Source organism: Carassius gibelio, chromosome A25 (assembly GCF_023724105.1).
Source record: "Carassius gibelio isolate Cgi1373 ecotype wild population from Czech Republic chromosome A25, carGib1.2-hapl.c, whole genome shotgun sequence".
Lineage (NCBI taxonomy): Eukaryota > Metazoa > Chordata > Actinopteri > Cypriniformes > Cyprinidae > Carassius > Carassius gibelio.
This window is the reverse complement of record NC_068395.1, coordinates 4,956,726-5,018,406: the sequence shown is the minus strand read 5'-3', so window position 1 is coordinate 5,018,406 and position 61,681 is coordinate 4,956,726. Positions and strand designations below refer to the sequence as shown.

The 61,681-nt window shown below is 35.8% G+C and overlaps 4 protein-coding genes across 5 annotated transcripts; 1 reads left to right on the top strand and 3 right to left on the bottom strand.

The window, feature by feature from the left end:
• Window positions 1-4,340: 4,340 nt before the first annotated feature.
• LOC127947369 (cytochrome c oxidase subunit 8B, mitochondrial) lies at window positions 4,341-5,551 on the top strand. Its single transcript, XM_052544452.1, has 2 exons — window positions 4,341-4,565; window positions 5,354-5,551. Exons 1-2 carry the CDS (start codon window positions 4,455-4,457, stop codon window positions 5,459-5,461), a joined length of 219 nt encoding a protein of 72 aa, XP_052400412.1. The 5' UTR covers window positions 4,341-4,454; the 3' UTR covers window positions 5,462-5,551.
• A 1,320-nt stretch (window positions 5,552-6,871) lies between these two features.
• Window positions 6,872-11,073, bottom strand: LOC127947368 (26S proteasome non-ATPase regulatory subunit 13). Its single transcript, XM_052544451.1, has 13 exons — window positions 10,876-11,073; window positions 10,292-10,370; window positions 10,173-10,207; window positions 9,585-9,640; window positions 9,421-9,464; window positions 9,253-9,339; window positions 8,885-9,056; window positions 8,644-8,723; window positions 8,185-8,310; window positions 8,016-8,078; window positions 7,792-7,872; window positions 7,178-7,294; window positions 6,872-7,092 (listed from the first exon to the last, which is right to left on the bottom strand). Exons 1-13 carry the CDS (start codon window positions 10,974-10,976, stop codon window positions 6,997-6,999), a joined length of 1,137 nt encoding a protein of 378 aa, XP_052400411.1. The 5' UTR covers window positions 10,977-11,073; the 3' UTR covers window positions 6,872-6,996.
• Window positions 11,074-12,413: 1,340 nt separating this feature from the next.
• LOC127946698 (synembryn-A-like) lies at window positions 12,414-23,527 on the bottom strand. The gene is made up of 10 exons (XM_052543412.1): window positions 23,338-23,527; window positions 21,227-21,274; window positions 20,980-21,000; window positions 17,387-18,013; window positions 16,530-16,624; window positions 16,119-16,269; window positions 14,725-14,820; window positions 14,503-14,647; window positions 13,396-13,738; window positions 12,414-13,290 (listed from the first exon to the last, which is right to left on the bottom strand). Exons 1-9 carry the CDS (start codon window positions 23,446-23,448, stop codon window positions 13,545-13,547), a joined length of 1,488 nt encoding a protein of 495 aa, XP_052399372.1. The 5' UTR covers window positions 23,449-23,527; the 3' UTR covers window positions 12,414-13,290; window positions 13,396-13,544.
• An 8,826-nt stretch (window positions 23,528-32,353) lies between these two features.
• On the bottom strand, window positions 32,354-39,800 carry LOC127947264 (ETS homologous factor-like). 2 transcript variants are annotated; one of them, XM_052544268.1, is made up of 9 exons: window positions 39,631-39,800; window positions 37,189-37,297; window positions 35,975-36,223; window positions 34,853-34,909; window positions 34,605-34,661; window positions 34,401-34,469; window positions 33,669-33,698; window positions 33,286-33,481; window positions 32,354-33,208 (listed from the first exon to the last, which is right to left on the bottom strand). In XM_052544268.1, exons 2-9 carry the CDS (start codon window positions 37,286-37,288, stop codon window positions 33,109-33,111), a joined length of 858 nt encoding a protein of 285 aa, XP_052400228.1. In that variant the 5' UTR covers window positions 37,289-37,297; window positions 39,631-39,800; the 3' UTR covers window positions 32,354-33,108. The 2 variants fall into 2 exon arrangements, with proteins under 2 accessions (XP_052400228.1, XP_052400226.1); XM_052544266.1 differs by having other exon boundaries at window positions 34,605-34,658.
• Between the last annotated feature and the right edge of the window lie 21,881 nt (window positions 39,801-61,681).

Sequence of the window (61,681 nt, the reverse complement as noted above, 5' to 3'; positions counted from 1 at the left end):
TGTTGGTTGTTTTTCAAATGGTAGTAAATGAGAGCAGTAGGGTTTTGTTCTTCTGTTGGTCACTGAGGGTGTCTTTTGATAGGAGTCCTCTGGAGTGCATCACGCCTGATGTAGTGGAAGCCGCATGCGGCTGTGTCCTCGTCCAGACTAAAGAGGCTGAGAAGGAAGGGGACACTTCGGCTCATGCTGAGAGAATGATTTTGGAGGAGTTTGGTCAGTGCCTGACGCAGATTGTTCGATCAAAATTCAAATCCACCAGCGTGCAATTAAATGAGTGGCTGGGGAACAGATGCTCAGTGTTACAATTGATCCAGATGTGCTTTGGTTACCAACAAGTGTTTATTTACTTTAATGTTAAGAGCTAAAAATTCACATCCGCATGACTTTAATAGCACATTTTATTTATATTTATTTATATATATTTGACTATTATTTATTGTTTGTTTTTGTTCATTCCCACCACCTCACATCTACAGGATTTTAATTGAACATTATATATTTAAATATATTATCTAAATAAATATTTGAATGATTTTATTTAAATTATTCTATCCACTTTTTTTATTTGTAGTTTGTTGACAGTCTTATTTATATCTTTCATAGTCAGGAAAAGCAAAATCTTTGACAAAACCTTGCTATTTAACTGTTCGAACAGGAACAGTGTTAACATGTTTTTTTTTTTTTTTTTTTTTTCTGGAATGTTTTATCCTGTTTGGAAACTTGTTCTCATTTCATACATTGCAAATTTAGTATGGCATTATGTTTCTCTGTAATGGAGCAGTCACTGTGTTTATGCATTAATGACTTTTTTTTTCTGTGTCAGTATTTATTTATTTATTTAAAATATAAATGGTACGTGATACATATAAATCAATCAACTTCCTGCTCTTTTTTTAAATCGTTCCATTTCTTATATTTTTATCTTACACCTACCAAATCCTACTTATTAAATAAAAGTGTTAACTTTACATCACCATTTATGCAGCCAACTCGATTCAAGCCATTTTGGCTTCAAGGTTACGACACTCTTACGAAAAAAATGAGATGTAGAATTTTAGAGAGACAGCTGTAGGGTAAATCTCACTGTATTGATTTCATAATGGGCGATGCTCTTGACGTCAGGCTTTTGTGCAGGTTAATGTAGAGAGTGTTCCCATTATAGGACAAGGTGCAAAGCAAGTGATGTCTCTCGCAGGGGGCTGTATCGAACCTTGGGTCCTGTTGTTAAAGAAGGACATAAATAGAGCAGTAGAGAACTGGACCGTTCAGATCGGTTTAGTTCTTCTGATCAAAAACGATTCTTGATCCGACAAAAATGGTAAATATGCATATCCGTATTTTTCTGTGCAGACATCAGCATAGAACACCAAATGATTTTTCATCTGTTTTCTCTTCATAGATATCAAGAATGTGGATTTTATGGACGTGCACAGTGATATTTTTACTGATGAGGGAGTGTCATTGCATTCAGAAGGTACCTTTATATATATATATATATATATAATTCCTTTAATTGTTTATTACAAATATTTTTTTGCTGTTTCTTTTACTCATGTACTGTTCATGTCTTTTAATAGACCACATTATCAAAGAACTGGGGACCACAGTCAATGCTTTACTTAAAAGGAAAACGTGAGTGTTGTCTGGTCTCCCCAAAACTCAAATCGATCGCCTGGTAGGCTAATGATAATCCTGAGTGTTTGTTTTAGCTAATATTCTGTTTGAAACAGTGATATGAATATAAGTGCCCAGATTTAGATTTCTTGCAGTATTCGTATTGAATTTCCCTTTTCCCCCCAGATGGAAGACGATTTGTTCCTGACATTGATGACATTATTCCAAGCTCAGGGTTAAATAGCTGGTATGCAGTTCTCAAAGGTACGGATCAATAATTTGTTAACGTGTGAAATGGTTGCAGATACTACAGGTAAATTAAGTTCTTGAGTTGCTTTACCTTCCATAATGCTGAGTGGTGTGTTTTCTTTAAGGGTTTCAGAAACTGAAGTCGCTGAATGCAAGAAAACAGTCAGGATTGTTCAAAACGCAGAACTTTGTTAACCGCTAACTGAAGTACAAACAGTTTACACAGTTAACCTCGGAACATTCTCAGAAGGTTCTTGCAAAGTTCTCTCAAAGTTATTGACAAACATTCTTCCAGTTGCATTAATATGACATTTGTTCAAAGTCATCTGGTCTTTTATAATGTTATCAAAACATTCGCACAAAAATGTTGTTTATACATTGTTTGTAAAACAATTCTCTCAAACATTTTAGTTGGACGTTAGTCTGTTTTTTTAAACATACCAACTATAACTTGTTGCAGAACATTCAAAGATAACATTCCCATAATGTTTGCAAGCTAAATTAGCATGTACATATAAAACATTCTTTTAATGTTTCTCTGATTTCAAGAAAAAAAAAACGTTTTGAAAACATTTAAAGAACTAGACATTTTGAAAACATTTATAAATAATGTTTTCATAACTTAAGGTGAATGTCAGCAACACTTAGAACGTATTTTTGTTAGCTGGGTCTGTACAGTGTGCCATATTTTGTAATGTTTAAGATTCAGAATAAATCCATTTATGTCAAATATAACTTTTTTTTTTGCCTTCTGTTAAGTTGTATTGTTCTGACATTAAACTGTTTAGCTTTATAATCTTTAGAAATTCACAATTAAGATGGAATATCCCAATGTTTTAACAGTGCTGTAAGTCATGTTTTATAAATAAAAGTACTTTGGTTTGATGTGTTAACAGATAACATTCACAGTGATGATGGATTATATCCTAAATTGTCATATATGGTTATTTTATGCATCCACATGACAAACAGAGATCAATGTATGTACTGTACATAAACGTAAATACATGCGAGGCAACTGAGGTACTTCAGATGACCTTAAATGCCTCCGACTCACAGCCAAAGTCCAACAGCTGCAAAGAGACAGATCAGGTCATGTGAGCCAGACGTGTTGTCTGATTAGAGAGCAATGGCTCCTTTCACTGCCATGTGCTTCAGTGTGTTCAATGAAAACACTGGGAGATATTCTCTTACAATATGTGTCTGTTTAACAGTGACAATTGCAAAGTTAATATTTCTCTCTGTCACCTTGCCATTAGCCAGTTTTACTTTCTCAGGGTCACATAACTTTGAAGCAAGCCATTCTGAATATGTTTGTGTTGTAATTTGAGGAAGTATTTGTATGAAAGGACAGTAAGGCTCTTGTAAAGCTCAAGCATTTTAACATGATCAGTTATTGCTTGATTGTTTACACAGTGGCAGGAAAATTAACTTACAAGGTGCAAATAAATGGTTATGATCACAAATTAATGCATGAAAACATCCAAAAATTTGTCGAATCCATTACTAATATTTGCTCATCTTTGTACTGTTTTCAAACTAAATATGATGTAACTTCCTAGATAATAATGCAATTAAAGGATTCGATCAAAATTCACACCGACAGTTGTTTAATTAAAAACGATGTTTTTCATCTTTAATTGTTTGAGTATATTTATCCTATTTGCTAGACACACTACTGTACAAAAGTTTGACGTTTTAAAAAATATATATATTATTCTCACCAAGACTACATTTAAAAATAGTAATACTGTGAAATAGTATTGCAATTTAAAATGCCAATTTAACGATAAAAAAGCATCCCCTATTAATATCAATGGTGAAGAGAGTTCTGCTGCTATTATTTTTCAGGATTCTTTGCTGAATAGAAAGATTTTTTATTTCCTTCCTGCTCAATAAAAGCATTAATTTCTTTCAAAACGGGTAATGTATATGATGGCGACATTTCTTATATATCAATAGCTCCATCTTCTGGTACATTACTGGTGGGGCAGAAATAACTCATCTAGTGGTTGTGGTTTAACAAGGTTCAAGTTCAAGTTCAACATACACTTTCAACAGTACATATTTCAAGTCTGCGTGCATTTTGAAATACAGGCTTGAAAAGCATCCATTTAACACTTAAACACTAAAATATAAGAAAATAACCCAAACAAAGTGTGAAAATGTAAAAGAAAAAATGCAGAAAATAAATCAAGGTAAAACTAGAGGCACTCGAAAAAAAAATGTATGAACATACAGATTCGGATTTTTGTGTTTCAGTGCTTCCGTTTATACATTTTAAGAGGTCTTGCAGGCTGCAGGCATCCTCTGACTGCAGGCACAAACACACTCTCCATCTTGGTGCGTCTTAATTTACGCAAACCGAGCCGGATAGCCAATTAAACAGAGCGAGCTTATCACACGCGCAGCGGATTGGCAAACACGCACATTTCCTTTTGTTTTTTCCTCTCCCTGACCTTAAATAGGACTTGGCAGGTGGACAAGATATTGCAGCTCTCGCTTTCCCTGTAGGGCGCATTTCGAGACCACTCGAGCCGCGCGCGACTGGAGCGTCTACTTTAGCGTTTGGATATATCCGAAAACAGACGATGTCAGGCTTGAATCGTTCTTTCAACCTGCTGAGGAGTGTGATGAGACATCAAATCACACCTAAAGCTAATATTTCAGCCAAACCAGCCAAGCATGTCCTGTCCGCTGGGGTGAGTATGAGCTGACTTTCACGCGACTAGTACATACTTGCGCACTTTGACCGGACTGACTGAGCGCGCAACAGTGCGACGGCCCATGGAAAAAGTGTTTACATTTAATACCCGAATAAGCGAATCTACAAAAGAATGAAATGAATACCTGTAGCCTATATAAATAATATCTGACCTGGTATAATTAAAGTGAGACGGGACAAATTCGAAAACGCCATTAGTCGTATTTGCGCGCTCACGTACAGTGTGGAAATGGCGCGCGAGTCTGTCATATCAACATTTTCGAAGCCGTTAAACGAAGAAAATAGTTTTAGAGTCTTTAATTAATGGCACTGAACTCCTTCGAGGCCTTCTGGAAACCAGCCAATTTTATGACCTTCTCGAACAAATAAAGGCGTCCTGTTGGGAAGTTCGCTTTGTTTCATTCGATACAGCTAAAAGGTTTTAAACCCTTGTTTACTGCTGGACTATGCTTGTTTACTAGTCTGGTCCAGCGAAAAAACAGTTTAGACCAGCTAATCCAGCTACTATGTTCCAAAACACAAATACCTCAGTTGTAGTTTATTTTCCATCTGGGGTAACTTAGTTGTGCACTGCTATATTTTGCCCAACGCATAATAGTCTCTAAGGGAAAAGGCAACAAAAATATAGCCAGCTTGAGTTAAATGCATGGGAAAATAGCTTGGCTAGTTTATATATATATATATATATATATATATATATAAAAAAAAAAATTCTAGACTAATATATTTCAGCATCTGATGACCGTCCCTGTGTTCTCAATGCAGGAGCAAACCTTTGTCATGGTGGTTATGTTCGCGACCATCCTGGGCCCCTCTGGCTGGATCCTGACAAATTTGGAGGAGTACAAGAAACGTCCTGGAGCAGCTAAATAAGAACCGTCTGCCTCTGAGCATTCCTCCTTACGAAGACTATTTAACCTTGTTAAGAATGTTTTAATAAACGATTGTCCTTGAACGCCTCAACTGGTGGCACTGGTCTGTATCGAATAAAATACTTAATCATTTTAAGTTGCATTCTGCATACAACACATGCTCTACAGTTGCTGTTAAATGATCAAAAGTCAACCAAACTGACCTTAAAACTGAAACTAAGATTCGCTAAATTAAAGTTAAAATATTGCAATAAGCACACTGATTCACACACTAGTTGTGTCCATTTTCCAATAAGCAGGAAATATCTTATAGGTAGATTAACAATTCTGATATATATATATATATATATATATATATATATATATATATATATATATATATTTGTTTCCATTATTAACAACAACAGAAAAAAGTACATTTATAAGATTTTGTGTTATGTAACCTTAAATTACAGAATTAATTTAAATGACAGAAAATTTTCATTTTAAAATTTAATTTAAATGAGTGTTTCTAACACTCTCTCTCTTCTATCCTTTTTTTCCTCTTTTTTCCCCTCTTTTGTAGTCATATAAACACCATGTTTTTTTCCTTTACAACTGAAGCAAATAGGAACACAAATACATTGTTTTTGATCATCACCACTATAGAAGTTACCCAACTACGATGATTTCCACTTCTGAGGCCCAGAAACATGAAAAGAGTCCATTATAAAAAAGATGACCTTAAAGTTACTGTAGAATGCAGATGAATGATGCAATATTTGAAATGGTTTTATATGTAGATATGTATAAAGATGAATCAAAATGTGCAAAGCTGCAAAAATATCTGCTTAAACCAAGATCAGATATTGTAAATAAAGTCACAAAACTTACTAACTTTTCTTTTTTTAATACAAGGTCGAAGGAAATCATCTCGTCTATTCTCTATTATGATTTTGCACTGTTTTTTTTTTTTTTATGCCATTGCTCCATTGTTTCAGTGCAGGATGTGGCCAGTGTAGGAGTGGGAGTAACTGCATTTCAAATTAGATTTTGGAGTTCACTTGAGGTCACACATTCCAAATGTTAAGCAGCAAACTACTGTATTTTCAGGGTTTCACTTTAACAGTGCTGTTCTCAACAGTCAATACAGATCTATAATGAACAGACCTATTAATGACAAAATGAGTGTGATTGTGGTTCAGATGAGTTGAGAAAAAAAAAACCTTCCTAATCCTACTCAAAATGATAAAGGGATAGTTCAACCAAAAAGTAAGATCTGTTATTATATACTCAACCCTCATGTGTGATATTCTTCTGCGGAACACAAAAGAAGATATTTTAAGGAACATTTTTAGCCTACGGCATATAATTATTTTGAGGGAGAGAACTATACCTTTACATTTTGTATTGCATATAAAAATCGAAAGAATGATTTTGAAAACAAGTTGCTTTAATAACATAATGAAGATACATGTATCACATAAAGAACAGACATTCGGGGAGAATGCAACGCAAGGGAACATTTGGATGGGACAGACAGTGTGAAGGACATTTCTAAGTGAGGATGTCCTGAGCCTGGTGTTCCACCAGCATGGCCATGTTGTTAACATCCCCACACCACAAGTCCAGACGATCCTTCATGCCCTTAATCTGTGGAGATGGGGAAAAACAATTTGTGTTGGCCGTAGAAAAAGCATATGTATGTGTATATAATGTCTCGTTGAGTTGGGCGTACCTGCTGCACATCCAGTACTCTGGGCTGAACCCAAGTCATGTGAACTTTCTGTTCCACCTCGTCGATGCTTCCCTTGATCAGTCCAACAGACAGAGCTTTCATCACCAACAGCTCCACCTAAGGGAAAGGATAAGGATAAAACCATCTCGCAGACACAGATTAAGTCTGGTCCTGGATTAAAAACACTTCTGATGACTGAAAACACCTCATTATTACTAGCTTTAACCTGAGTCTGGCAATGTGTCTGTTTGAAGAGATCTTGGCCAGTAACATGAAAAAATTAAATAATAAAAAAAAAATGTCTTACCAGAATACTGTATCTACATATAAATATTGTTATATATTAAATGTAAAAAAAATATATATATACATTTTTATTCTTTCTTTTCCTAGAAAGAAAACAAACCTCATTCGCTTGGCCTTTGCACATCAAATTTTTATTTAATGTCTTTCCATAATACTGTATCTATTCATATATTAATAAATACTGTTATATATAAAAATTATCTATAATTTTTATATATAACAAATATATATATATATAATTATATTTTTTTCCTATAATATATATAAAATTATTATAATTTTTTTTTGTCTAGAGAGATAAAACAAACCTCATTCTCTTGGATTTTTGCACTATGTGCAATTTCCTGGAACGTCAGCTGTCTGTGATTGGCTGGCCGTGTGAAAGTCATCTATGAAGACAATCAATCATTGTCTGTTTTAGCTTTGTTACTCAATAATGACTCGTCCTGTGAAACTTACTTAGCAATTTAACAATATACAGGTTTGAAGTCAATTACCAGCTTATTACATTTTTAATAAATAGCATTTATACCTCCATGACACAGAGTAACTGGATCTTCTGCATGAGTTTTGCCTCATGAGCTGCAAGATCAGGCTTTGAGGAGAGAAAAAAAAGTCAGGTTCACAGCAACAATACTGATGAACTTGATTTTTGAATTTTGAGTTTTACTACTACTAATAATAATAATTAATTTGCTCACCTGTTGACCCCATGCTGTCTTCAGGGCTTGGAATTTCTCCACGTTGCCTGCATTAAATGCATAGAGTGTATCTATGAGCCACTGTTTATCTGTGTTCCTCAGTGATTCAAGGACTGGGTGCATCAGCTGGAAACATCACAATAATGTGGTTTGTGCACACAATCTATCAGGACAAGCAGTTGCCAATGAAGTAGACAGAGCAGAAAAATGAACTTAAAATGTAAAATAAAATAAAAAAATGTCAATTCAAGTTTATTTGTATAGCGCTTTTTACGATACAAATCATTGCAAAGCAAAATTACGTTTCTACAATATTATTAGTAGCTTATAAGCGGTGACCGTCAGTTTATGTGCATATGGGAGGATTTTTCTGAAGAATTAAGACGTAGTAAACCAGACAATGAACACTATTGCAATCACACTTGTAGCAATATTTGTTAGTTCTGTACAGGCACTTACCAGTTCTCCAAAGTTGTACACTCCCTCTCCGAGCAGGCCGGCCAGACCTAATGTGAAAGCTCTTTCTTGTTGCTCTGCCTCTGTTGTGAGATAAATGTGCATTAACCTGCTGAATCACCGTTTTTTAATATTTTCACCTGAAATGATGCATGTATGATTTCTGTAGGGTCAACACTAGAGGGTGCTGTTTCCCTACGTATCTTGTCAAATGGAAACCTCATCCAGCAATCAGAATATTTACCAGGCACGTCTTTTGCTTCCACACATCCCAAGTACCGCAGGGCATCCTTGTAGTACAAAGCATGGTTCCCAACGATGCGGTAATATTTGCTCGACAGATCGTAAAACCGCCCGTGCACTGATGTCACACCCGGGAGATTGTTCAGCATCTCTTCCACTTCCTCTACTAATTTCTGCAAAAATATTATACAAAAGACTACATCAATAAAAGTGGTGTGGTCACATTAGCAAAATATCCACGTATTTCGGAAAATTCCAGATCATGTAGAATCCTATAGGAATGACTGGATTTCATTCATAAAAAAATCACTATGCGGAATGGAAAATGTGACTGCAACTTAAGAACAGAAAAATATGCAAATAAATGACCTTTGTCGCTGGGAGGTCATTGATGTCGAGCTGGAGGCTGCCAATTGTTGTTTTGCAGAGGATGACGGCCTCTTCACTGACCTTGACCTGATTGAGTAAAATAACAAACAGTGATTTCAACGCCGTCAGACACGTTACAAACTCAAACACAGGAGAACAACTCGCTACCTTCTCCTTTGTTTTCTCAAGAAAAGTGATGGCTGTAGTTGGCTCTGTTGAAAAACAAGAGATGGTATTAATATTACAACATAAAGTAGTATTTTTTTTAGTTTACACTTTACAGCCCTTGTGTTGGGAATCACCGAACACTAATGGGAAACACAAAGCTGTACCTGGCATTTGTCTTGCAACATGAAGGATGATTTCTACTAAGGACAATGGGTTGATTCTGTCAAAAAAAAAAAATCCATTAAATTGCAATTAATAGTTTTCCAGAAGCAGAAGATCATCACAGCTAACGAGTTGCTAATTACGCATTTTACTGCATTCAGAGTTGTCTCTTTTCTGTATGAACGGTGGGAGAAAGTACGAGGAACAAAGTACATTTTGACTCAGTGTTGCCACGTCTTGCTAAAAACAACAACAACAACAACCGGCTAATAAGAACAAGCCCACTTTAATACAATCCAGATGAACATAAAATATTGCCAAAAGCGAAATAAGATCAAAAACGCTTAATAAACAATGCTTATAATAAGTGGTCATGCCAACACTTCAGAAGTGTGCTTCTTACAAATGAGTCACTGTTTTGTCACTGTCAAAATATTACTTATTAATCACATATTTAAATGTGGCGGTCACTTCTGAAACCTTACAGTGTTTACATGCTCAATGAACCGAGGCTCTAAAACGACAGACTGAACTATTATTATTACAAGTTTTCAGACACATGAGTGAATCTCATCAGAACTGCATCTTACCTGTGTTCGAAATCACTGAGGAAGTTTTCATACAGCTGTGGAAAGCAAATACAAACTCTTCAAAGGTTTCACAACACATTTCTAAAGAGTGTAAATGCAGCTGAATCCTGATACTGTACCTGAATGAGACCGTCCCCTTTGGAGAAATAGGGGTCCTGCACGAAGACGGTCAACTTCAGAGTCAACTGATGCCACAATCTGTCAAAAGAGAAAGACATATATACATGTAAATAAATCTGTTTATCTGTCTATCAACCCATTTATATATGAACCTACCTATTTTTCTATCTAAACATCTAACTATCTATCTATAAACTGATGGGCTGATATTTTAAGTCAAGCAAGCAGCTCAGGAACTGATTTAACAGCTTACAAAGTGTAACTTAAATGAATAATGCATGATTTAAAGCAGTATATTACATTAGAAAAAAATATTTAGATGAAAAACCTGAAAACAGCAACACCAGTAACGTTACAGACTAACATCTCTCCTCAGCAATGACTTGCTAGCCACATAAACACGCCAGAGCTCATTTTACAATAACTGCAACAACACATATAAAAGCACAGGCAAATTAAGGGCCAACACTGTCTTTAAACACATTCCAAGTGGACCTGGTAGAGTATATGCATTTTTATAACTAATATAAGTAGCCTTTAGCTTAGCATGCTAAATGACTCAGCTAGCCCACATCATTCATACTTTCTGTTGTACAGATCCTCCATTGAGTGCCACACTGAGGCCATCTCAGGCGTCGGGCTCTTGCTCTGCTGTTGTTTGAGGTAACCGATGACATCTTTCATCTTGGGTGAATGTTTGAGGCAGAAAAGTGATGCTCTCGCTGCTGTCACGAATCAAACTACACCAATAAATTAAATGGACGCAGTGCAAAACAGCACGCTACCGCCACATAGTGGATTGGAGGCAGGGTTGCCAAGTTCCAGGAAAATATCAACCTTAAGCTGATTCACAAGTTTTGAGTCACGTGTGAGCAGACTTGCCAAAATGGGCTACTTTAACACTGTTGGTTTTCATGTACGCTGGTTGTAGCTACCTCCATAACGTGACACTTAGCTTCTGGAATGTGAATTGTACCAGGGGAACCCCGCCAAAAACGTGTAATTTACTCCCTCCGTTTGTCGAGAAAACCTGGCAACCCAGTGTCTCCATCAAGAGCATAATTAAGCTCGCGCGCGCACACACGCATTCCATTTTGCTTTTCTTCTCTTCACGTGAACTCTTTTGTTTTGTCTACACACAGGCATAATCAATTTAAAAAGTAATTTACAGTGCTGATGTGGGCAAAACTCACATAATCTCTAGTTTCTGACATGACATTATAAAGAGGCCCTATAAAATTTTAGCAGTCCTTCCTTAGTAGGCCTGTTCATTCTGAGGAACAATGCATATTAGTAAAAAGATCCATTTCTTTCAAAGGCCGTGGTACATTAAATCCATGCTTTCATGTTGTTCACCCCAAATTCTGTTCCTACCATCAGAATGTCTCTGAAGAAATCAGACCAGACAACTTTTTTAGTGAGCCTGTGTGAATCGTAACCTCAGTTTGCTGTTCTTAGCAGACAAGAGTGCTGGTGTGGTCTTCTGATGCTGCTTCAATGTTCGACTTGTTGTGCGTTCAGAGATGCTCTTCTGCATATCTTGGTTGTTATGAGTGGTTATTTGAGTCACTGTTGCCTTTCTATCAGCTCAAATCAGGCTGGCTATTCTCATCTGACCTCTGGCATCAACAAGGTTTTTTCTGTCCTCAGAACTGTCTCTCAATGGACATTTCTCCGAACCATTCTCTGTTAACCCTAGAGATAGTTGTGTGTGAAAATCCCAGCAGATCATCAGTTCCCGAAGCACTCAGACCAGCCCGTCTGGCACCAGCAACAAGGCCATGTTCAAAGTCACATAAAACCCCTTTCTTCCTCATTCTGATACTCAGTTTGAACGTCTTGACCATGTCTACATTCCTAAATGCATCGAGGTGCCATGTGATTGGCTAATTAATTAGATACTTGTGTAAACAAGCAGTTGAACATGCATAAATACAGGCATACTTTTATGAATATATATACTTTTTCATTTTTACACACGCACACACACACACACACACACACACACACACACACACACACACACACACACACACACACACACACACACAGACAAATAAATAAACAGCATTATATGAAAATATCAATAACAAAAGGTAGGTATATAAAACATCTCAAATGAGAAATTCAGCTCTTTTATTATCATCTCACAATAAATCTCTTTAAACATAAAGTGATATAAATTATTCAACATTCCCTTCAGTTATTCGCACATAACTACACGGGCCACCAACAACAATATACAGTAATTCATCCTTTTACCACAAAGAAAAAATTTAAAGTTGATCACAGGAGGTTTTATATGCTCCTGGGTAAAACAAAAAAATGTCATAATCTCATAAACTAGATAATTACTGTAACTTAAAATTCTCCTTGCTCAGCTCAACTCAGCTCATCATAAAACCAAATGAATGAATGAATGAATGAATGAATAAATAAATAAATAAATAAATATCAGGGCTCCACCATCACTGTCATCACCCAGTGTCACTTTTGTTTTCTTCTTAGACATCATTCTAGATGAAAAATAAAGTCTGTGATGTATAACTCGGAGTTCCATTCAATGAATCCTGTTATATTAATAAACTAGCACTGTGCAACCAAACCTTGTTTTCATTGTCATTGTACAGAAAATATTACCATTGTCACTGTACAGAAAAGACAAGCCAATACAATAAACCTCAACTGAAACGAAATAACAATCACCAGGTGTTTTCCTTTGCAAACAAAACAAAGCATTTAAATCTTTGTGTGTCAAACGATTCAATTATTTTATAGGATTCACAATACACTTCCGTTTTTGATTAGAATTAAACCATCTTATCCTTCCTGTTAAAAGCCTCGAGACTCATTTCAGGAGAATCAGTTTGTGTCACTGTCGCTGTCAGAATTATTGGGCTCTCCGAACTGTTGGCTGGCTAAATAATGAAGCTCTTGTGGCTCCAATGAAGTCATTTTACCATCAGCTCCGATTTTCATTGGCTGGATCAGCTGCTCCCTGAAAGAAAAGCAGGTTAGCGGTTACTTACAGTTGACGTCATGCTATATTGAAAGCACAATGGCAGCATCACTGCTTGTAAGCTTCCTGAAGTCACTTTATTACCTGGAGAGTTTATCGAACATTTTGACAAGTTTCATGGCTTCGTATTCTTTTTGTTCTTCAGTCATTCCCTCCATAGGGTTAGGCTGCTCCTCCTCCACACGGCCGGTCACTCTGGATTGATGCTGTACAAGCCAAAATAATAAAGATAATCATATTTTTTTTCTAACTAAGATTTTATGGTTTCTGACAATGACGTACTGAGGTTTAGCCTCTCTGTACTCCTCGGTATCACTGTCCTCATCTTCTGAGTAATGTCCAGGGTCTCGGCCGCCTCTCAACAGTCCCCGAGCGGCCAGCAGCCCTGCTGCGTTACCATAACCTGTGTACTTGATAAACCTGGAAACTGATAGACAGAAGAGAATCAATTATTTTATTACAAAAGATCGTCTTTCCAACTTTTGGCTAAATCTATATATACACTACTGATCAAAAGTGAGATTTAAAAAAATCATTATATTAAGCAAGGACACATTAAATTAATCAAAAATGACAGCAGAGAGATTTATAATGTTACAAAGAACTGGTTTCAAATAAATGCCGTTCATCCAAACTTGCTATTCATCAAATAATCCTGAAACAGAATGTTTCCACAAAAAATATGAACAACTGTTTTCAACATCAATAAATAATAAGAAATGCTTTTTGAACACCAAATCAGCATATTACAATGATTTCTGAAGGATATATATATATATATATATATATATATATATATATATATATATATATATATATATATATATATATATATATATGAAGTGTTTTTATTCTTTTAGGAATTAAACAAATATAACCAGTCCTAAACATTTGAAAGTTTATGTAGCTTAATCAACTTTTTTTTAATAAGATGTTAATGTGTGGGGGATAATCTTTGCAGTCCCCACTAGAATACATCATTTATTCTTAATTTCAAATGGCATTAAATTCACATAAAATTGCATTTTCCAAACTATAGTGAAGCAATATATTAAAGAAATGTACTGGTGTTGCTAAAACATTTTAACAAAAAAAAAAAAAAAAAAAAAAAAAACATGTTTAAAATACACTTTTTTTTCAATGTGTGATCTCAATATTCCAGTGATTTTTTTTTGTGATAATGTAACGTACCACTCTCCTTGCACAGCACAAACAGGAACTCAGCCGCGCAGTGCTTCACGTCCGTGTCTATGTGTGTCATTAGACGCACTAGCTTGTTTCGTAGAGCGTTCCCGACCTCAGGTCTGTTTTTGACATCTCGTAATGGTGGAAGCACCTGTGTAGAACGGCAACACATACACTTTCATTACCAAAAAGCAAACATCTCTCAAGTTCACAATCAAGAAATCTCACCTTCATCCTTAAAAACTTCCTGGTCTCTCTGTGGATGCGAGCGCTCTCCGTTAGTAGATTTAGCGAGGGCAGCAGTGTTTCTTTCAGCTTGTTTCCCTGGAAACAATGTCAACAAGTTGAGCAGTTAAAGTGTTGTACATTGGATCTCCAGCTGTGTCCTGGTGTAGAAATCCCTCAAAGCGTTCCCTTCATACCCAGCACAAAAACAATAACAACACAACCGGCACAAACAGGTGTAGAGCAGCTCCCAGAAAAAATACTTTCATCGCAGACGTTTCACATCAACCCATCACAGCCAAATTCAAGTTCTAATTTATTTGTATTCATAATACACATTTTTTTGAAGCAGCTTTACAGAAAATCATGTTTATAATATCTTAACATCGCCATGTTTTCTAGTCACATTTAGCAGATTCGAGCAATGATATAAATAAGTCATAATGAAGCAGTTTAGATTTGTTATATAGTACATATCACATGAGAGGATAAAGTTGGACATACTGTAACTATATATTAAATTTTATATAAAGAGCTGGCCAATAATACAGTTAGCATTTTGTGACAATATAAATAAACATGCAGCTGAGATTTGCTACACACACACACACATATACATATACAAAAGTTGCATAAACTGTAAATTAATTAAAAAATGAATGTAAAGTAATTTAATTTTTTTGTACTTTTCACTTTTTTATAGATAAAAAAAATAATGTAAATACCATCTCACAAAATGTGTAATTCTATATATAATTTGCATATTTGCAAAGACGAACAAAAATGATGTTTAGTGTGATTGTAAAGTGTGATTTCGGACCAATGAGATTTCACTGTGGGCGGGGCCTCCCACCACTGGAAGAAATGTGAACGTTTTAAGTGGCAACCTTTCAGTCATTTTCTTGAAACCAACATGGAAGTGACTTTAACTGCAATTCATCGACTGGCCACTAGAGACTGGCTCCAAAAAGGAGTCAATCCCATAGTTGCCTCATGTTAAAATACCCAACTTTACAGCAGAAAAAAAAATCTGTTTGCAGCCTGGTAATGTGTTTTTGGTCTGTATAGCTAATGACAGGTAGACTGCCACTGCTGTCACAACAGTCAAGCTAGGTAGGTGTGGTTTCAGCAACTAGCTCCACCCACATCCCCGCCTCTTTGCCCATTTTCAATTATCCAGGAGTGATGCATGGTGACGCGCTACCAAGTTGGGGATGGCCAGCTCTGCCCAATTTGGGCTTCAAAAATGTTCTTCAGAAACTTATGGATGATGTCATGGACACTATGTACTACTTTATACAGTCTATGGAATGTTTTATTGTGTTTTAACCTTTTTAAATTATGTTTTGAAATATTAACAGTACACTTTTGCATAACAGAAGTATTCCGTTGCTCACCCGGTCGAGTCTTTTCTCCAAAAACTCCACCAGCACCTTAACGGCATCCATGTTGACGCCCATGTACTCGATAGAGCCCTGCTGGACTTTAGGCATCAGCAGAACGTCAAGACACGGAAGCGGCAGGTTCCCCAGAAGGTTCACCGTGTGGCTGTAAAACAAATTCACATCAAATTTGCTTTCCTTTTACAAATCAGCTAATTAATTGGGATTGAGATCCCTGTGGATCTGCTCTACAAATCAGAGCAAGACACATGGTGGAAATCTGTGCCAGTGTCTCACTGTCTCAAACGATTTTACATAATTTGGTTGTGAGATTTAATGCATTATTGAGAAACTGTATCCTTGCCTTAATAAAACTTCTGTTCATCTATATATCTTCTGCCCCTCTGTGAGTGTGTGTGTGTGTACCTATGCATCTCCTCCGTGCGCTCCTCTCCCTCTGAAGTGCTCATGATGCAGTGCCTCAGTATGGCACCCAGGTGTCTGTAAGTGGCTGCTTCCTCCTGCAACACACACACACCAGCACAATGCACGTCCCACGAAACCACATTAGATCCGCATCGCTAATTAAATACTGTTATTTACACTGAGAGAACAGATCTAATTTCTGCAGGTGTGTATTCAGCAAAATGCGGGAATAAACTGACACACTTCTGTGGGATTAAGGGAAAATTAGAAAATGAAAAATTACTTAATATCACAATATTAAGAAACAAACAACAAAATTACAATCTACAGTAAGGAATGCACAATCCCCAAATATCAGTATTGGTTTATTTTCTTAATTTTTAAGAAATTTAATTAATTTTATTTATTTATTAAAATTATCGCAAGTCTTAATAGACAGATAATGGCATTAATGTTTTTTGTTTTTAATGAAAAAAATCTGTATTTATTTATAAAACTGGCCATCATATTTGTTAGCATTGAACATGAATAATAAATGAAATATATCTTGATTACCAAGTCAGCATAATAACATTTTTTGTTTTTGGTTTGTTTTATATTTATACTTTATAATATTCCATTATAGAACTTTTTGCACTGTTGCACTATTTTCATGAGAATTAAGCACATCTTACTCCTCAGTGTATTTTTTGTAATTATATCACAATGCAATAATTTCTTTTAGAATACAATAACTTTTATTGTTTTGCCATAAAATATCTTATATATATATATATAGACACACACACACACAGCACTGTCACTGTTTGCCCACAAAATATTTCCTGACACAACTGAATGTGGTTGCATTGTCTCACCTCATCCACTTTACGGCGGTTGGAATCAAAGGTGACGTTAAAGAGGATCTTCAGGATCTCCATGGCTCTCTCCGTCTCCTGCCTCCCCAGCGGGGGCAGCTCTGAGCAGCCGTCAAAGCCTGCACGTGCCACCTCGTACGTGTCGGGCCAGCAGAGGCCGAGCGTGGCATCCAGAGCCTCCGACAGCAGACTAACACCCCGCAGCTCTCGTGCCAGCTGGGCTCTTATGTCCACACGCAGGGCGGTGATCAGGAACGTGAGACGCAGGTCGAAGAATCGCACATCGTGGTTCCACTGTGGCTCACGGCACTGTTTCAGCCTCTTTGCCAATCCCACGATCAGTTGGAGCTCCGCCCCCGCCTCCTGAGCCGCCTCGCTGTTGAACACGATGTTGCACAAGCACTTCAGGGCTTCCACGATCACTTCCAGGTCTGGGATCTCGGGTGTGATGCCCTCACCCTGACCAAGGCCAGCATGTCGGATCAGGATCTGCATGGCATGGCGGGTGGCAAAGGGGGCCAGGCTTTTCTTGTCACGGGACAGGATGCGGATGGTTTCCAAGCAGGCCAGCTGACAGGACGGCTGGAGGTCTCTCTCCAGGAAGCCCATCACTAATTTGCCGAGACGCTGAAAGGCAAGAGAGAGATAAGTTGTCAGATTTGTGTCAGATTTTACAATGGACATTATCAAATTTGTGCACCAATGTTTTTTCTTTTTAGTACTTAAAAATTACTTTACATTTTTTTTTTTATTAATTTACATTTTTTATTATATAAATACATACATGTGTGTGTCTGTGTAGAAATTATAAATACATAAAATAATTAAAAGTGCTTCCGTGCTGAATTAAAAAAGTATTTCTTTCTTTCTTTCTTTCTTTCTTTCTTTCAAAAAAAGACTGAAGTCACACATTTGAAGGGTGGTGTATATATTTTAGATACTAAATATAAGATAAATACAGAGATATAAAAAGATATAGAAATACATAAAAATTACAAATATACAACATATTTAAAGGGGTCATAAGACACTGCAAAAAATAACATTATTTTGTGTAATGCAATGTGTTTATGGAGTTTAAGGTAAAAAAAATATATATATTTTCCACATACTGTACATATTGTTTCTCATCTATGCCACGGCTTACTGAAATGCATTAATTTTTACAAAGCTCATGGTTCTGAAAAGCGAGGCGTGCTCTGATTGGCCAGCTATCCAGCATGTTGTGATTGGCCAAATGCCTCAAGCGTGTGATGGAAAGGTTAGGCCCCTTAACATACTGTGATGCCGTGTGCCTGCGCAATGAGACAAAAACAATAAGACCCATACAAACGAGGCATTAGCTGCATCCAATGGGGACATAATTACTGATTACAATGACTTATACTCTTTTTACGCGTTGCATTGCGATGCATTGTATTGTGCTGGGTAAACATCGGAGAAACGACAAACAACAAGTGCTACTGCTCAAAACTCGCCTTTGAATCATCAGCGACAAACTCTTAAAATAGGAAAATGTTCTTACAGTCTGTGAGTCAGAACTCAAAGATTTCAGCTTTGAATCGCGCTTGCGACTTGTTTATGCTAGAGTAGCGACATAACAACATCATGTCCATTTTCCCCATTCTTCCCAAGGTAATTTAATGAATCACACTGGGTGTTGTAGAAATAGACACCTGGAGTTTCTGAGAGGGATAATTCATAGACAGCTCGTATACACGCACGGGTGGAAGAGTGACAACTCCTCGAATTCTCCCTGACTGTGTTTCACGGCCGAGACCTTCAACTGTCTCGCTCTAGAATTTACAGTTACCAAATTGGAGTCCAACTGTGATACGTCCTTACATAACCCAGGCAAGCAATGAACAAAATGAGATCTGTTTGAAACCTATCTGTGACAGCACATGGTGATAACCAAATATAGCAGCATTAAGGTTAGAGCTTTTACCAGGGGTTTCCAAAGTGGGGCTCGCAGTTTTATTGTAAAATGCTATGGAAATAATTATGTACTAATAATTATTTAGAATTTATACACATATTTACCACATAACACATTAATAATTGATTACGCCTTTAGTATTAATGACATGATAATTATTAAATTAGCAAAAATAGCAGCATTATAGTGTTATAGTCTATACCAGGGGTTTTCAAACCCTGGAGAGAAACATTGCAAAGTATTTGGGAGAGAAAAAAGGTGTAAATAAATCTGCTTATACATACAAGCTAATCTGTTATTACTCATGCATATAAATTACATGAGCTAACAACAACAGTTTATCATAAAAACGTTATGCAAAACTTTAGACATGTAGATAATTTTTGTCTTTTGTGACTAGTCCCACAATGTTCTGGAATGCTCCAGAAAGTACTAGAATTTTACAAAATGTTATAAAAACTTCTAGAATGTTCCCATCCTTGCAAAAGCAAAAATTAGTACAAAAACGTATCTGTACTAAACCAAATTTTCACAATTAATGACAGAAATTCTAAAATTTGCCTGACTACATATTTACCAAAATATTGACGCTATGTGAAAATACATTTTACAATAATAGTTAGCACCAAGGAAATACAGATGAACCATAAAAAGTTTTACATTTTGTAATTATTTTTAATTTAATGGTTTCTTTTGGCTTTAGTATGAATTTAAATATTATTTAGTTTTTAAATTGCAACAAAAATTGTCTTTATAATATCACAATTACTATTTTCCTCACACAGTATAAAGAGAAAGAGAGTTCTTTGCAAGGCGGTCATTATTTTGGGGGGTCCTTGGCATCAAAAAAGGTCTATACATCTCAGTGCAAATGTGATTTACTGTAGTAGTGCTTTTGGTAAAGTGGTATATTGCTGTTGAAGCTGAAAGTCGAGTATTTTAAGCAACTCTGATGACCAGAGTGGCCATAGAACTGAACACTGAAATAAACAAAAAATAAATAAAAAAATAAAAAAGAATAACAGGATGATAGTGAAAAGTGGTAAAAGTCTGCAACAAAAATCTTGCATTCTCTCCTCCTTTTTAAAAGATATCCTATTTTTAAATGAATTTATGAATAATATTTTATTGTTTGCATGAAGCATTGATTTTTCTCTGCTTTCCTCAACCCACCAGAAAAGACCACGAGCCATTTTCTGGTCGTGACCCATTAGATTTGAGAACCACTGGTCTAGATATTAGCATTGGCCATTTAAAGACTTGTATTGATCGACCACAAGTTTCAGCGTCACCAATGTACTCAAATGGGAAAATATTACTGGTGTAAACAATGCAAATGGAATGAGACAGCACACAGATAAAGATCTCATTTGTTTCACTGCCAAAGAAATCATTTTTGACATGTTTCTGAACCACGTTGATTCCCATTAAACATTCTCCAGCCATCTCAGCACAGTGTCATCTTACAAAGCCCTAAAGCAATTTCTTTATATTTCTGTAATGTTCCCATCATGTGATACTATAAAACCTTCTTGTTATACAGTAAAGTCAAAATACCAGATTTGTCTAGCCTTAGACAATTAGGAATGAGAAATAGGCTTTGGGTTCTATGCTAATGCTACGCTACATCTAAAACATCTAGCTACCCATATACCTCTTCTTGCAAATGTCCATCCTACCGAAATGGCGAGCACCAAAAGTAAAGCAAGGACACATTACAATAGTGCTAAATATGATTCAATAGATATCACCTGATAATTGAAGATATTTGGCAATTAAATATTAATTTCTAATGAATACGTAAAGTATTGTTTCTAAAATGGCTAGACAAAGCATTAAAAAGCTTGTTGTTCAGGGCTGAATTGCTGACTGCTTGCATTTTAAAATTGAGTTAGGCTTACCTCTCTGTCTTCCTCCTCCCCAGAGGTAAATGAAAAACACTGTGATTTCTAAAAGAGAAAAAGACAACAGAATGTGAAATACAAACACATACATTTATGAATAAATACAAAAAAATACTTTCAAGGAAAAGTCCACCCAAGAATGTATTCACCATCAGGTCATCCAAGATGTAGATGAGTTTGTTCCCTAATCAGCCGAGATTTGGAGACATGTCGCATTACATCGCTTGCTCATCAGTGGTTTTTTTTGCAGTTGAATGGGTGCCGTCAGAATGAGAGTCCAAACAAAAAGATCACAATAATCCACACCACTCCAGTCCAACAATTAACATCTTGTGAAGCAAAAAGCTGCATGTTTGTATTATAAAAATTCATCAAGGCAATTTAAACCACCGCTTCAGATCAAAATACAAGTCTATAATCCATAACAATGCATCCTCAAGCTAATAAATCCATGCCCTGTTGTCCTCTCACATCAAAACCCACCAACATATTTTATTAAGAACTGTTTTGTTTGTAAAAGGTGCTTGATCTGTGCATATTTCTCTTCTGATTCAGACAAGACTACTTTTTCATTAGAGAAAGTGATATTATGGACAGAGAACTCGTATTTTAGATGGAAGCAATGGTTTGGAGTTCAAAAATGCAGCTTGTCGATTCACAAGTCATTATTTATTGAGCTGGATTGGTGTGGATTATTGTGATGTTTTTATCAGCTGTTTGCACTCTCATTCTGACGGCACCCATTCACTGCAAAGGATCTATTGGCTGAGTAAGTGACGTAATGCTAAATTCCCAAAATCAGTTCTGATGAAGAAACAAAGTCATCTAGATCTTGGGTGGCCTGTGGGTGAGTACATCTTCTGCAAATGTTAATTTTTGGGGTTTTGGGTTTTAGGTTGGATCTAAAAATGTAAATCAAAAGCAAAACATCAACCTAAGCGTCATTTATTTGAATTTATTTTAATGTTTATTATTATAAACATTATTAAACTTTTTTTTTTTATTCAAACATACAGCATATGTAATGCAGTGGGAAAAAACTGACAAAATATATCTTCATGAGCAATAACAAAACATTTTTATATTTCTGTACAGGCTTGTAAATTCAATGGAAATTTTAATTTATAATCTCTTGATATGTATCAGTGACACATCAGTTCTGTCCTAAATCATGATTAGAGCGCTTAACCCCATGAACCTCTGTGATACCGGCTCACAGAGTATCAGGATCAGCCTAAGAAATCTATTTATGTAGCTTGAGTCCTAATCTAACCAACGTCACACAAAGTTCTTTAACTCATATGACTTTGCCTTTTTTTTTTTTTTTTTTGGTTTCTAGGCGGATTTAAATTTACCACTAACCTATTTATCAATTGTTAAGATTTTAAAGGCCTCTCTGGTTTTTAGGATTTTAGGCATACAATCTAAAAAGGAAGGCCCCAGTAGCAGTACACAAAGGGCCTAATATCAGAGAATACAGTACTTAAAATTATGAAAACTGCTTGAAAGGATTATTTATTTTAAGAGGAGTCGAGTAAAGCTCTGCACTGCTGTTGACATCAGAGCATGTCAGCTTCGTTTCAAGCTATTTTGCCGTTGTAAAGAATTATGTAATGGCTTGTCATTATGACAAAATAAAAATGACAACATGAACAAACCCTTAGGCTATACTTATTCTATTCTGTTCTTCATTTGAATATGATATTTCTCTTTTTTTTTCAATATTCTATTCTATTCTATTTTTATTTATTTGTTTATAATATTATGTAAAAACATAACGTTCCTGATAAACATCCACGTCTATACGGGTAAATGTCCTTTACTAGTGTAATTTCTTTATATGCATTTGCATAATTTGAAACGCCTTATTCCGATCATGGTGGAAGCTCCGCATCGAAGGTTTTTTTTCATGCAATATTTACAAAACAGAGGACCATTGTAACAACCAAATGTCACAGTGCAGTAAACTCTAAAATAGCCTATGCAATATTTACAAAAATATATGACTCTTATGGGATCAAAAAAGAAACACTTTCCATATGCACAAAACAGTCACTTCCTCCCAGAATATTTACATCCATCGTCTTATAACCTAACATAATATGTACCTCTTTATTAAAGGTCTGTAGAGCTGTCAGTGCGGCGTCCTGATCGCCTGTTTCCATCTTCTGTATGATGACATTTAAGTCCATTTTCATCGCTGTTCCACCCTTCTGCATTCAGGAAGAGCCAAATATCATGTAAACACAATCAGCTTCAATCCTCCAGCTTTCCCAGAGCGATCCACTAGCTCCTGGGTGATGCGATTAAAGAAACTTTGGAATACTGGGATTTGTAGTGAAGACCATAGGTGAAGACTACAATAAAGTCCCATCTCAGGCCTGCGCATTGTTTGTTGTGATTGGCGCGGCTGCGATCCAATCATAGACTGCGAGAAGGAGTGACGCTGGCCAATCATGTTACAGGAGGCGGGACGTTTTGGTATACAAGCTGTGGAGGATGAGGAGATAGGCTACTCAATTCTTGATAATGCTTGTTAATTTTGGCGTCTCCTTTATTTGGTAATATCTACTGGGACAAAGCATGGAAAAGGCAAAATAGTAGGCTACAGGGTTCTGTATCAATAACACATTGAAATAAATAAGTGTGAATTTTGATGAAGAATAAATCTAACTGGCTGTGAATTTTGTAGACAGGAAAAAGAAGGAATTTTTAATTTGTTCACTGTTTGTTTGCAACACTGCAGCCCTTTTAATTTAAAGGAAGGATATAAAACCTATTTTAATAGAAATCTGGGGTGGATGACAGAATGTGTATTTGTTTATTTGATTCACTTTTTCATAATGGCATTTTAGAATATATATAACAAGAAATGGGCTTTTTGCAAACCAAATTTCTCATGTTTTTCCAAACAAACAAACAAACATACATAAAATGTATGTAAATGGAATGTTTTAACTTGTTAATAATGTCATTATATAATACCTCTAGTTATTGTGACTTTGAATTAAAAAAACTGTTCCACTATGAGTATATATATATATATATATATATATATATATATATATATATATATATATATATATATATTTACTTGCCTATATACACACACACACGCACACACACAACATAATATAATTAAAATATGAATAAAATAGACCATATTTGATGACACTTAAAGACAATAGTTGCTAAACACATTAAAAAGTGTTTGCCAGGTTACCTGAAAAATGCACTTCATGAGGAACATGAAACAAAACATATTACAACAGTTTCCTGATTTATTTGAATTCCAGTTGCATGTTTCCATTCATATTTAAAGTAGTTACATAAAAAACTTCATATTTTAAGGAAATGTTTTGTTGAAACATTGGCAAATAAATCACAACAACTCACCTATGTCTTTGTTCTCTTTGAGACTTGAATAGATTGAATCTATGGGGGTTCTGAGGATACATTTAGATATATTAAAAAGCTCCTGCAAAGCTTGTTGGGACATTTTTATATTCTACACAACATAAAACTACAAGGAATTGTGGAACAGGGTTACAATGACCATAAACTGTAAATGTATCCCCTGTGGATGGAGGTTGTTATGCAAATAAACGGAAACGACTTTTCAATTTAATTTAAGATGTAATTCTTGTGCATTTTTCTGATGACAGTGTTTCTACACTGAACTCTAGTGGTTGAGTGTGAAACACAAACGTAGATCTCTAGACCTGACTGTCACTGGTAAATTTCTGAAATACTTCAAACGAAATATGCTTTTTTATGTAACATTGCCAGTTAGTTGAGGAAGCGAATAGAAGGATATCAAAGTCATGTTTCCCATCAACATACCCCAATTCGCCTGGTTTGACAAAAAACTTCCTCATTCCACATTAAAGTGTTGTTTAAACTGTGACAGCTGGACATCTTAGAGTGATCAAATCATTCATTCATATTTTGTCGTTTGAGGAAGTTCCCTCTAATTATCAAAGGGTTTTTTTTCAGTTGTGTATGACACATCAACAGCATTTCCTGTACTTTAAAATGTCTGTCAGAATATAATTTATATGTTAAAGAGGCAATGGAAACCTTGTAATTGATGAATTTGATTTGTTTTTCTTTAGCACCACATTATGGGGAAAGGTTTCTATGTAAATGTACTTTCAGCAAAAGTGGTGCAAAAAAAAAAAAGAAAAAAAAAAAAAGAAAAAAAAAAAATTGCAACATTAACCAACTTTATTTTATAGAAGAGCAAAATACTTTCACTTGCCTTTATAAAATAATAAAGTTGTGAAACAGATTAGGATATTTTACATAATGAACAGAAGAAATATAACATTTTATAAAATAAAATATCTCAGAAGAGCCAGACACCATGGGACTGCAGTGTTTTACATTTGTTGGTACGTTTCTGCGAACATATTTGAGTCATCTTGAATAAATGATGCTTTAATAGTTATATAAATAAATGAAATAACACCCCTTGTCCTCTCAAATCTGTTGTTTTCGAGGACAGAAACTGATTCACACTCAGTTTTTCTCTCTTCACTGCCAATGTCAATCTGATTACTTTATTTTCTTTATTTCGTTTAAACAGTAGTACCATAAAATCTCCAATTGGGTGCGAATTCACACCATTTACTTACTGGACTGAGTTTGTCTGTGTGAACTACAACCTTTGTGACTGTCTCAAACATTTGTGACTCACACTTAATAAAGGTTTTTAAAGTGTATTATGGTTACTTTCATACACTGTTTGGGTGTCTAGCAAAAGAATAACAATACAAAAGGCAAACATTTTCATTAACATTATTGTCTGTTTAACATTCACATTACACTTTTATAGCCTTTAGAAGAAATAACTTGATAAATTTAGTTCTATCATTTTTTGTTTTGCTTACGAATAATAAACACTTTTTCACTTTTCCAAAGTTTCTGGACCAGGAAATAAGTCGGCCTGGTGCTGCTGCTGTTAATATTTGCATAGTGGGTTAATGCCATTGAGTCTAACGTGCAGGGAAAACCCCTCTCAGTGGTTTGAGACATTTACAGGAAACTTACATTTCTCTGCACAGGTTTCACCTGTTTAGTGCTCAAATCATTTGTCATGAGGAATTAAAAAAAAATATAGATACATTCTATACTGTACGTGTATGGTGTTGTCAGCCTAAATACAAAGTCAAGTTCAAATGTTGCATATGTGAATAAACTATGGTGCTTTTTATTGTTTGATAATTTATATATATATATATATGAAAAAAGTTTTAACAAAATCACTTTAGATTAGTTAAACAGGTGTGATAGCTGCAGAGCAGGAAGTATATCTTTATAGTTTCACTGTACGTTAGGTACTGTAGGAGCAAAGCATATTTGACATATTAAGTAAACACAACATTCTTCACTTAACAAATACCTATGATGCTAGGGCTGCGTAGGCTATCCAGGTCTGTTTTTGTGGTATTTTCTGTTTTTCTGTCTTTCAAGAGTGAGAAACCGAAAGACATGAATTGGTAAACATTTAAAACATGTAGTTGTCATTTAAAAAAAAAAATAGAGACACTAAAAATGTAAATTATGTAATGTAAATTATTTAGTCATTTATGTGCGTGTATTATAAACAGTATGTCTTTCTTTCTTTCGTTCAACCTCCCCCCCCAAAAACAACAACAACAACAAAAAAAAAAAAAAAAAAAAAAAAAAAAAAAACTCTAGATTTCAATCTGTCCAAAACATCAATGAATCAGAGCAGTTTTGCGAACCGGATCAACTGAATCACTGAAAAGATCCGACTCAAAATAATGATTCGATCGTGATTCCGTCTTACGTAGGCTATTATCATCGCGCGCAAAGTTAGGATGAATGACAACATTTTCAATCCATATTCACTGATTTTTCTTTCAATAAATCCCCTTTTACATTTCATGGACATAAGGGTGAGTAAATAGAATCAGACATTTTATTTTTATGAACTATGCTCATTTGGGTTTGATTCAGTCCTAGCGAATACTGTAGCCTATTTTGACTAGAATTAATGGCTGTTCACATCAAGAATGAACTAAAACTATAACATTTTAATAATCGTTGTAATTATATGTGAATGCGGAAGACCGTTGATATAGTAAACTAAACAGTCAAAACTTAAAGAAAAGGGAGGTGACCTGGTTCACAAACATCTTTACATAGATAGTAGGCTACATCATGGCTGACACACAAAATATCTCTCTCAGCGATTGGGCCCTGGTATCAGCCGAACTAATGCATCTCATTTGAAACCTCAAAGGAGTTTTTGAATGCGAAGCAAAAAGATAAGATGGATCCGGACTACACAGAACAAGCACAAAGCCTCGTCTGATCCGAGATCAGCTGATAGACTGTGTTGTCGCTGTCTTTATACCTGTGCTTATCTGCCATCGCTTCCCTGTTCTGAATGCTGCATCCGATGATCGAGGTGCTTTAAATAATGAAATGTCTGAGTACAACCCACATGGCACATTCAAATTGGTTCATAATCAGTGTAGTGTTTTGAGATACTGCGTCCTTTAAGCATGTAAAACAGAATGCTAATGTTATCGCATGCTAAGGATAAAGGCCTTGTTTAGGGTGAAATTTGATGAGAAGTGTAAGTGCATGAGTTGCACATTCCTTTTAAATCAGAAATTTGCCTTGCTTTTCTTTTAAAAATACAGTACAAAGCATTTTTGAAGTAAGTAAAGTTTTCAAGTATTGATAAGTAGGGGTGGTAATGCACTGTAATACATTAAATTAGATTGAAAGTAAGTGTTCATTTGTGTTTAAATCACACATTATTGGTATGTTGTTATTTATGCAACTTTCCTTTGGTCCAAAAATATGAATCTGTTAGGCACGTGGTCAACCCTTGGCCCAGCTCTGAATTTATTAGCACATTGTTCCTGTGATTTGGCGAGTGGCATGTTGCAACATGCACTGAACTGCTGGCTGTTTGTAATGTTTTACATTTTTTCCTGCTCATTCCAACAGCAGACAGTGTGAAAGATGAGACACTGTCAGACAAACTCATTTTCTCTATACCTCAGCCTTTCTTCTCTTCCTGCCACAGCCATTGAATGCACTATCCGTGGATTTCATGCAGAAAAATTACATTTTTGTGCAGTACTTGCATTAGATCAGGGGTTCTCAAATGTTTTTTGAACCAAAGGCCTCTTTCATAATCCCAAACTGTTTAATTACATCACTATGAGAAAAAAATATTACAGGGGAAATGACAATACAACAACAGACCAAAAAAAATTAAAATAAGAAATGCATCATGGACTCAATTACAGCTTAAAATAATTCAGTTTTTGTTTCTCATTTATTATTTCAACCTTTACAGACTCACTCACATTGACTAACATGTATAAAAAAGCAAATTCTTCTTATAAGGTTATGAATATTAATGACTAATATGTATAAAAAAGTAGAATCTTCTCATAAGGTTATGAATATTTATGAAAATTACTTTAACTTGACTTTAATTGCTGCATATTACTTAATTATTATTATTATTTGATAAATTGAATAAATAATTTATTAAAATAGATAAATATTACAAAAAAATATTTTTTATGAAAATGCATTACGAATGGACTTTTTAAAATTTGTAATAAGCAATTGTATATTTTTAAACTAAACTATTACTATAATGATTAAGTAATTGCTAAAACAAACAACAAAAAACAAACATGATCCTAGATAAATACATGCTCTAAAAATAGTTTATTGCTAATTCATGGTGCCTAATGCATTAACCAATGTTAACAAAAGTGTTTCCTAAATTTAATTAAAACATTATGACATAATTTTTTCAAATCAGAATTATTATTTGAAAACAGTTTTAAAACTAAAACTTTTTTTTTAATTCTTGAAAAAAAATAAACGTCAACTCAAAAATGACCAAATAAAAATGTATTTCAGCTTAATTCTTTCAAAAAAATTGAATGTACATGATGTACTTGATGTACTTAATAGACATGTAAAATAAACAAATAAAAATGACTAAACCTTTAACAAAAATTAAAATGAAAACTTATTAATAAAATTATAATAGGATCTCAATGATACTAAAATAACACAGCTTTAAAATAAAATTTCCTTTCCACTGAGACCCTGCTCTTCCTTCTCAGACCCCGGGGTCTCTGGATTGAAAACATTGGTACTATAAACTAGCATTAGACACAAAATGCCCCAGTGAAGGTTTGGGATTCACAGTTACAGGAACTATATTGTCTTAAGTGAATTATCCACACATAATAAACTTGTTGACCTTGGTGGTAAGTAACGAAGTAAAAATACTTTGCTACATTACTTAAGTATTTTTTCGGGGATCTGTACTTTACTTGAGTATGTTTTATTTGCATCTACTTTCACTTTTACTCCACTACTTTATTAAAGACAAAGTTTACTTTTTACTCCGATACATTTCCCCATGCCCGCTTCAAGTTTTAATTACACTGATTTTACAAACCAATGAAAAATGTGGTTTCTTTTGAAAAAAAGAATGCGCGACTTCACGAGTTCTTTGCCAACATACGCTCACGCAGCAGTTAGTTCGAGGTTGAAGATGACCGGTAAAATAGGTGATAGTGATGATCCCAAGATTCCCGACAGGGATCACCCATGGCCATATCTCAAGGATATGTTTGAATTCACTGAAGTCGAGGGAGATTCTTATTGGCTGAGATGTCTTCTTTGCCTACCACGGGTGAATGAAATTTCAGTAGGGCTGTGTCGAATGCGATTTTCATGCTCATCTCATCAGTAATGCTCCTGTAATTAGTAGCCTAGTATATATTTCCAGCACATGCGTTCAGATCAGGGTTGCCAGGTTTTCACAACAAATCCTGACCAGTTGCTTCTCAAAACTAGTCCAAAACTAGCCAAAAACGCGTTTCCAGGAGGTTCCCTGATAAACATTGCTTCCCAGGGTTAAAATATACGTTTATTGGAAGGGTTGCCTTGGTAAAAGTCACATTTTAGGCGCTAAATATCAAATTTTGGGATTGGGGTTTCTTCGTCCGGCGGACATGAAAAACAACCACGGATGGAACATGTCTATTGAAAGTTCAATCCCTATACTGCGATAAGGTTCTTCATTGTCTCTTTTGATTGTAAATTGTTTGATTTGTACTTTTACTCAAGTGATGTTTGAATGGAGGACTTTCTACTTTTACTGGAGTAATTTTTTATTTAGATACATCTACTTTTACTTGAGTATAACTTTTGAGTACTTTTACCACCCCTGCTTGTTGACAAGCACTGCTCACTTCAGCATTTATTCCCATATTTGCAGTCGCTGTGCTTTGTTTTACAGGTTCCCTTCCGTGATAGGAGCCCGTTTTCTTTAGTCACAGATAGAAGTGGAGAGATAAAACAACCAAGCAGTGGCAAATTTTGTGGCTGCGGATAAAGATAAGGATTGAAAAAAATCGAAATAAATCCCTGTGAAATCACGTTTATGAACAGAACCATAATACTCCAGAATGTGATGGCAAAGAGTTGGAAGGTGAGAGAGGGATTTGACTATGAAAAATCCGACAGGAAAACAAAGAGAGAGGCCAGAGAGTGTCAGTGGCTCTTATCTCATGGAGCAGCAGGGAGCCGTTTATCTGTTGTCCGGAGGTGGCAGCACTGTGGCTATGACACACACACACGATGGAACAATTAACTCACTGGCATTTCGTCTTATCTGACATAACTCAGCACTGACAACATCTTTGGCCACAGCTGCTGCAAATCATTAGCTATCATTGCTATCCGAGCAACAAAAAGGAAAATAAAAGACTAGCTTGACCTCCAGCACTGTCCCTGTGTGTGAAGGGGTGAGGCGGTCCTGGACACTCCGGCACATTATTGTCCTCTGCTTCAATCAGGTTCAAATTCATCTTTTCTCTAAGTCAAAGTCGAGTCTTTTTAGAAAGAAGATATATTTTTTTGTGTCCTTTACTTCATTAGGGCTTACAAATCTCTCTTACAATGAAGTGAATATAATTTTTGAAAGTCATTCTTCCCTGGATTTCCTGGTGTCTTACGAAATTTCCCAACTTGAACATTCATGACATGAAATCTACCGCTCAAATATTGAAATTAAATTTAAGAAATGTTCACAGCAAATTTCAAGGAAGTGAATTTGCAAAATAAATAAACTTAAAATTATTTTTATATATCTATATAAACTATCTATCTATCTCTCTATCTATCTATCTAAAAAAAAAAAAAAAATATATATATATATATATATATATATATATATATATATATATATATATATATATATATTTTTTTTTTTTTTTTATATATATATAAAGTAAATATTTTTTTATTCTTTTTTTTCTTGTTTAAGATTCATATAATTCATATAATCAACAGATTCATAGAAAATCATAAAACTGCACATGCGGGCTATTTTTTTAGTTGCCATCTTGTCTAAATTCGGCACAATTTCTATTCAATTAACTGCAAATAAACTAAATTATTACCAAATTAAAGGTTTGCCACAAAACAAAACAAAATAATAATAATAATAATAATAATAATAGAGTGCTTAACAACTCTTATTAGTTATTTTTAATATTATAAAATGCACAAACTATAAACAAGCATTAATAAAACTTTACATTGCGGCCTTTTGTGGGTCATAACATTGACAGTCACATCAATAAAAACCACAACCTTAGTCCTTCATTTCAACTTCTTTGCTGCTTTACCAGGGTAAATGGCATTTCACATCTAGTGCGATATGAAAAAGCGAGGCGGATCACAGATGAATGGTGCTTTACGACTGATCACCAATCTCGTATATGGATTTAACGTCATCCGCTGCTCAATATACAGCTTTAAATCAAGATAAATAAAGCTTGAAACCCAAAATATTTATAATCTAATCAATAATAGATCTTAAAATATAATTAGAGGTACAATTAGCATCAAGCTACACTTTTTATCTGAATCACAATTTATGTGATTATTATATATTGCTTAAAACCCACTTTAAACCATCATCGAGGAGTGCTTTGAAATAACTTCTGATTGTGATCTAAAGTTCTATAATAGGCAAATATGCACTCTTTGTATGTTTTATAAAGGACTGAATGCTACACCTGCTTATCATTTGTCACAAACATCCTTTATTGTTATGAACATATCATGAGCTGCACAAAAACACAAACAGAAAATATATATCAACACAATCATATGTCTATTTGCTTTCATATTTCATGCTCAGAAAAATGATTCTCTTATGTTTTTCACACGGAAGGACAGGAGATATGATCACATTTGCGCAAGTGGAAGAAAACGACCTGTGCTCTTCATATCACATAATTCAGTGGAGAATTAAAATAAATTATATTCTTTATAATGAACATGTGTGAATTCTCAGATATGAATGATAACAAGAACTCGGCATCCACTCTGTGTTTGTTTAGACTGGTTTTTGAAACAGCACCACCACTGTTTCATCGAGCAGCGAAAAAATCAACACCTAAGCAACAAAAATTATCCTCACTTTCTTGCGCCGATAATGATCGCGCTTGGTGTGAATAGCCCCAAAGGGATCTATTTTTTCAATCCGAATTCTCACGTTCAGTGTAAAAAGGCCTTAAGTCTACTCTAAACTGAGCTCATTCTACTTGATGAACAGGACCTTGCATTCAGGACAAATGACTTTTCACAGTAGATACAAAACATTTACACTTTTAGAGTCAAATGCATACAAAATTAGTGGTACATTTGTAATGTAAACTATTTAAAGAACGTTTAAAAATATAATCAAATGATAAGTTCAAGTTCTTCAAAAAAAAAAAAAACTCAATAATGTTATAAATATACAGTAGGTTTCACTTGGAAGCTACACGTGAAGACAAAGTCCTTCACTTCTCAGACTCTCTCCATCCTCGAGCATTTCGGCCGAACTTATAGACAAGTCTACGTCCATCCACCCGTTCCAGAATCTCTCGTTTATAATAATACCTTTGGAGAGAAAGAAACATGTAAGAAGCTCAGAATGCTAATCAGATTTCTTTAAAAAGTTCTGGGGAAGATGCTACCTCATCGCTCGACTGAGTTTCTCATAGGTCATACTGCTGTTGTTTTTCTTCTTGCCCCAAAGCTGAGCCACGGCTTCTGACTTAAGGAAGCGGAAAACCCCCTCGGACCGATCCTCCCATTTGATCAGGCCGGGGTTACGCTCGGGGTTAAGGAGAATGTCTCGGATGAACTCCCATAGGTGTGTCCCACGAGGGTCTGTGAAAATATGAGACTGTGTGAATGAAGTTAGATGAGAAACACAAGAAAAACACTTGAAAAGGCACATCCACGTGCCAGAGGTTTTGGTATGTGCTGCTGTCAGGTTCTCTTGACAAACATCGGGTGATATATTAACAGAAAACAAAACCTTTGGTGAAGTAAGATGTGAAAATGTTCAACTCACTGTGTCTTTTGACTTGTGAACGCTTGGGATCTGAAATGAGAAAATTAAAAGGAAACCACATTTGTTAGAGTGACAGCTTACGTTTCATGTGGATCATGGAAAACGTATGAATTGTTACTTCAACTTTGGCTTTTAAACATCTGTGTCTTTTGAAAATGACTACTTCTTGGGTTCATTGTTGTCCTTCTTGTAGTCAGTATTCATTATCATTGCATGGAAAAGATCAGATTGCACATGGTCAAAAAACCATGGGAATGGTCGAAAACCAATTAGGGAAATGCATGTGTTATACAGTATGTAATATCTTTAGTCCTTTGTGCCTGCTGTGAGCAAATCATTTCAGTTATGTATCACAGACGATAAAGAAGAACACAGCAAAGAGACCTGGGCAAGTGGCATTGTATTATAAAAACATATTCACATACATATGTATGCATTTGGAAGATGCAAACTTAAAGCAACTTCCACTGCATTAAAGAAATACATTTGTATCAGTTAATCCATTCCCTGGGAACTGAACCCTTATCCGATTCAATACATAGATTTTTATATGCATCAGGATAACTTAACCTTGAACATTCTCAAGTTTTTGGACATTTACCATGGTAGTACCCTGGAGTACCATGGTATCACCATACCATGGTATCGGGATAGTACTTTTTTTAATATGGAAGCAAGGAGAATGCTGCTTTTAGTATAAGATTTAGGACACTTCAAATGAAGATCCTTTACCTGGGCTTGAGGGAGCAGGTGAAGATAATATGGTGTTGGGCTGGAATGAGGTTTTGAAATCAAACAGTTCTGAGGAAAGAGAACATATGACACATTATTGTCAAACTATCAGGTTAAATAATATAGACACGCATTGTCTTGTTTTTACAGGAAATACAGAATCAAAGAATAAAAAAATAAAATAAAACACAATTTTACAGGTACCTGAAGTGTAAAAGTTGGATTCTTCCTTGAAGGGGAGGATTGAACAAGGGAAATCTGCTGAGGAAATTTAAGTCCTTGGTTACAAAATCGTGATATGGAAAGTCTATTTCAAGAGAATCTGTAAACCTTTCAGTTTTCAGCAGCAGATGTGGGTCAATGTTAAGTCACTGATATTATGTAAACTTTATGCCATGAGGATTGAAATGAAACCAAAAGCTTTTAGTTTTACTTTGTGTGTGGTTACTTACTCTCTATTTCTGTTTTAATGTCCCCTGGTGTAAACGTTTCTGTTTGACCATACTGACCTGTGAGACATTAAACAAGAAAAGACAAAAAAGAAAAATGAGTGCTTAATATGTCTTCATAACAGTGCTTAAACAAGTGTTGAATTAGTGACTACAATCAAATTTCCAAGTCACTCCGCATCATGTTGTCTTAAACCAGTTTAACTTGTAGGTATGGTTCTCACATGACACCTGTATATGTCTTACTGGTCTTTGTTAGGTTTAGTAATACACTGTAACGTAAAGTGTATTAAACTTACACCACTGACTGTTTATGAAACTCTGGGTCTTGTAAGCAACACCCTCTTGGATTCATTATGGTATATTAGTATATTACATGGAAATGAACAATCCATTCTTAATTTGTTTCTCTAAAAACATTTTCATGGGAATATCCAAGGGGGGATCTTTTCATGAAAATTACTTTTGAGAAAGAAAAGTGTAAGAAATGGACTGCACCATTCCCATGTACTATACCATAATGAATACAAGAGGAACACATGCTCAATGGCTGGGCTTTCCAAGCTCATGCTTTGTGAATTTTCTGTAGAAGCGGCAAGATGGTCAAAGCATCAGTAGTTTGGTAATCAGTTTTACTAACTAGGACATGATCTGGGATTAACATGCAGAAAAATCTTATGTTTTGGACATTCATGCCCTTAGTTTGATAGTACAGTCGAAGATAGACAGGAAGTAATTGGATAGGAGAGAGGAGAATTGGATGGCAAATAGGCCACAATCTGGGACTCAAACTTGGGTCACCCAAACAAAATCTTTGGCTCCAACCTTGATTATCCTCCTTTATTGATCATGAAATAACATTCCTAGTAAACAATTGAAAGCCAAAACCTATCATTTCTCAAAAATAACCTTACCATAACATACCCCATCATAGACAATCAAAGAGAAAACTATAGATTGACAAGAAGTGCTCATTTAAAGTCAACTTTCAAACCCCACCATAACAATATATCTCGTTGATAACAACGTTGATGCAGGACCAACAAAGTTGTTGATCCAGGAACATGGCAAAATCACATTAACCATGTCGTTCAGGGTTGGAAGGGTAAACAGAGTTATGCGTACCGTTCCACTTGAGGTCAGTCAGGCTTTGGAAAAGAATGGAACCTACGGATCCGGCTGCCCGGGTGAAGTCTTGGAAGCTCATGTTGCACAGTTGCCTCCCGTCAAGGTCAAAGTTCTGGAAGGGAATGCTGGTGGCATCAATTTGGTGCATGTCCAGCGTCTGTTGGAGCCATTCCCACACCTGGTACTTGGTCCAGTTTTGTGGGTGAATATCTTGAGACCAGAGCCGGCTCATGTAACCAGTTGTCACTGCGGATGCAAGTTGAGTTAGAATGGTATCAAAAGGGTTTAGTAAATGTCCCTACTGAAACCTAGTGTAGGTACAGATTTGGTGCTGGTCAGATTTGGTCTTTTTAGTGAAGTTGGTGGACCAAGAGAAAGTCTTCCTGGTCGCCAGATAAAAATACTAAGTTGACAAGAATGAAGTTCAACTGTTACAAGCTGGTTAGAAGCTGTTCAAGCTGGTGGACCAGCACAATCATAGTGTTCCCTTTATTTAACCAGGAGAAGCCCATTGAGATTAAAAATCTCTTTTGCAATCTCTTTCCCAGCAAAGCTTGCTGAAGTTGATTCACTAAAATGGTCCTTTTGTTAAAGCAGGTTTACTAAGGAAGTCTTATTTGCTTGTTTAGCTAGAGCAAATGTCTTCAACCTTGCTCCTGGTGACCAATAATCCTGCAAAGTTTATTTCCAGCCTGCTTCAAAATTCAACGATTTTCAAGCAGTTCTGAATACCCTGATTGACTTGTTCAGGTCTGTTTGATTATAAAGTAATATAGCTAAACTCTGCTGGATAGTGGGTCTCCAGTAGCAGTGATGTAGACTTTTGATAAAGATGATTTCAACACTCTAGCATCACATGTAGGGACCAACATCCAAAACTATATATATAATGTACATAAAATATACTGTATGCTGTAGAATAATTAATTTTAGCAGCAGTGAATCTTAAATTCACAAAAGAGCATGTAATAAGTGTAAATAAAAGTACTACACATGGTTTCTAGATAAACGTGAATCACTTTCACTATCTGTACATAGTCCCCAGTGCAGTCAACTGATAACCTGGTAACTCCAGAAGTGACTGCTAGAGAAAATGATTAGCCTGCCAAAAAGTCTCAGCTGATTAGCGATAAACGAAACCAAAAACCTAAAATCTGTACTGGAATTGTACTGGATGCTGGAATATTAGGCTCTGTTAGAAAGAACGTTACCATCAGAGCAGTTGTAGTGGGTTGTCCAGGAAGCAGGTGGCTGGTTGTTAACACTCACAGTAGCTGGGATACTCATGACACCGCTGGCCTGAAGGACCATGATCCAGTGCTGTGGAAAGAAGTGGAAAGGAAAGTTTATTTATTGCCACACAACCAGAGATGGTTCTGCAACGTTCACAAAATGTAACCTTCGAAAAGCAACTTGGACTAGAAAAGTCCAACTTAGTCTTGGGGAATAAAGTTAATGCCTTCTAGCTTGTTCTTTGTGGGATTTGACCCAACAACCCTCTGACTTAGCCAAATTCCCTCTACTATCACAATGTTTATAAACCTTGTTGAACGGAAGAGTAACAGCACACTTCTTGTAATAGTAAACTTATATAGTGTGCCAAAAGTGGACATATAATTAAATTGTAGACGTTATACCAGTTTACAGTCATGACCAGTGAGGGAAAACAAAGGGTTTTTTATGTTCAAAAGGAGGGGGTGAATTTTGCGTGGGTGTTCTTCGTGCTACGCTAAACCACACATGCAGACACATTTGCACAGGAATGTGTCTAACTGCTTTGCATACATAAAAGGTCCACCTGTCCTTTAGATTAACAGTTAGATCAATGGTGCAGTCATACCTTGTATCATATGATCTGTCAGCATTATACAAAACACTGTTTAAAATCATCAACTGCTGTGAATGCATCTGTGTTGTGAGTTACAAAGTTAGCTGAAAGCTACTGCATAAGCACCATTTTGTACACAGGATCTCAATGAAAAATATGAGCAGGATCAAATCCCGATCAAGTGTCTTGGAATGTCTTTTGACCCTATATAAAATAATATTCTTATGATCATTTAAAAATCTAGTTTAAACACTAATGCATAAGAGAATATTCCACAGTTGACTACGACGTCAACCTAAACAGGTTTACACTCATTCCAAGGAATGTCAGTAATCTTAGTAACTTGTAAATAATGAAATGTTTTCTATATCACTGCTGAATCACATTTTTTAGCATGCAAGTTTTTTTTATATGTTCATATGCTGATGTTTTTCTGTTTTTGTTTTCTTTGTATAATATGATTGTTATTTGGATTTATATATCTATTCCAAAACCTAGTGAGGTCTTTCTGCCTTCTAAGAGGATGTTCAAACTAACAGCAACTTGAAGCGTTAAAACAACCATACCTACAACCTTAATGAAAGTTGATTTGGGAATGTCCAGTAATGCAACAAAGTCGAGAAAGGTCTAGCTTTATGGAAATGAGCATCATTGGGACAGCCAATAGGAATACATTGGAGGTCACGTGACCCATGTCATGTGAGATACTTTAGTTGAGTGTACCTTATTATGTTTATTTAAAGGTTACATTAAAAATGTTAATTTTTGCAGATAGAAAACTAAAAAGAAAATAACATGTTATTTTTTAAATGGCTATACATTTCTTTTGAGCACACAAATAATATTAGAATATCCAATGCAACATAAACCAACATAGAACCACCAAAATAGAATATAAATAATTTATGAATATATAAATAAGAATATTAATAATAAAAACTTTAAGTTGCTTTAATAACCTTAAAACGTACATTTAATTACTAAAATGTATTGATTAATTTGTGACATAACTTTTACAGATTTCCAATTATGAATGGACATTTTGCATAATAGCAATCGTCATTTGTCTAGCATAGTGACATGAATCTATTTATTTCTTTATTTTTAATGGAAAGATCCTTCAATAATCGAATTACCAATGAATTGTTCGTAGTTTTTATAACTGGAAAAGCAGGTTGCCAGATTCTTTCCACCATTTTGAAACCCATCTGATGTTTTCATCCCAGACTAGTGTGTTACTATGGTGATGTCTACTGTAATGTATGAGGAAAGAAAGCTATAAACATATTTTGGTGTTAATGAAATTCCTTACAGTAACTGACCCAACAAGCTGGGCTACAGGCTGTTAACATTACTTAAAAATAATCAAACCAGTGGCATCTAATCACTAATGTATGATGACCACAAATTACATTTTATTTATTTTAAACAGTATACATAATATTTTAAAACCTAAAAAACATCTTATTGTGAAATGTTTGATTCGAAAAGTTGCTTGCTTTAAAATCATTTCTTGAGTTGAACATTATCAGTTTGCTCTAATCCAAATATTCTGGTTTAGTGTGCATTTGTAGCATTTATAGGGAAAATAAATAAATAAATAAACAACCTGTTTGACCTTTAAGAATAATGCATTTATGTGAGTTAAAATTATTTAAAGAAAAAAGAAAAAAAAAACATTCTTTTTAAAGTCTCGTACATTGCTACTTTTATATGTCACTTGCTAAATTAAAATAGTTTTGCATCGTCATCTGAGATCATCACTGAAGTGCATCCTTGAATCAAACCTTTTCTGCAGTGAATCAAAGAGTCTCATATTGCTCACCAGAGATGTCGAATGTGATCCAGGCGGACTGCTACTGGTTCAAAGTGAAATGTTTCTTTCTTTCTCTTTCTAAAGCTGTCAGCGTCTGTATGGAAGAGAGGATCTGAGTTTTAATGGGGAGCTTGCGTTGTGACACCTGTGGCACTGCTCAGGCATGCCAAACTTCTGTGACAGAGTGTGACCGCGTTCACCAATGAGGATTTTTATTCCGCCTGCTTCCTGCTGCTTTGATTGGCTCATTTTCATGCCAGGTGGGTAACTAAGAATTTGCATATGTTAAAAAAGGTAGTGTTGTAGCAAGTCACTTTCACTATGAGCACACTATCAGTCTCTCGCTCGCTCGCCCACACACTCACCCACATGCTTTAGCAATCCTGCCTGTGATTAATATATTTATGTTTAACAAGAACTCAACTATCCAGTTGCCATTTTTTTATGAGATCCATACAGCTTTAATTTAGATTAAAATTCTATGTACAATGGGTATAGGAAAGAATCACCCCCTTTAAAATAATATTTTTTTTTTTTTGCTTTGCAGTCTGAAATGAAGACAGGTTTTTGTTTTATCCAGATGTATTTACTCAGTGCAAATTATAACATCCAATTGAAATTTATGACACCAGCATGTCAAAAAAAACAACCCCCTTGTGTCAGTATTTTGTCGATCCACCTTTTGCTTTAATTACGGCCTTAAGTCTGTTGGGATATGTCTCTGTCTCTACCAACTTTGGACATCTAGACTTTACAATATTTGCCCTCTCTTCTTTGCAGAACTGCTGAAGTTCAGTTCAATTTGTAGGTGACCGTTTGTGGACTGCAATCTTCAGGGTTTCACAAAATAATACAAATAAAAACATAACAAACATTGAGAATCCTCTACAATATGACCCATTATTAATTGCTTGCACCCAGACAGCTTGTTATCATAAGACAAAACAACCTCCTCCTCACTCTGCAAACTACATTGTCGAACATAAGCCAAGCCGTGTGTCTTGTGTTCTTAGAAAAATGTGCTGCTTCCTTGATCAGAGGTCTGAAAGCTCACTGACATACACAGAAACAGCAGGCCGTGAGCGCTCAGGTTATTGGGAAGCTTTACACTGTTGATTAAAGAGTCTCTGAAGCTCGAAGACATAATTGGTAAATCACAGAGGAACTGTGCTTCACTCTGACTCAACATATGTGCTGGAGATTATGTACATCTGTGGCCTCTCACACTTCGGCCAAAGCAACATCTGCACAGCAGCTCTGCCAAAGCAAAAGCACTGAAAGATTTGCTGTCACAATTTGAGACAGCAGTTGATAAGCAACAGAGAGTTTGCATTGTATGGAGTATGAGAAGTTGAATCTTGAATTTAAAATATGAATTGAATATGATATGAACAGTGTTATTTAATCATTATTTAGATACTTTATAGTCATCCATATTTTGAATTAACTTTTATTTTAATATTTTAGGTTAGTTTTAGTAATTTATACATTTGACTTTTTTTATTTTTGTTTATTTAGCTTTTTCATTTTTCCCCCTTCCCCCCCAATTTAAATACATTTTATTTCAGTCAAGTTTTTTTTTAAGTTTTTTTTATCTAATATTTACATTTAATTTTATTTCAATTTTAATGAAAGAAAAGACTGCATTTTATGGTAAATAAATATAAATCTAAAATTGTATTGTATTTTATTTCCGTAAAATCTGAATAAAGTTAAGTAAAAGCAAATTAAAAGGAAAATTAATCTCAAAACAGTAAATAAATAAAAGCAAACAAAGTATTGTCACTTAAGTAGGCAATATTTAGATATAGAACTAAAATAGAACATAATTCATAATTAGTTTTCATATGCATGATTCCCCATCTGATGCTTTAAATATGTTATCATTTTACTAGCTTTAACTGTTGCAAATAAGACCATTTTGATTCACTGGCTTGTCTATATTACACCTCATGTACGTTTGAAAGACTCTTACTTTTAGCTGAAAGTCCCTTTCAGAGCGCAGTGGATTGTTTTAGTTATTTCATTGTACCCTTTCAAACACTGTCAAGATTAAATTAAGATCTAATCTAGGCTTAGATTTAAGACCAGTATTTAGTTTGAGTCATGAGGAACCGCTGCCAGAAAACTCAGTCTAAAAGCGAAATGTTCGCTCAGTCTGTGACAAGGGGCTTAAAGCTCACGCGCTCATTACATACGAGAAATCCTTCTTTCCTTCCTTCCCTTCATTTTCCCGATCCCTTCATTAGGCTCTCATCAGCACGTTCAAAGCTGTCATCTTTAATATTTCACAAGAGGTGGAGAAAGAGACAGAGACAGAGAAAAGAAAGAGAGTGGATGATTTTATTAGGGTCAATTACAGCTACAAATGACAATTTCTCAGGCTAAATTGCAATTTTACATTCTTTTTGTGAGAGAACAATGACTATGTAATTAGAGTAATGAGCAGCGCATCAGCTGAATGATTTGTGCTGCATAAGGAGTTTCTTGTGTGTGTGTGTGTGGATACATACACACTTAGCTATTTGTTGAACATTGCATGTGATGTTCAAGTAATTACACATAATGTCTAATTACACTAGTTGAACTGGAGAGTCTTATGTTGTGGTGTGTCATGACCGTATGTGTCTGACTTCCCTTTTCTTCCTGCACAGCTGCATTCTGGGAGGAGTGGGTCAGTACACCTGCAGTTCATCTCCAGGCCACTTGATGGCACTGTGCTCTCAGTGAAATCACACCGCGAGGCTGCAACAGCACAAGTGCTTGAAAAGTGTCACATAAACCACTACTTGGCATGTCGTTTTTCATTCGAGATATATATTTTTAATTTCACTTGTTTTTGCTTTGCAAGTTTTACAAGTACAAAGACTTTACATTGTGTGAACTGACCCGTGAGAATGGGAAATGGTAGGAAAGGACTTTCTCATGTTGGAGACAGTGCGATTGCATATATTCTGAGAAACAAACCAGAGAGAGGAACAAAGAAACACCCAAAAAGAGGCTGAAAAAGTTCATAATGTATCAGTGGTATGGGTGGCTGCCATTTGGTTGCTATATGGTTGCTAGGACTTTTTGGATGGTTACCTATAGCCCAAATCACAAGAGCCCAATGTTTTTATACCAAACTGCTCGGTAGATATAATTGTAAATCTATGGGATTTTTTGAGAAATGCATGATATGTTGATACTATATCGCTCATTATGCAATTATTCAATTCAGTAATTGACAGTGCTTTAAATCATATTACATTTGTAAATAGTATTAAATTTAGGGATGCACCGAAATGAAAATTCTTGGCCGAAACCGAAAACCGAAAAAGAGAAAACCAAGGCCGAAAACCGAAACCGAAACACCGAAATAAATTATGCCAATTATTAGTACCATTGCATTTATTGCTATGACCGTGTACTAACTTTACTAAAATTAAGACATTGCAATTGCATAAATTAATATTAAAGTTTCAAAGATAATTACAATTACATAACTTATTAAAAAAAAACCATAAAAATACATAATTACAAATGATGTAAATATTTATTAAGCACATTGCAACAATGCACAGTATAAAATAAAATTCAAACTAAAAATTTATCCCACTCATGTGTAGCTATATTTAAATATATATATTTATAATGTACAGGCCTACTGGCCTGCAGAAAGGTTTTAAAATGAACTGTTCTCTCATAAAAACAAAGTGCATTTAGGTGAAGTGCATTTGAAATTTTTCTATGTAGGACTAGAAAGTGCATCACTTCTCCAGTTGGCAAGACTGTTATCACTTCTGAGGATGGGGACTTCAGACAGATAACCATCTAGCTGTTGAGCAGTTGAGCTTGTCATATGCCTGACATTTGAGAAATATTTGAGAGAGTGTATTTAAATAGGGCCAGGGCATAAATAAACATTTTTATCAAATTAAAGCAGAAATCTAGCAGAAAATCTAGCATAAATATGGCTACAATCTGATATTATGTATGTATATATGTTTGTGTGTGTGTATAAGAACAAAATAACCAACGTATTATTATTATTTGAGGCACTTTCTTGCAGAATTCCACTGAACATATCAGACAGCGATGGTGCATGCCACTCGTCTGGTGCAAAGACGAGTCTTTTTTTTCTGCGCTCTGATCTGTCTCCTGCGCTTGGCGCTTCTCCGTCTCCACACGGGTTCTCCGCATCCAGCGCGGCCTGGATCATTTCTCGTGCGCGCTGCCTTATTTCCGCATCCAAGTAATGTTCTTTATAACGCGGATCAAGCACATTCGCGATGAAGTGCAGAGGATCCGAAAAGATCTCAGTGAGACGTGTGCTAACAGACTCTATAAGACTGTACTTTTCTTTGTTTTTACTTCGTGGTCCGTCTTAATCTCTTTGTTAGGAGACGCTTTAGTGCTGCGAATAAAGGAATACGAAGAGAGACAATGTTCTCACTGGTGTTAAATGAATGTCGCGTGGAGCTCGTGGTCTAAGCTATGCAGGTGCACGTGCAGGTCGCGGTTTCTGTTTGCGTCATCACAACATTTCGGCCGTGTTGTTTCGGTGATAAAAGTCTATCGGCCGAAAACCGAAAAGGCCATTTTCGGCCGAAAATTTTCGGTGGCCGAAATTTCGGTGCATCCCTAATTAAATTATTAAAAAATTTAATATTAGTGAAATAATTATTATATTATTAAAAAAAAAATTAAACAAATACAAATGTTATATAAATGTAACATACTAAAAATATTAATATTTGTATTTAATATAAAATAAAAATATGAATACAAAAAATAAATATAGATACTAAATATAAAATAAAAATGAATACATTTAAGAATGTGTAAATAATACTAAATTATTGTTTTATAAATATACTTTAAATGAATATATATAGAGATATGAATCTAAATTTTAGATATAAAAGAATACAGATAATATATATGCATACAATAATAATAATAATACAAATAATAATAATAATAATAATTATTATTATTATTTTTATTGTTAATTCTTAAATAATCATTATTATAGAATAGTTTAATTTCACTATCTTTCATAACATGAAAATAATTATCGGCCTATCAGAATTAGAAGACTTTTAATTTCATCCGCATCAAATGGTGCATCCCCTAAATTTCTTTACTTGTTCCATCTGATCTGGCTAAGTCTGATCACTTAGAAACAGCACACCTATTCTTTACATTTTGCACGTTTCGATGATGGTAGCATTCTGGTTATATATAAAATTTTAAAACGTAAGATTAAAGTTCACAGATCACATAAGTATGAGTGCTGATTATAGAAAAGCTTGAGGTTTAGACGGCTACTCCATGATCTGTGTTCTGTATGAACTGTCTTCTTTACAGCCCACCTGCAAGTCTGTGTTGTTAAATTAGCAATGCTCTCTATTGAACCATAAACCCCTGTTATCTGTTGCCTGCTGGCTACAGCCCAAGCAAAACTCCAGTGACCGGCATCTGCCGGCCAGCGCTGCCCTCTAAAATCACAACCGCCATGGAATTCTCTGGCTCTGCTTGGACAGAATGGCTCGGGGAAAGTTCGCTTCTGATTGGCTGGACATCGGAAGAGAGGCTTAAATTGGACAACAGAGGACAGAGCTCTTCTGGAATGATAGCCGCTCTGAAGACCACAGGGTGTGCTAAGGTTGTAAATACACAGACTGGGTCACGGATGGGTAAATCACACACACACACTCAACACTTCGAATCATTTTGGTGTGCAGCCCACATTCCGTCCTTCTGTACGAAAGCCACGAGTGCTTATGGAGGAACGTCGACAGGATTTCGCAACAATTATAGCGCTCTTTTGTGTCTGCGGAGGGGTTTTGGGAAACAAATTAATTCTGAAAGATTCATTCAGACAGAACAGAACCCCGCTCCGGAGATCAGCGAAGGGGAAGTGAGCTGTTGGCGCCGGCATCGTCTGGCAAACCATGGAAATAATGAAAACAAAAACAACAACAAAAGCAAACACGCAAAAACTAACAAGCCAAATCATGCGATTACACCAACAAAGTGCACTTTTAGGTCGAATGTATCTCTCTCGTGGAACATAATGGGGATTATGACTCACTAAAACACATTGTTCTAACAGGTTTCTCCTCATCCTCCCAAAATAAGGTTTAGTCACTGCCAGGGTCACGATGTGCCTTTAATTTAGACACTTTTCTGTTTTAGCATTAGTATAGGCCTACAGCACTGGTGACTCATTGGGTGACATGGTTAAATTGAGCAGCAAGTCTATTCCAGTGGCAGGTGTGGGAGCAGATGCAACCCTCTCCACATCCTTTGTGGTAGATCTGATTTGAGGTTTTTGACATTCTAATCTTAACGTGAGACCTGGGAGCTCAGCCAGTACCTACATCCGGATGCATTCTCGCATGTGAGTGCCTGTGTTTGTGTTCTTTGATGAGTAATCATTTTGGCTGATGCCTTTATCTGAAGAGATTCACAACAATTACAGTGACAGCCCCCTGGAGCAGCCTGAGGTTAAAAGAATGATTTGCAGGCAGTGTGTGTACGCAAAACCATATAATTTTCTTTCTTTCGGGAAACATAAAAGTAGATAGTTTGGAGAATTTACACACTGTTCTTTTACAGTATGAAAGAACACAATGACTGGAGGCTGTCAAGTGCCAAAAAAAAAAAAATAAATAAATCCAAATACTGTAAACTGTAAAAATTGTGAATACAGTGAATAATTATTAAGGTTCTTCTATGCCACCACGATGCAGAATCTTAAGGATCTCTGACTATCAACCATACTTATTGTCTGTTGACACAATCCTATTGTGTTTTTGTCATTTTGTATTTATTTAATGTATCTTTTTTATTTTTATATTTATTTAATGTACTGTATATCTTTAAGTAGTATTTTAGTTAAACTAAATTCACATGAGAAATACCTTAAAATGCCTTAAAACGCTGTCTAAAACAATTTTTTTTCCAAAAAGGGTCCGTGTTTTTTTACGTTTTTTTTTTTTTTTTACCCAGAAATGAAATATGGCAACATGATAATTCGGATTTTTTAAATATATATTAGGGCAAAAGTGTAAGGCTACACTGGCAATACTAGAATGATTTGCAAACAAACAAACAGACAGACAGACAGAAAAACAAAAAACTGTGAAGTATTAATAGAAAACTGATGTTAAATAGATTTTTTTTTTTTTTTATTCAGTGTTACTTTTCTTCGTAATTATTTACAGAGCGGCAACCTCCCGCTCTCTCTCGTGAAGCCAACAAGTAAGTGACTAAAACTGCAATTCATCGACTGGCTGCTTGAGGCTGGCTGCAAAAGACAGTCAATCCCATAGACTCCCCATGTTAAAATGGCCAACTTTACAGCAGAAAAAAACATGTTTTCAGCCTGGTGCAAAAAATGATTTTGGTCTATATAGCTAATTTTGCCCTTCATGGCAATTGTGAGGGGGTAATTGTTTTTTATAACTCATCCGTTTAAATTATATTAAGCCTTAAATTTCTGCATAATTAAGGGAATGGCCACTTGAGTTACAGATGAATTGCCACTGCTGTCACAGCCGTCGCGCTAGGTGGGCGTGGCTTGAGCAACCAGCTCCCACACTTTTGCCCATTTTCGATTGTCCGGGAGAGTCCAGGCGGCAAGGAAGTCGACCGGAAGTTGAAGTCGGCCGCGTGCCGCCATCTTGTAGCAGAACTTCACTTGCGTTAGCATCCCATTGACTCCCATTCATTTTGCCGTCACTTTGACAGCGAATAACTTTACATCTGAGGCGTTTAAAGACTCCATTTGTCCATTATTTATTTCTAAAGATACACGACAATGTATAAAGGGCTCCATTACCCTCTATGTTACATTATGGCCCCGTAGAAACAGTTTTTGTAAAAATAGGCTAACGATTGCGTCATAACCACTCGACTCTCTTTCGCATTACCGTACAGACAGGAGGAGAAGCTCGCAGGCAATTAACTTAATATGGCGTACTGGCGTTACATTTTAAAATACTATACAAAATAATTAATCAGAATACTTACTCCTGCTCACTCACGCCAAAGAACTCCCCGCTCAAGCTCGCCGTCTCTGCAAGATTAACGATGGCAGTTTGCACGCACAGCCACTAGAAGATTTACATCTGTCAGACAGGTTGCTGACGTCGTCAAGCTTCGTTTGAGTCTGCGCGTCTGAAACGGAAGTGCTAAAAAACGCTAAAATGGGCTTCACTTGTCTCAATTAAGTTCCAATGGGGTCGCTGTGTCCATTTCTTTTACTGTCTATGGGAGAGTTGCGTGGTGAGGCGGTGCCAAGATGGCGACGGCTCGCTCTGCACACTTTAGTCTTCAAAACTCTCTTCAGGAGTCTACGGGTGACGTCAAGGACACTACGTCCATGTTTTTATACAGTCTATGTTATTTACAAGTAAAATCAACAAATTCTACGCATTCGTTTTTTTCATCTTGAAATAAATAGTAAAATATTCCAAACATGGCATCTCCCTTTTGAAGCATGTGAATGCTTTCCTACTTTATTAAATGTGCCTGCATCTGAAAAATATTTAACAATTATTATTACAAAATCTGGTTGGTGAAAACATGTAAACCCAAAAAGTAGTTTGTGACGAAAACTAACTACAAAGCCCAAAATGCAATGCATCAAGTGGGAGGAGTAAGTCAGCTGGAGGAAATTGAGTAATCAAACCCATTTAAAACAGGTGATCGTGAGTGTTGAGTGAGTGTGTGCCCGTTGAGTCTTTGTCTGCTGAATCAATGGTCAGAAGTTTGAACTGCCTGGTGATAGATGTTTTAAATGTGCAAAATGGGAAGAAACAAAATGGGAGATGACTGTCTTAAGTAAGTTTAATTTGCTGCGCTGCGGAGGAGTGCCTGGGTTCTACAATTCCTGCAAGCTGTTCCTTTCCTCGTGGTGTCTGGGCCATATGAAAGCTGAATTAGCAGACAGTAGGTGCTGTGAAGTAAAGCCACTGACAACGAAACTACAAGCTTGAAGTCTATGGTGTTACAGAAGTTTTGCTGGCAGCACAGTGGATGAGTGTTCAGATGTTTGGTATGCCATTTGTTTATCATCGGTGTTTGAACTACGCGGGATTGGAACACTGTAACTTTGAGTGAGTTTGTGCTGTTTTGGCTGAACTGCAAATCCCCCTGATTGTGCATTGGACTCCAGGTAGGACTTGAAAAGTTCATTATCTCCACTAAGCTAATTAATCATCAATGACTCTCTGAAAATATGGGTCTGCTGGATCTCTCTCTCTCTCACTCTCTCACTCTCTCACTCTCTCACTCTCTCACTCTCTCACTCACTCTCTCTCACACACACACACACACACACACTTCATTTAAGAACACAGTCATTCAAAAGAGTCATCAGAATTGTTGAAAGAACCTTATGTATATGAATGAATGTGATAGGAGTTGATGGGTTATGTTTGGTTCACTTATGGACTTGATGCACTGAAGTAATGTTATTGTTTGAATATTTATTGATGTTGTCTTGAGTCATTGACCCGGGTATTATTCTCACTCATTTGAAAGCCAAACGATCCCTTGATGCTGTCCTATATGGTGTATTGATTCATGAGATGGCTTATTTTTTTTGTTGTTTATTGGTTGTTTACTTTAACATGTTTTGAAGCAAGAGATATTGAAAAAAGAAAAAGCCTATTTTGAGTTGCATTAAAAAGAATAAGAGAAAAACTCTTTAAATTTTGTAAATATGTGGTTAATTTACTGTTCTGTGAAGTGTGATTTTGAGTTAACTGCCATAGCCAGAATCACTATGTCACAAGTTCTAAGCATTTTGTTGTATGTCAGTGCACTTTGATTGCAGATGAATGCAGTAGTCCATGATCACACGCACACTCCTGCTAGCTGCTGGTCATCAGTGGAGTCTCTTTCCTTCTGCTTGTACAAAAGGAGTGTGACATGTTCATTAAACAGCAGGAATCGCATTAATAACCCCAGCGTCTACGTCACATCACTCAAATGCAATTAGTCAAACAAACGGCCACAAGAATGCTAATTTTCCCCTGATCTCTCTCTTTTCTGTCCTCACCACTCTATCCTTTCTTCGGTTTCATCCATAGCCTCCATCATAACTGCAAATCACACTTTGATGTGTGATATTAAATAGTGAAGTCCAAAAACCTCAAACATTTGTATTTTTATGCTATTGATCCTTTTTTACACTTTTTTTTTTTTTTTTTTTTTTTTTTTTTTTATTCTAGGTGTTTTGTTTTTTTTATTATAGTATTTTAGTTTTTTTTTTTCATTCTATTTGTTATAGCTTCCATCCTATGTTCACTAATCTAGATATCAGAGTGATGTCTAATATGAAATATTGTTTTTGTATTATGATTTTTATTATGATTTATTTTAGTTTGACCACTATTTTTAATTGCTTATCTAATTTAATATTTTAATTTTGTTTCGTATGTTAATTTTGTTTCTCTTATAACATTTATGTAATGTTGTTTTCGTTCTATTTAAATTTATTTTTTGTTTTTATACAATTTGTTATGCTATGCTAATTTGTTATGCCGATCTGAAGAACCTATACTGTAACATCAAGACCTTTTTTTTTCTTTTAATCTTTTATAACCAAGAACCCATATAGTGAAATATTCTGTAAATGAAGAGGTTTCTCAACATAAGTGTGTATACAATCATGCACTTTATTGCCAAATTCCATCACATTCTGTCCTTGTATGTAAGAGAGAAAGAGAAGTGGGCTTTACTCATAACATGACTAGTGCTGCTTCTCCTAGGTGATGTGGTGTAAATGTAAAACAGTCCTGTGGAGTGAGTGAGAGGGGAGTGCTGGGAAACCAGCGGTGTAAATATCTGCTGTCTCACCTCAGTGCCTCTCCTTGATTAGCTGCAGAAATGTAGTTTACTCTTCACCCCTAATGAAGAGAAAAATGGATGTGTGTGTGTGTGTGTTTGAACTCCCGTTCAAGTGCACTCTTGTCTGCTAAAACCTTTTTTGAGTCCAAATTGAGGATGACATGGGAAAGTGTTTTTTGACACTTCCTTAAGGGATGAAAAATCCCCATAAGCACTCCCTGGACCAGAAACGGCACTCATTAAAATAGTTCAACCTAATGTCTGTATGCCACAATAGTGTGATCGCTGCAGATTTTATAGGCTTATTGCCCCGGTTTGCCTGCTTCGCTTACATGGTAAGTAAATACTGTAATATATATATATATATATATATATATATATTATTTTTTTTTTTTTTTTTTACAAACTGAGGGATGAGTGTAAACTAGATTTGTATTTCCTGAAGGAAGAATAGTGTTACAATCTTACAAATGTTTAAGGCTCTGTGTCAATGTAATGCAGCATCAGAGTACATGTAGCTGTACTTGACCATGAGCAAAAGTGCTGCTGGTCTAAATATTAGACTGTCTGTGTTTTGGCTATTCACATCATCATCTATGCGAGTATGATAGTGGTTAATCGTTGTTCAATATTAATCTTACATTTCAAACACAATATTGCTAGTCTCTTGGTCTACTTTTTTAAAATGGTTACAAAGGAACCCAAAACAGAATTAACAGTTTTGTCACCAAGCAGCAATAGCGGTGCCTTTACTAAAATTAACCATAGTTTTATCATGGTAAAAGTCTAGTAACCCTTTTTTTGGGGGGGTTTTATTCATAGTAAACCGTTGTTAATTTTCGTAAGGACATTCCTGAATGAATCTTTTTGAATGAATCATCTGAATTAAGAACAACATTCTGTCTACTTGTTGCATAACTTGATTTAATTATTTTGGCATGAATCAAATGATTTAGTGACTAACTAAAGACAGGCACTTTTTGAATGAATCCGTGTTTTTAAATGAACAAACCAATTGTAGATGGTTTTTTTTTTTTTTTTTTTTTTTTTTTTTTTTTAACTAATTGAGCATCCGTGAATCTGTTTTTGAACTAATCAGTTGAATGAACAAATGAGTCAAACGAATCACTCTTAATCCAGAACTCAGAAGCCACGTTTCAGCAAGAGTCACAGAAAAATCCCAACCATTAATGCAGCTGCTGCGATGAAGTCATTGCACTTCATTACATTATGAACGGAACATTCTATCAATGTAAGTCACAACATTTTTACGTTTTAATCTTGCATTTCTTTAAAAAGTATAACACAAGATAGTGGAATAGTTGAGAAGTTTTATTATTGTTTGGTAGTGGCACAACAGTTACACACTTCACATTTAGGTTGAAAACAGTCCAAAAAAATAATATTTGGTACTCCGTGTGGTATATTTATGTTGTCGAAGTGTTTGTGAATTTTCTTGATAAAACCTGAGAAGCTTGAAGTCAATTTTTTTTGTGGTAACCTCTCTCTTTTCCTCACAGAGCTCCTAGAAGTCTGGCTTCCCCTGTGTTCCTGAACCTGAAAAAGAAGTAGCAAACTGTGAGTGCCCTTGTCAAAAAAAGTACACCCCCCCCCCCCCCCCTTAACTGCTGGAGAATTCTCCTGCTGCTGCAAGGAATTCTGGGTAGGCGTGTGTGGGGATGCTGTTAGGGTTCATAAAAGTCAACCCATGGTGGATTTACATGTATGAACTGAAGCTAAACTTAATCAGCATACTGCTAAGATCGATAAATCAAACTTTAAGTCCTGTAACTGCAGGCTTTAAAACAACAGCAAACAAACTGTCTAGATTGCAGTATAATTTTTATTTAGACAACCACCATTCGTGCCAATTTTGCTCATAACCGTAATTGTGATCCGCATTATTATCATCGCAGTGCTGTATGCCATCATTATTCCATAGGAACAGCTACAGATGCAGATCATCTACAAGGACACATGATGGGAGACATTCATGGAAAGCCATTGGTGCTCTCGTGTTGTGTGTCATGATGATTGTTTTCAGCACGTGCAACAATTTAGATTTATGAATGCATAAATATGGACCATCTCGCTTGAAAATATACAATGACTCTCAGAGGGCAAAATCAACGTCTATAGTAGCTTCAATGATACGCTGTATAAAAGCCAGTGGGGAGAATCCATTGTTTGTGTTCAACAGTGGGCCACAAATCCATTGTGTTACGAGTATAGGCCTATGTGTGTGGAAAAAACAAGTGTGTGTGTTTGTGCTTGACATTTAACTACGGAAATAAAATAAAAACACCCGCTGATTATTATGGTTTCCATTTTGACAGTTCTGAATGGGCTGTTCAGACTGAATTTAGCTCTTTTCCAAAAACAAGTGTACTGCTGATTTAGGCACAGTAATACTGTATAATATAATACCGTGCCTAAATCAGCAGTACACTTGTTTTTGGAAAAGGGCTAAATTCAGTGCTGTACTATACAGTACAGACCAAAAGTTTGGACACACCTTCTCATTCAAAGAGTTTTCTATATTTTCATGACTATGAAAATTGTAGAGTCACACTGAAGGCGTCGGGGGCTATTTGAGCAAGAAGGAGAGTGATGGGGTGCTGCGCCAGATCACCTGACCTCCACAGACACCTGACCTGAACCCAATCAAGATGGTTTAGGGGTGAGCTGGACCGCAGACTGAAGGCAAAAGGGCCAACAAGTGCTAAGCATCTCTCGGGGAACTCCTTCAAGACTGCTGGAAGACCATTTCAGGTGACTACCTCTTGAAGCTCAAGAGAATGAACCTAGAATATGACATATTTTCAGTTGTTTCACACTTTTTGTTATGTATATAATTCCATACATAATTCCACATGTGTTAATTCATAGTTTTGATGCCTTCAGTGTGAATCTTCAATTTTCATAGTCATGAAAATAAAGAAAACTCTTTGAATGAGAAAGTGTTCCCAAACATTTGGTCAGATATATATATTTGATTAGTCTTCATAAATTTTTATTTCTGTTTTAGTTATCTTAGTACATTTAGTTAAACTTTAGGAGATTGGGAAATGACAAGCTGGTTGAAACACACACTGAAACGCCTTCGAATATGATGGAACAAATAAGCCCTAATATTAGTTAAATGGTGTTACTAGCTTGAAAATAATACTAATAATAATTTTGCTATCGTCAAAGGCATCAGGCACACTGTCAAAAATTACGTATTACATGATGTGTTCTGTGTTCATTGGAACTTAAAATGTTTTTTGTAATGGCATTATGGAAACGTATACATGTTCTAAGCAGCAATTAAGCCAAAAAATTGGCTCTTTTTATTTAAAATGTTAATGCCACTGAAGCAATAAAATCTTTAAAAGTAATTTAGTGTTGTAGGAAATATTAAAGGTTTTATGACACTGTCTGAAAATTCTTCTACAGCATCAAAAAAACTCTTTACAGAACCTTAAAGTTTATATGAGTGCTGCAAAGTTTCATATAAGCTCAAAACTCACATCTTTTTTTAAATTTATTTTTATGTATCAAATAAATTACCATGATTTTTCTTCAAATAGTTAATTCTCAGATGTAAGAACACTGAGTGGCTTTTCATCATCAAAAACTCAGAGCTTGAGGAAGTTGAACAGCGCTCTCGAGTTTTGTTTATGCTGCAGTATACTTTGATCACGCGGCTTTGTTTGGGTTGATTGCGCTGGTGAGGGCAGATCCCACAGAGATCTATCTGCTCCATGGGGCTAAAGGAGAATAGACATAGAGCTGGACTCACCGGATAACAGGAACACATTAATTGTCTTGGTTCTGCTTGCTGTGGGGGTTTTGTGGATCTGAGCTGAAGAGAAAAGGTAATTTCAGTACAGAGCTGAGCCAACGCCATGTGGTGCTGTAAACATGTTCCTATACTGTTTCTTACAATTGTTGTATGTTATTCTTCCTTTCTTCCCACTCTCTCACCATCTTTATCCATTATACTTTCACTGCTGCCTTAATCTCATTCTTTTTCTATCATGTATTTTTGCCATGATGCAACTAAGAAAACAGATTGTCATAGCAAAACTTCAGATAATGATCTGATAAATTTGAAAGTGAGAAACGGAGAGAGATGTGAACATATTAGCGAGACCAAAATAGAGACTTTTGAAGTTCTAATTGTTTTCAAGCCAAGATAACCATATTTACCTAACAATTTCAGAAGTAGAAACGTCTAATTTAGGTTTGGAGAATGTTCCCTTAATGTTCTTATAACCTCTATGTTCCCATACGTTTAATTTTGATATTTCGGTAACACTTTACAACAAAATTTCATTTGATATCATTAGTTAACTACTTTAGTTAACATGCACTATTGAAATGTGCTGCTAATTTATTAATCTAAATGTTAATTTTAACATTAATTAACATCATGTAATGGACCTGAACTAATATGAGATAATAATGAACAGTCGTATTTTTATTGACTAATGTTAGCAAATGTATACTAATGGGACCGTGCAAGAGTTACTATTTTTTTATATTATATTTCTTCTACAATTTTATATAAAAATACATTTATTTTTATATTTAATACCATAACACACACGCATTACCACCTCCTTCACAGCTTGCAGCTGCAGGCCTTGAGGCTGACTAACTGTTCTGACCCAACAATGACAGACTCTTCCCTCCCTCCCTCCATCCCTCTTTTACCAGATCGCTTCTCGCCTTGTCTGTCCATATCAAATCTCTTGGTTTCCACAGGCTCAAAGAGGTTCAGATGGTTTAAATGCTTCATTATCTTTCATTTTAACGGATATTAGAGCGAGCCTGCGGTGGAAAGTGCTGCCTGTCGGGTCTGTTCGGCGCAGCGTCATTGAACGTCAGCTTCTCTCCCCCATAAATATACAACAAGCCTGCAGAGGACCAACCAGCAGAGATTGGCCCCTTCTGAGGCGTGATGCCACAATATAGTTGAAATGGAGGATGAGTGGTAGTGTGATCTCTGCATGAAAAAATGACCCATGCAACTTTAAGACAGGTTAAATGGGAATTTAAATGGAGAGTAGACCAAATTTCTAATTTTAATCACGTACATGCACTTAAGATATAAAAAAAATACTGTTCTGTGGAGTGAAAAGTTGCGTGTTTGTGAAAAACAAATCCACAATGAAGATGCTTTAAGTCCATAATCCTTTAAAATGCTTTCTCTTATAAACATGTGAAGAAAAGACAGATTTTCAGGGAATCACCGATTTAATTCATTGATTATTTTTGGTGGTCTTTCGCACCAATCTTGTGCATGCACGTATGGATTAAAACTACTTTTTATATGCATGTAAGCACACTTATAGATCTAATCTGCAAATCTCAGATCGTATGCTCATTTCCGCTGAAAGGTGCTCTTAAGGAAAATGCAGCAAATCCTTTGGGAGAGAATGAAAATGAAGGCGATAAACCAGATAGATATGGAGAAGGAGACAGGAGAGAGCAAGGAAGATTTTTTTTCTTAGTCATGCAGTGCTGGGAGACATACAGCACTTAAACTCACCCTTGACAAGAAGTACCATGTTATAGGGGTCCTATTATGCTCATTTTACAAAGTCTTGATTTTGTTTTGGGGGTGTACTAGAACAGGTTATCATACAAGGTTTTTTCGAAAAACACATTCTTTTTCACATATTTTACTTTATTACAACACCTCTCTCCCCAGTCTGGCATGAACGGATTAAATAGTTCCTGTATCAAATAAAGGCCCGCCTTCTGAAATACGAAATGTGCTGTGATTGGTTAGCTTGGGCCAGTGTGTTTTATGATTGGCTCCACTCTGCGCCTGGTCGGGAAATGCCTTTACAATAGCCACCTGCTGTGAGCTTCAGTGTAAATATTGCATCAAAATCACATACATTTTAGTGTGATTTTAAACCCGGATGATGGGCATCTGTTCCGGATGCCTCCTGGATGCCTTCCTGGGTGTGTACCACCGGAAGGAGGGCTGGGGGAAGACCGAGGACACACTGGAGGGACTATGTCAGACATCGGTATCCCCCCGGAAGAGCTGGAGGAAGTGTCTAGGGAGAGGGAAGTCTGGGCATCTGTGCCTTGTGAGCACCCTGTGAGCCAGCCCCGGATAAGCGGAAGCAGATGGATGGATGGAATGATTGTAACCACTCTAAGTTTGTATGCGTTGAAAATATGCGTTGTGATTTTTGAAAAATTATTTCTGTTAAAAAAAAAATCTCCTTTTGAAGTGGACTTTAAGCTTTGTTACTCTGCAGATCTTTTTTATGCTCAAACAGCAACACTACAGACTTAACTAAAGTTGAAAAAGTAAATAAGCACAATAGGAACCTTTAATGCTCCAGCTCTCCTGGGATTTCACTGCAGCACTTCCCCACCTGTTTACCTGAAATAATGAGTCTTGAAATTTGTAGGAAACCAACTGTGAGATGTACACCTGTGGAACAAATGCACATCCTACTGCTTTCACTGCATGGCACACATCCAGTATTTCTGTTGAATTTATAAAACAAACCAATCATTGATGACCAATCAATTAATCTAACAGATTAATTACAAAAATTTAGTATATATATGTATATGTAGCAAATATATATATACTACTAATATTTTTGCAATATCAAACAAATTATGCTTATTATAAGCCATATGGAATAAAGAACAGACCCTGAAAACTGTTTCAGAATTAGGGTAAAAGCTCGAATTTGTTGGAGTTAGCCTGATAAAAACGAAGTTTTCTCCCAGCTTCCATGCTGGGATATCCAGCTGTCTGTCAATGCCACATCCTCCCTGTGATTAATGTCTGCATGCTGTGGGGAAAACCGGAGCGGAAGGCAGAAAGGAACGGCACTATGTCTTTGTCTCCGAACCTGCACGACTGCACATCACCGGGGCTGTTTGTACACTCTGTATCCTGCACAGATCTTCAGACAAAGAACACTGAATGATGACTTTTGAAGATGCTTTCTGAACCAGATCCTTTCATGGGAGGAAATTACTCTTTGTGGGAGACAGAGCTGGGATCATGTCATGATTATGACCAACGGAGAAACTCATAATTCATTAAAAACTGGAACAATACTAGAATTACCTAGAACGAGACTTGTAATCTTGCCACGTCTCATAAGGAGAAGATTCAGAGCTCATCACTTACTGAAGTTTGTTTTTGTTTTCCGAAGTGTCACCACAGACGTACCCAAACAAATACAAATGTACGAGTGGTGCATTTTCTCACCCTTGTGCTCGCTTGCTAATCTTTTTCCTAGAAAAGGCAGAAGTGAATCTATTCAGCGGTGTGGATAAAAGCCATGATCTTGTGTAGCACGATAACGTGGAGACAAAGCTGACTTGGTATCAGCCTCCTCTGTGTCTAAAGCCTTCTTTCCTGGGTTCTTACATTTAAGGCGTAGATTATTTAGGTGCCGTTCAATAAATTTTCCCCATCATAAATAAATAAATAAATAAAGCTCAGTGTTAAAAATTAAGGCCATTAAAAAAATGTCTCACCAGACATTTCATTCGGTCTCGACACTATTGTGATCGCGGAAAGGCGCAAATGAAAACAGACGTGACATGTTGTGCCGAAGTCTTTCCATAACTACACTTCTTCAAATGAGTATCAGTGAAACTGAATAATGTTGAGATTTTAAGATTTCAGTGGTTCAGTCACATTTGCCCTCTTCTCCGGCTCCCCCTGTGGTCTCTCTCCAGGCCCAAAAGGAGGAAATGTAATATTATTAGTGGGCATCTGGAAAGGTTACCTCGTTAGAGAGACAGAGAGAAATTTAATTCAGGAAAGCTGTGTTATTAGTGCAAAAGCCAGCCACTAAAGGGCATAGCAGATTCCATTTGGGGACAATAGAAAGTACCTAATGACTTTTATAGGATTCAGATGATCAGATGTTCCAGAATCGTGTATATGACTCTGAGTTTAGCAAGCACAACTTGTAAGCAACTGCACAGAACTATGCTAGCTTCCTTTTTTTTGAGGTGATTTCTGGTAGTCAGCATCTAATATTAGCTATAATAGATATTACAATATTAACAGTAATAAAAACAACAGTAAATTAGCAAATGAACACATTTTATTGATGCTATAATTATAAATGTAGCTATAACAGTTGCTCCAGCAGTAGGGATGACCCTACCCTACCCTATTTTGTCACACTGTTTCTAGTGAATATTTTTCAAGAGATGTTTGTTTTAAAACATTACTGTGTAGATACATTAATTAAAGTCTACAAAAAAAAAAAAGAAAAAGAAAAAAAAAGGCCAATGAATATCTGTTGAACACTATGGTTCAAAAGTTTTTGGTCAGTACAATAAAAAAAGTTTTCTAATTCAAAGAGGTCATATGACATTGCTAAAAATAACGTTATTTTGTGTATTTGGTGTAATGACATGCGTTTATGTGGTTTAAGGTAAAAAAACAACAACAACAACAAAAAAAAAAACATTATTTTCCACATACTGTACATTATTGCTGCTTCTCTGTGTCCTGCCTTCTGAAACGCATCGATTTTTACAAAGATCTTCGTTCTGAAAGGCGAGGTGTATGACGATTGGCCAGCTATCCAGTGCATTGTGATTGGCCAGCTATCCAGTGCATTGTGATTGGCCAAATACCTGAATCATATGACGGAAATGTTACACCCCTTACCATACTGTGATGCCTTGTCCCGGTGCGACGAGACAAAACCAATAGAACCCATTATAAACGAGGCATTTGTTGCATCTAGTGGGGACATAATTATGGATTATAATGACTTATATTCTCTTTTTACGCATTGTGTTGCGTATCGCGCAGCATAAACCTAAAACCATGTCTGCATTTATGACTGGAGAAACAACAAACAACAAGCCTACACTGCTTAAAATATGAAAACATACTTACAGGTTATGAGTCAGAAAATCAATCCCCTTTCTGAGAGCACACATCCAAAGCACACTGTCACACGGCATGTGAATAATAAACTAAGTTCTCTTTCATGTCTTATTGTGCTTAAACCGTCAAATACACAAAAGTTTGTTAAAAACACGTAAGTTACAAAAGCAGTCGGTAATGTCTGTGAAGGAAAACAGCTGAGAAAGAATTTACATGGTTATATTAGATCTGTGTGATATTCAATAAATTAGTAAATCTACTGCTCTCTTGTCTACTCTGAGGTTGGGACTCTAAATAGTGTTCTGTGCTCATCTGTGCAGCTAACGATAGAACAATTAGCATGCTTTGCTCAAACATTTGCCATGGTGTTATGGTGCATTGTCGTGTAGGATAGATCGTATTTATGAGCTGAAAGCACATATATATTTTATGACTTATAATTTAAACATATAATTTTTTTTTTAAAAAGCATTATGCCATATTTGTAAACTACTTATTATTATTATTTCTTTTCATATATATATATATATATATATATATATATATATATATATATATATATTTATTTTAATTGGTTGCTTATAATCATTATTTAATTTTTAAGAATCACTGTAAATGTGAACTCAGTGGCTGTACCATTTAAAATTTAGAGGTCAGTAATACTTTTTTTGTTTATGAGATTGAAACTGCTTACAGACAGTCAGTCTTTTTTATTTTTGATTAAATTAGAAAAAAGTAGTCTCAGACTTTAGGACCTCACACTCGTAGTATCCAACTCTGCGATCGCACACACGCATGCACACACAGACGCACGCACACACACACACACACACACACACACACACACACACACACACACACACACACACACACACACACACACACACACAATATTCAATTACTGACAATAACTGGAACCTCAGTCTATACTGCCTAAAAACAACTGCAAAACACACATTCTCTCTCAGACACAGACTCCTGCACAAGAATGCCATCAATAAAATTAGCACTGAGGGCTGCAATATTGTTTACGACCTTCAAAACGACATTGTCTCATCTGACTGCACTCCTCATACATGACACAGTAAATCTGTTCCCATCTACGCTGCCTTTATTATTACCCAGCGCCTAGTTATGGCCATGATGAACTTAATGCATGGAGCTCCGCTATATACCTGCACTTTAGATTATTTTCAATTACATTAGCTGCTCGGCTTTCATTTAGAACACCCCCCCCCCACACTTCCTTATCACCCCTATAACAAACACAGATGGACGGCTAAATCAATGATCATTGTACGAGCACAAAAGGATAAGCATGACTGTAAACATTATGATTGATGCCGGCTGGGTGTTATGTATCTTATATAAAAGAGTCTGTAATTAGGAATCAGGGCATGTTTGGTATTATGTCAGCATGTGTTTTATCTTCCTGTATCTATTCTTGCTTTGTTAAACTCTACTGGGATATATTGACATTAATGTGTAACATCCATTAATCAAATAGTGCCTATTTGTACTGCATTTGTATTTCCGGCAGGAAAAACAACCATTATCTTTAAGTGGCTGTTAGTGGCTGTTCTGGACACTTTTAGTTTTAGCATCACTAGATGCGTTTTGCTGGTGTGTATTTATTTATTTATTTTTTTTTTAACATAAACTGTACTGTATATAAATTATTTTAAACCAAGTTACTACATATAAAACTGCTCCATAGATGACGTTCAGAGCTTTTTACTGATTTTTACAGGCTTTAGAAAAATTCCTGACATTGAAGACTATGCTAAAAAAATAATAATAATTAAGCTCTTCATCACAGGAATAAATTACATTTTTATTGCTGTTTTTACTGTATTTTTGATCAAATAAATGCAGGAGACTTTCAAAACGATTAAAAATCTTACTGAACCCAAACTTGTTTACGCTACTGATTAGAAAGATTAAATGTACATCTTCCTCCCACCGGTATTAGGAACCCCTGATGTTGCGCTGTTTAATTAACAAAGCATTTTTAATTTTAAATCCCTGTCCATGGGAGATCCCTTCCAGTTAGTTATTTACTTGAGTAAAAAAACACATTCATAGACTAGATCCGTTCACCTCCCACCTAGAGCCTCCCCCGTGGTTGACAGTATATCCTCGAGTGGTTACTTCCTCTTGTTATTTAAAGAAAACTCACAGCAGACACTGAGTCACTGACAGCAGCAAGAAAAGGCCATTTGATCGAAGTACCTTGGAGACAACACATACACAGTCAGGTACACACATACTCACCATAACAAGAAGGTGACTTCATTTGTATCTGAGAGTGCGGACATA

Bases quoted from the DNA above. Each gene is read 5' to 3' on its own strand.
- LOC127947369 (XM_052544452.1), top strand. From the start codon at position 4,455: ATGTCAGGCTTGAATCGTTCTTTCAACCTGCTGAGGAGTGTGATGAGA. The intron at 4,566-5,353 runs GTGAGTATGAGC...TTCTCAATGCAG, and splicing joins AGCATGTCCTGTCCGCTGGG to GAGCAAACCTTTGTCATGGT.
- LOC127947368 (XM_052544451.1), bottom strand. From the start codon at position 10,976: ATGAAAGATGTCATCGGTTACCTCAAACAACAGCAGAGCAAGAGCCCG. The intron at 9,057-9,252 runs GTCATTTATTTG...ATATTTTTGCAG, and splicing joins ATGACCTCCCAGCGACAAAG to AAATTAGTAGAGGAAGTGGA. The intron at 8,079-8,184 runs GTGAGCAAATTA...CTCTCCTCAAAG, and splicing joins AGACAGCATGGGGTCAACAG to CCTGATCTTGCAGCTCATGA.
- LOC127946698 (XM_052543412.1), bottom strand. From the start codon at position 23,448: ATGCAGAAGGGTGGAACAGCGATGAAAATGGACTTAAATGTCATCATA. The intron at 21,001-21,226 runs GTAAGCCTAACT...CCATTTCGGTAG, and splicing joins GGGAGGAGGAAGACAGAGAG to GATGGACATTTGCAAGAAGA. The intron at 14,821-16,118 runs GTGAGCAACGGA...CATTGTTTCCAG, and splicing joins TGGAGAAAAGACTCGACCGG to GGAAACAAGCTGAAAGAAAC.
- LOC127947264 (XM_052544268.1), bottom strand. From the start codon at position 37,288: ATGGTCCTTCAGGCCAGCGGTGTCATGAGTATCCCAGCTACTGTGAGT. The intron at 34,910-35,974 runs GTACGCATAACT...AATGTCTCACAG, and splicing joins GACTGACCTCAAGTGGAACG to GTCAGTATGGTCAAACAGAA. The intron at 33,699-34,400 runs GTAAAGGATCTT...TTCTCATTTCAG, and splicing joins ACCTGCTCCCTCAAGCCCAG to ATCCCAAGCGTTCACAAGTC.